The 72,089-nt window shown below is 33.2% G+C and overlaps 1 protein-coding gene across 1 annotated transcript; it reads right to left on the bottom strand.

Moving 5' to 3' along the window:
• Window positions 1–27,306: 27,306 nt before the first annotated feature.
• Window positions 27,307–50,019, bottom strand: LOC148271954 (segmentation polarity homeobox protein engrailed-like). The gene is made up of 3 exons (XM_088240707.1): window positions 48,502–50,019; window positions 29,585–29,715; window positions 27,307–28,423 (listed from the first exon to the last, which is right to left on the bottom strand). Exons 1-3 carry the CDS (start codon window positions 49,379–49,381, stop codon window positions 28,184–28,186), a joined length of 1,251 nt encoding a protein of 416 aa, XP_088096833.1. The 5' UTR covers window positions 49,382–50,019; the 3' UTR covers window positions 27,307–28,183.
• Window positions 50,020–72,089: the final 22,070 nt, after the last annotated feature.

Here is a 72,089-nt window from a genome sequence, read left to right as displayed (position 1 = left end):
GGCCGCCACATACATTCATATTGTTAAATTTAATCAAATTTTTCAACTGAAATTTGTATTACTGCGAAAATCGCTTTACTAAAATTTTATCAACTGCCTTTGGTTTAAATCTTCTCCTTATATTGATTTTTTAAATATTACCTATACCGGTTATTCTTTTTTTTTCTGCTGCATTGACATGTTCTTATACTTTTAAATTACTTTTAATGACTTATATTGCACATGTATATAAAATCAATATATTGCTGCTCTGACTATGTGTCATTAATTTTTAAGATATTTTTAAATTAACAATATTTTAGTTTGTCCAAATTTTTGTCGACAAGGACTGGATTCAACTCCCTGGGGAGCTGTTTATATTAACATTTTACAACAGAGATGAAGAACATTAAAAAATAATGTTAAATATTAATAATATAAATAAAATAATATTTTCAGGCGTTGCCTAGTATGTAGGTGAAATTATTCAATTAGATGAATCTCACCCGCGTAAATAAAGGTTCCAGCTCTTTAACTTCACAAACATCAACAGATGAAAGAATTTAAGGAATATAGATGTTCAAATATAGGCAGAATGGTGAATGTTACACAGTGTGTAAAGTGGCCACTTAAACCAGCCATTGACAGGTCATAAGCCCTGTAGATACCTAGATTTCTATATTACCTTCTCTTAAATGTTCTTCATCTCTGTTGTAAAATGTTAATATTTTTTAATTTACTTAAATTTATTTTCTTATTTAAAGATTCGTCTCATCGTTTTTTTTAATCCCTAAAAATATGTTTGTGTATATTTATGTTTTTCCCTTTTAATTTTTTTTTTATTATTATTTTATTTTATTTTTACATCTGAGCATGTTTTTCATTTTTTATTTTAATTCTAAACTTTTAATTACTTTTACAAAATTCCTTTATTTTTTACTTTAATTTCAATTTTCAAACAACTTCTTTTTATGTTTTTTTTTCCTTCTCTTTTTTGTACTTTTATTAATAACCTTACATATAATTACTTTATAATATGGAAACTTCGAAGGGCCATTAGAGTGAAGACTAACTGTTTAAAATATAAAACTTTGTAACTGTACTGTTTGTTTCCTAAATAAAAAAAATAAATCAAAATAAATAAATAAAATAATGGTATCATTAAAATTAACAAAATAATAGTAAAATATAGTAGTACTAAAAAAACAAAATACGAGTATTATTGAAATCAACAGAAAAAGAATATATATATAAAAGCATAATTGAAATGATAATTGAGATATGTTTTCTAGAAACTCACTCAATACAATAGTAAGAAATTCTGCCTATATTTAAACATTTATATTCCTTCAATTCTTTCATCTGTTGATGTTTGTGAATGGTGAATGTTACACAGTGTGTAAAGTGGCCACTTAAACCAGACATTGACCGGTCATAAGCCCTGTAGATGCCTAGACTTCTATATTACCTTTTCTCAAATGTTCTTCATCTCTGTTGTAATATGTTAATATAAACAGCTCCCCGGGGAGTTGAATCCAGTCCTTGTCTACAAAAATTTGGACAAACTCAAAATATTGTTGATAAATTACCTGGTCCATGAAGAAGTATAGAAATTGAAAAAATAATATTTTCAGGCGTTGCCTAGTATGTAGGTGAAATAACTCAATTCGATGAATCTCACCCGCATAAATAAATGTTTCAGCTCTTTAACTTCACAAACATCAACAGATGAAAGAATTGAAGGAATATAGATGTTTAAATATAGACAGAATGGTGAATGTTACACAGTGTGTAAAGTGGCCACTTAAACCAGTTAATGTATTTTGATTGTTATTTATTGTGGCTTGACACGGGCATAGCCTAAAAAGCCTTAATAAGTTCATTAATATTTAAGCTAGTGTAATTTTTAATGAATAAATAAATCGGCGCGCGTGCATGAGAAGATGTATAAATGTACAGGAAGCGAGATCTGCATGCAAAGATAGAGTGATCTGGCGTTCTATCTTTCTGCCTACCCTTACGAGGAAATGGCGTAATAGTTTGTGCGTTGTTTACGTTTCAGTTTAAAAAAATAAAAAATCATTTAAATGCCCTAATTTTTTACGCGTGCAAGAAAATATTTTTAGCATCCAATTTCCCGTAGCGCTGAATGTCCTTATTAATTGGCTGATTCACGAGAGCTTGTGACGTCATTCAAAACAGTTCATTTTTATTATTTTGAAAAACGTATTCTGTATGTCGCAGCATTTTCCCACGAAGAAAATGCGATCTATGCTTTACCTGAATAATCGCTTCACCAGTGATCTTAATTACACTGCATTCTATCCGCGATTTCTACCCACTAATGAAGACTGACACTTTGTGTGGTCGGACCACCCAGAAAGCTCGCGAATTCTTTAAGCTCAAATCATGAATGCATAACCCTTTTGTGAAGCGAGTATTAAAATATTCTGACCAACCGATTACAGTAATCGAATGCCATTATTCGGTTTCTCGAATTTTCCTAATAAAGCGGACTGCTTCTTGGCTGACGGAAATCGGAAGTGAGAAATCTGAAAATTGGTTGAACGTGGTAATGCAGAACCGAACTCAAGTCATGTATTGTCTATTTACCAGTGGCGAGCCGTGATTTATTTTATAGGTAATCTACAAAAAATGTTCATTCATGTATAATAAAAAAAAAATAATAATAATATGTTTTGGATAATTTATTTATTTATTAACGGACATTGTCCATGTATACAATTTAAATGGTTTAAATATTACAACAAAAGAATAGTTTAAAACAATAAAAAAAAGAAAAGAAGCTTTGACAAACATAAGGGACATCGAGACAAGATCTGGACTATTTATTTAGTGCTGGTTTAAATCGTTGTAAACGTAAACCAAAAAAGTCCAGATCTTGTCTTGAGTTAACAATACGACAAAGACGGGTCATTGGAGAATTAAGGCCATAGTTTGTTCTATGCTGATCGATGAACAGTACTTCATTGTTTCTCAATCTACGGGTCGGAATATTGAATTTTACTTGTCCCAGTAATGATGGAACTTCGATTATACCATTTACTATGCCGAACATATATATGGAGTCAATATTAGTTCTACGTTTTTGTAGACTAGAAATATTTAACATTGACTCTATTTCAGCATAAGAATAATTATCTCTCTCTAGTCCAAGCATCCGCGCTATTTTTATAAAATCCACCTCAAGGGCGCTGTACAGTAAATAAATATCCCAGCACGTCTTGCAGCTACAGAGCGCATGGACGGTTGGGAGTCTAGTTCCTCGTCTCCAATTATGATATATAGGAGCTAGATAACAGCACGTCTTGCAGCTACAGAGCGCATGGACAGTGAGAAATCTAGCCCCTATTTACTTGTTTTTTAAACATTTTATTTGACAATGAAGTTTAGAGTTTAAGTGATATTTTAAAAACGAAATAAAAAGCAAATTTATGAAAATAGAAGTTAGATTACAACAAGTCTTGCAGCTACTGAGCGCATGGACGGTTGAAATTCTAGACCTCATTTACTAAATTTAGATATTTGATAGTTGATAACATTTACATAATATGATAGCTGACATCACAAAAATTCTTGCAGCTACAAAACGCATCGACGAATGGAATTTCAACAATATAAGAATGATTTTAAAAAGTTAACAATAAAAAATAATAAAAAAACACAATAATAATACATTGAGCAAAGAACTAGTAAGTATGGCAATTAAGTGAACATGTAACAGCACAAAAAGTAAAATATAAAAAACTAAACAAAGATAGCATTAATCAACTTATTAGGGTTAACAAGATGATAGACGCTACTTGAACGTTCCCTGTTTTATTTTGGTATGCAGTTTACAGGATTTATTGTCCTTTTCCAAGTGAATAACTGTAAAAACATTTTTTTCACATTTGGTTGTTCCCTCGTAGATGATAATAGATGCGCATCTGCGTGCGTAGTGCAGGTACCAAGGGATCTATCCTAACTAACTAACTAACTAACTAACCATCACGCCATTTCCCCGGAGGGGTAGGCAGAGAGGATAGAACGCCACACCACTCTGTCCTGGCACACTTCCTTTGCTTCCTTCACATTCATACATCTTCTCATGCACGCACGTCGATTATTCCGACTTTTCACATGACCACTTTCAAGAATTTGTTGTACTTGATCACGCCATGTCTTTCTCGGCCTTCCTCGACTTCTACAACCAGACACATTCGCATCATAAATCTTTTTAGCCGTTCTTTCATCATTCATTCGCTCCACATGACCGAACCATCGCAAAAGACCTTTCTTAATTTTGTCGATAATGCTTAACTGAGCCTTGCATTCTGCTCTAATTTCGACATTAGGGCGCCTATCATACATTGTTTTTCCGCACATTCGCCTGAGGGATCGCATTTCAACAGCATTCAGTCTACTTTCGTCCCTTTTTTTCCAACTCCATGCTTCGCTTCCATACATTAGGGTTGGTACCAGAACTCCATTATGAACTGCTAATTTAGCCTCTTGCGATAGACACTTATTTGCTACGACAGCCTTTAAGGCACCATTAACTCTGTTACCGGCACTAACCCTCCTTTCAATATCCTTGTCCATATTTCCATCTCCAGTAAACACTACCCAGATATACAAATTCTTCGACCTGTTTCAAACTATCTCCATTTACTACAATCTTACATTCAGTCATAGTTACATTTCTTTCAAAGACCATGACGTTCGACTTTTGCACATTCATTAGCAAATCACTCTCCTTGCACACTTCGTAAACCTATTACACAGATTACGACAGTTAGATTACTCCACTTCTTGTTAATTTTGTTTGTTATTATTAGACGCATGTTTCCCGAATAAAATACATACATGCAAAATATACAAGCAATGACTATTTTTTTTGTGGTTCTGTGAAAATTTACTCAAATAACAATTATTGTTAACCACGCGATATACGAAGCTTTATTTTACCGTATTTTAATACAATACTTGTAAAGGGTTTTTCAAAAAGGGCGGGTAGATGTTGAAATGAAATAAAACAAGTTGTGTGTGAGGTATCAACAAAATATTTTTTTTATTTGAAAGGCTCATATGAGGATGCTTCTTGCAAACCTGGCAAAATACAAAATTTAAAAGTGAGGTATTAATTGAAACTTATTCAGAATACAATTTTTTCAATAATTTCAAAATTGTCAGCTTAATACGGCTTAATTTGTAAGACTTGACTTATAAATTATCGGCTCTGTTGCAAACATGTCAACCTCTACTTGAGTATTGCAAAGTTGGTAATGTATAAAATTATTGTTTTTATTTCAAATCTGTTTCTTGACATAATCATGCTTATGTCATCACTGCTTACGCATAAAATATTTGCTGATTATAATAAAAAAATAAGTTTTTAAAAAAGTTGAAGTTAAGTATTGTATCAGTTTTTTGTGATTTGCTCAAAATAAAGAAATATGGATTTTGTACTCATATGTGCCATGAAGTGTAAAATATGAAATCGTTATATATATTTATGCGTGTAAGATTCATCGAATTAAATTATTTCACCTACATACTAGACAACACCTGAAAATTTTATTTTTAAAATTATATTTTAAAATGATATATCACCTTCTCTTAAATGTTCTTTATCTCTGTTGTAATATGTTAATGTTAACAGCTCCCCAGGGAGTTGAATCCAGTCCTTATCTACAAAAAAATGGACATACTCAAAATATTGTCGATAAATCCACCTGGTCCATGAAGAAGTAAAGAAATTTAAAAAATAAAATTTTCAGGCCTTGCCAAGTATGAGGTGAAATAATGCAATTTGATGAATCTCACCTGCATAATTAAAGGTTTCATCTATTTAACTTCACAAACATCAACAGATGGAAGAATTGAAGGAATATAGATGTTCAAATATGGGCAGAATGGTGAATGTTACCCAGTGTGTAAAGTGGCCACTTGACCAGCCAACGACAGGTCATAAGCCCTGTAGGTGCCTAGAGGTGTTCTCTTAAATGTTCTTCATATCTGTTGTAATATGTTAATACGAAATTTTATTTACCATTGTTGGAATGGACTGCACAAGTCCATCAATAAATAAATAAAAGTCACCAGATGGAAGAATCGAGGAAGTGTGGATGTTCAAACATAGGCAGAATGGTGAATGTTACACAGTGTGGAAAGTGGTCAATTTAACCAGCCAATGGCAGGCCATAAGCCCTGTTGATGCGTAGATTTCCATATTCGTCGCTCGAAAATGTTTTCCCTCTCTGTTGCAACAAATTTAGATCTAAATTTAGGATTAAAAAAAAATAAAATACTAAGCCAAATATGCTAGTATTATGAATTTTAGTAAAAGGCGGATTTGCCGTTTGTGTTAATAAAATAAATAAATAAATAAATAACTAAAATAATAACCAAAGGGAGGAAATCCAGCCAGTCTGCAAACATTTCATCCCCCCACTTTTCTATCTGAGACATTTTTCCAATTCATGAAAGTACTGGACATTAGACAATTTTTTAAAAAGAGTCATTGGAACGTTTCTGGTCATGCGGCTAAAAGAGTGGATCCCTATTTTGAGAATTCGTCCTTTGTGGCCTAGGGAGTGTTTAATGTCCTGGACGAACATATTAAGTTCTCCAAAACGAAAGCCATTTTCAGAAAAAGTGTACAAGCCTTTGTCGTATTGTTAACTCGAGACAAAATCTGGACATTTTTGGTTAAATTTACAGCGATTTAAACGAGCACTAAAGAAATAGTCCAGGGCCGCGATTATTTATTCATTTATTTATTTATTAACGGACATTGTCCATGTATACAATTTATAAGGTTTAAATATTACAATAAAATAATAGTTTAAAACATTTTTAAAAAAAGAAAGAAGCATTGACAAACATAAGGGACATCGAGACAAGATCTGGACTATTTATTTAGTGCTCGTTCAAATCGTTGTAAACTTAAACCAAAACAGTCCAGATGTTGTCTTGAGTTAACAATACGACAAAGGCGGGTCATTGAAGAATTCAGGCCACAGTTTGTTCTATGCTGATCGATGAACAGTACTTCATTGTATCTCAATCTACGAGTCGGAATATTGAATTTTACTTGTCCCAGTAATGATGGAACATCGATTATACCATTTAGTATGCCGAACATATATATGGAGTCAATATTAGTTCTACGTTTTTGTAGACTAGAAATATTTAACATTGACTCTATTTCAGCATAAGAATAATTATCTCTCTCTAGTCCAAGCATCCACGCTATTTTTCGAAGCAAGCGATGTTGGACTGATTCAATGTGATTTATGCGATTGACATAGAATGGAGACCAGACCACGGAGGCATATTCTAGAAGAGGGCGAACAGTTGAGCAATAAAGAGTGTTGATTGTACGGACATGAGTAAAATCAGAGGATATTCTGTTAAGGAAGTCAAGTTATTTCAGTGATTTATTTACTGTATTATCTATATGCTCGTTGATTATGACGCCTATCTTCATCGGTATATACTGAGACGGCATAAACTAATATCGATATGTATGTACGAAAGTGTGTATATTTGTACAAAAATTCAAAGTATCTTTGTCGGTAACCGGCAATCGAACATGTTTAGAAAAAAAAATTGTAAACATATTCTATTTTTCATACAGAAAACTCAATTTTACTTTGTATATAAAATTAAGCTTCCCATCAGAATACGTACCCAGATCTTGTCTCGATGTGCCTTATGTTTGTCAATACTTTTTTTTTTTTTTAAATGTTTTTAACTATTCTTTTATTGTAATATTTAAACCCTGTAAATTGTATAAATGGACAATGTCCGTTAATAAATAAAAAAATAAATAAGTCTGGATTTTGTCTAAGGGAAAATTGCAGGAGACTGCTGCCAGATATTGCATAGATTTGTATACTATAAAGCGTGTTGTCCAGATGCCCTTTAAAATATATGTATGTTTATGTAATAATTTTTAATTTTTATTTTTGTTATTATTTAATTATGTACGTGCTTGCACTTTCCATTATGTTGTACCCCAACTCAACACAGGGCCCTTGGCCTCATAGAGTTTGGGATACGTTATTATATTTTTTTGTAATATGTATGTATTTGTATTTATTTATTTATTTATTTATTCACACTCTTTATCAAAATACAATTCCATATTCACTTTGCCCAGCTAACAAGGGTACATACCCCGTTCCAAGCTAGGCAATTACATTTTAATATATTATAATAGTTAACAAATTAATATAGAGCACAGACAAACAAAATATAAACTTATTCGGATACACATTTTGATTCATATACATACAGACATACACATATATACACACATGTATATGTAAATATACACATATATACACATATACATACACACACACGTACATACACCCATGCGCATACACGTACATACATTCATAAAAACATAGACAATTTATTTATGCGAAACTTCATGGTTGTCATCTATAAATATATATTTTTTAAATTATTCCTTATTTTTTTATATTTTATTTTTGACATCCAGTAAGGTTCTCCAATCCGTGGCATGCATCAACTTTTCTGACTACCTACGACCAATGTCATCAAAGAGCGAGGTCAACACCTTCCGTAACTTGACAACACTCCCGTCTTTCCACGATTCTGGCAAAAGGTTATGGACCTTTTTGCCTACGTTATAGTGTTGTCTCGATGCCAGAACAGTGTTGACCCCTTCACTTAGTATCAGATCCCTATTAGAGTATCTTGTATTATGGCTGTGGTTGACGCTCGGGTAAATGTCTCTATTGATGTGTGTAACCACTACCGTTCCAATATATACTGTTGAATAATATTCAGTACTCTGAATTCTCTGTATGAATAAATAATTAATACAATAAAAAAATGGACATACTCAGAACATTATTTCATAAATAACTGCTTTTGAAATATTTTATTTATTTCTGCAATATTATTCTGACATCACTAGTTCTGTGCTTTTTATTTTATTTAATGTAATTTATTTAATGATGAAAGGATAAAATCGAGAAATAATTGCATGCAACTTAAGGCAGTTGTCTCATAAAAACTAAAGAAATCGTACCTTAAAGCCATTTTAAAACGCGGTTGTTTTAAAAAGGCAGTCAAAGCAGTAGAGTTAAATTACGAGCCCTCAAAATGATGACACTTAACTCATGCCCATCGATCAGTCATGCCTAACGCATATATAGTCGCAAATAAGCATATAATCTATATGCTTATGACACCAAAACAATTATACGCTTAAACTATACTCACTTATAGATTCAAAAACTACTCTTACTCAAATGAAAGACATAACCCCCACAATACATCACATACAAATAATATAATCACTAGATCCTCAACACATAAACAACTTAAACAAATACAAACTAATTCCACTTTCGGACAAAGGGATTTTGAGTATTATTCAATTAATATCTATAACCTACTTCCACTATTTATTAAAGCAATTAGTACTGAGAAAATGTTTATAAAGGCTATAAAAAAATGGATAGTGGAGCTTGGTAGAAGTAAAATGGATTGTCTCATTCGCTCATACCAATGCTGAATCAACTGCTCCACAACTGTATAGCTTATGTTAGGTTTTTTTTGTTTTCATTGTGTGTTTTGTAATATAAATAATATACATGTACATAAATACCTTGTTTTTAAAACTGTCTGAATATTTGTTAATTATGTTTGTTTTTTAAGTTAGTCTTCTTTGTTTATTCTCAAATGTAATTTAAAAAAACTAAATTGTTAAGTGTCCTCGGCACGGGAAACCCCGGTGAGGTCACATTATTTTTATTATTAATTATAGTTTGTAAGCGAAAAATATGAATAAATAAATAAAATAAATAAATCATAGAATTAAGAATAGTCCAGAAACCGCATATGCACATCAAACAGAAGGCGACTCAACGACTCATAAATGAGTAGGTTTACGTTTTGACCCATTAGTTTCTTTGTAGACGTCGTTCAATACGCAACTCCTGATTTGCATTCAACTATGCCGTGTTGTGTCCCCTTAAAGTTTGAAAATACTGCTAGGATCTTAAAGAAACAGGATGAAATCACATTTTATCTGTAATTTGCAAATGAATGTGTATATAACAAATGCATTACTTAAAAAATAAATCATTTTTCCATCTGTCAGATTGTCGAAGAAAAAAATGGAAATTTCGTTAGTGTTGCCAGGGTAGTAATTTTTTTATCCTACTTTGTTCATCTAATGAAAGAATTGCTGAAAATTAGACTTCAGATTAAACAACGCCGTGGGGAACATTTGAAAGACACTATCTTTAAAACATCAAATATTATTTAACATGATATAAAAATATACGTTTTACACTTATTTGTTTATAAATTTGTATAAACCACTTTTTTATTAACTTATAAAACTATTCCCGTTATGATTTATTTCATCTTCTTTCTCTCTCTTTCTTTCAATTTTCTGTCTCTTTTATACAATATTTTATTATATAAATAGCAACGCGTGTAATTATGAGTTAGTTAAATTCCTGACGATGAGGTAGTAACCTCGAAACCGGTGGAAGTGTAATTAAAAAAATAATTAAAGTGGTTTATACAAATTTATAAACAAATAAGTGTAAAATGTCATACCACAAAGTGAAAAATGTTTTTGGATAATATTAATATATACGTTTTATGTAAAATAAAATTTGTTTTATATTTTAAGTTCAAAATTCATTAATTCAATTACTCTTATTAAATGACCCTTTACTTATCTGCTCTGTTAGGTCAATCAATATTTCCGCGTGCACAATAAAATTTTAGAGAAATCAACATATTACTTTTTTGCTACCTTACATTTGTGTTATGATTTTTTTTTCCCCATCAAGCAACATTACCCGGCGACTTCACGAATACGCGCGGCGAAAGTAAGCCGGAGTGGGGGAACTATTGGACGCAGTCCGATGTATTTAAATATGATTCTACGCTCCTTCTGGACTATTCCTAATTATATGCATATAATAAAGTAGTCGATCGCTAAGCTAGGCGTGACATTTAGAATCCAAACAAAATTGCCTACTTGTGTCGAAAAACGTTTCAAAACCTTTCGAATAAACATTGTAAAAAGAATTTATTTAACTTATCCTTGGTAAATATTTGTTTGTGAGTGATTAACAAAGCTTACCACAATTAATATTGTAATGTAAATATTATTTTATGTAAACGTATGCAAAAATGTATACTAATCATAAATCACCTCAAGGGCGCTGTCCAATAAATAAATATCCCAGCACGTCTTGCAGCTACAGAGCGCATCGACGGTTGGGATTCTAGTTCCTCGTTTCCAATCATGATATATAACAATTATAATACATGGAAGTTAGATAACAGCACGTCTTGCAGCTACAGATAGCACAAACAGTAAGAAATCTAGCTCCTATGTATATTTATTTTATTTTATTTGACAGTGAAGTTTAGAGTTTAGGTGATATTTTAAAAACGAAATAAAAAGCAAATTTATAAAAAAAGAAGTTAGATAAAAACAAGTCTTGCAGCCACTAAGCGCATGGACGGTTGAAATTCTAGACCCCATTTACTAAATTTAGATATTTGATAGTTTATAACATTCACATAATATTATAGCTAACACCACGAAGTCTTGCAGCTTCAAAACGCATTGACGAGCGGAATTTCAACAACATAAAAATGATTTTAAAAATTTAACAATAAAAAATGATAAAAAAAAAAATATATATATTCATATATACCATCCTTTTTATACTCATGTTTTAATATTTTACATTGTAAAAGACACTTGTGCTTATAATCCAAACCATCTGACACGAGCGTTGACTTAGAGATTACACACGCATTGACTTATGGCTGCGATAACTTAATCATGTCCATTATTGTTCATTGTGATTGCTCAAATGCTTAGCATGTTTTTAAGCACGTCGATAGTGATTTGCGATTGAGCTACTGGAATAATATCGATAAATGCTGTTTTATCATCATCATCATCATCGGTGGCGCTACAGCCCGTTGTGGCCCTGGCCTCCTCCAGAATTTGTCTCCATTCGTCCCTGCACCCCGCGGCTCTTTTCCAATTTGTCAGGCCAATCGCTCTAATGTCACTTTCCACATTATCCAGCCATCTTAATTTTGGTCTGCCTCTGCTTCGTCTGCCTTCCGGAGTGGTATAAATAATCTTTTTCGGGGTGCGGTTATCATTCATTATGTGCACGTGGCCCAACCATTGTAATCTTCTTTGCTGTTTTATACTAACCAGTTAATGTCTAAGAATTTTTTTCTGCATCGATTCAAGAAGTTTAACGTGAATTTCTAACACGGAGATGTATTTATTTATTTCTTTTATTTATTTTATTTATTTTATTTATTTTATTTATCTTATTTATCTTATTTATCTTATTTATCTTATTTATCTTATTTATTTTATTTATTTTATTTATTTTATTTATTTTATTTATTTTATTTATTTTATTTATTTTATTTATTTTATTTATTTTATTTATTTTATTTATTTTATTTATTTTATTTATTTTATTTATTTTATTTATTTTATTTATTTTATTTATTTTATTTATTTTATTTATTTTATTTATTTTATTTATTTTATTTATTTTATTTATTTTATTTATTTTATTTATTTTATTTATTTTATTTATTTTATTTACTTTATTTACTTTATTTACTTTATTTACTTTATTTACTTTATTTACTTTATTTACTTTATTTACTTTATTTATTTTATTTATTTTATTTATTTTATTTATTTTATTTATTTTATTTATTTTATTTATTTTATTTATTTTATTTATTTTATTAATTTTATTTATTTTATTTATTTTATTTATTTTATTTATTTTATTTATTTTATTTATTTTATTTATTTTATTTATTTTATTTATTTTATTTATTTTATTTATTTTATTTATTTTATTTATTTTATTTATTTTATTTATTTTATTTATTTTATTTATTTTATTTATTTTATTTATTTTATTTATTTTATTTATTTTATTTATTTTATTTATTTTATTTATTTTATTTATTTTATTTATTTTATTTATTTTATTTATTTTATTTATTTTATTTATTTTATTTATTTTATTTATTTTATTTATTTTATTTATTTTATTTTAATTTAACAATGATAATACAATAACATTTAAAAAAAAACAGTTTAAAGACAGGCCAGCAAAGTTTCTAAATAAAAATCATACATATTATTAAATTGTGTTACAACAAAAGGATGTGTTTATGTGTATTTGTACGAGAGTAATTGTAGATGTGTGTTTATGTGTATTAGTGTGGGAGTAAGTGTTCAGGAGTGTGTATCATTAAATAGTAAGTGGAATCGTGTCGCAGCCAGAAATAATAAGTCTTAATTTATTTTTAAATACATTAAGGGGCATGTAACATATATCAATAGATGAAAAAAAAATATTATAGTTTGAGCAAGAACGATAGAGGAAAGAGTGTTGAGCATAGTTAGTGCTACAGATTGGCAGATGGAATAAATACTTATTTCTTGTCACGCGAAAGGGGACATTAAGATTAATTTTGGAGAGTAGGTTAAAAGAGTCTCCTTTATTATTTAATAATTGATGTAATGATTCAGTGCGTCTATTTTCAAGGGTAAAAAATCCATTTTGTTTGGCAGATTGGCTGTAAATACAAAGCGCTGTAAGTATATATAGTTGGTTAGTTAGTGCCATTTTTGTGAAAATCACCTCAAGGGCGCTGTACAATTAATAAATATCCCAGTACGTCTTGCAGCTACAGAGCGCATGGATTCTAGTTCCTCGTTTTCAATTAAGATTAATAAAAAATTATAACATATAGGAGCTAGATTACAGGACGTCTTGCAGCTACAGAGCGCATAGACAGTTAGAAATTTAGCCCCCATTTACACATTTTAAAAATTGACAAATAAATGTAGTGTATTAATGATATTTTTAAAAAATAAAATAATAATAATAATAATAAAAAGGAGTAAGATTACAACACGTCTTGCAGCTACTAAGCGCATAGACGATTGGAATTCTAGACCCCATTTACAAAATTTAGGTATTTTAAAGTTGATATATGAAAGCTAGATAACTAATCATCGTGCTGCTACAAAGCACATGGACGAGTGGAATTCCAGCAAGGTTAAAAAAATATAAATAAATTTATAAAAAATAGAGCATAGTAGTAAATTGGTCAAGTGTTCATGCCAAGAAGTAAGCAATAAAAAACTAAATAAATCAAACACTGTTTCAACTCCATGGTTAACAAAGGGAGAAAAATGTCCGAAGAGAAGCTTTTGTAGACAGGAGGTAGATACCGTCACCATGTATATGCGAAGAGGTGAAAAAATATTTATTGTACCGTCAGATGAGGCCCGCAGGGCCCGCAGGGCCGTGCGATTGAGGCCCGAAGAGCCGAATCATTTAGCGTGCACCACTCGGTCTGTCGCGGAGTCATTAGTTTTGAAATGCTGGCAAGATTTATTTAGGAAAGAAATATCTCAGATGTTTGATATATGGTGACAGATTTGGATAAGCTCGCTTTGATGTATGAAGTCAAAGAACGTTTTCGCTAAACTAACCAACTATAAGGAATATGAATACACGTCCTTTTATTGTAAGTAATTATGATTAATTTGATGCGTTTATGGAACACAAAATGGCGAAGATAAATAAAAATCTTGATTTCGTTACACATATTTTATTTTGTAATTAATTTAAATGAGCGGCACTTTTTGCCTTTACATATTGACAATATTTTGAGTTTGACTAAATTTTTGGGAAAAGGAAAAGAACTGGATTCAACTACCTGGAAAGCTGTTAATTTGATTGAAAATTTCTATATTATCTTCTCTAAAATTTATTTATTTATTTATGCTTTATTAAGTTAGTTCATAACATATTAAGAACTAATATAAACTTTTAATAATATTACTTTTTTTATAAAAATTTCTCAATTACATTTTTTAAAAATTAATTTGAAATATTTAGACATTTTCTATTTCCTTTATTTCTTCAGGTAACTCATTGTACAGCTTCAATCCCTTGTACGATGAGTTTAGAGATTCTGTTTTTCTCCTCATTGCTAATCTTATCTTTTTTTTACCCCTTGTTTCATATGTATGACCTTGTTGGTTAAATTTTATTATTGTTTTTATTTTATTCATCCCCTTAATTATTTTATGCATAAAAATTGCTACATTATATTTAATTTGTTGCTTTACTGTGAGCGAGTCAATTTATTTGTGCATTCTTTCTACATTGGAATATATAATTTTTTTAGTATAAGCCTCCTTGCCTTATTTTGAAGAATTTAAAAAAAGAGTGGAAGAGCAGTTATTTATTTGTGGACATATAATTGTTTTATATATAAAAATACTACTTTTTATATCTATAACATTGCGAAATCTTCGCATAAATATTTATTTTTTTACATTTTTTTTTTGTTACACATTGAGTATGTTTTTAAAAATAAAACAATAAAAATGTTCTTTGTCTCTGTTGTAATATGTTAATGTCAACAGCTCTCAGCAAGGAGTTGAATCCAGTCCTTGTCTATAAAAATTTGGACAAACTCAAAATATTGTTGATAAATCCACCTGGTCCATGCAGAAGTATAGAAATTGAAAAAATAAAATTTTCTGGCGTTGCCTAGTGTGCAACAAACCATCACGCCGTTTCCCCGTAAGGGTAGGCAGAGAGTCGCCAGAGTCGGCAGAGAACGCCACATCACTCTTTCTTTGCATACAGATCTCGCTTCCTCTATATTCATACATCTTCTCATGCACGCGCGCCGATTATTCCGCCTTTTGATATGTCCATCTTCAAGTATTTGTTAGATTTGGTCGTGCCACATCTTTCTCGGTCTTCCTCTATTTCTGCATCCATCAACATTCGCATTGCAAATATTCTTTGCCGTTTTTTCGCTGTCCATTCGCTCTACACGTCCAAACCAGCGCAGAGCTCCTTTCTTGGTTTAGTCGATAATGCTTGTCTCAGCCTTACATAATGTACGGATCTCAACATTTGTGCATCTATCGTTCATTGTTTTATCACACATTCGCCTGAGAGGTCGCATTCCGACAGCATTCGGCCTACTTTCATCCCTGTTTTTCCAAGTCCATACTTCGCTCACATACATCAGGGTCGGGACCAGGACTCCGTTGTGAACTGCTAATTTTGCCTCTTGCGATATGTATATAGCCCAGTATGTAGATAAAATAATTAAATTAGATAAATCTCACCCGCATAAAAAAAAGTTTTAGCTCTTTAACTTCACAAACATCAACAGATGAAAGAATTTAAGTAATATAGATGTTCAAATATGGACAGAATAATGAATGTTACACAGTGTGTAAAGTCGCCACTTAAACCTGCCAATTATTTTGTTAACTATTTTTCTATTAATATGTATTTCATTGATATGTAATTATGCTTTATTTTTTTAATATTATGTGTATTGTAAAAAAAAAAACATTTTTTTTTTTTTTAATGACGGGTTAAAAGCTCTGTAGATGCCTAGACTTCCATATTACCTTCTCTAAAATGTTCTTCATCTCTGTTGTAATATGTTAATACTTTTAAATTTGAAATTTTGAATTCCCGCAAAAATATTGATTTCATTTGCCACGCCCTAATACGAGTACGTCACGATTCATGTTTATCTGTTCCCGGGCTGGTATTCCAAACGCTCTCGCGGCCGTATTATCTCGTGTATTTACAGACAAAATACACGAGAGTGGTTCAGAATAGCACCCCTGGCCTTCGAATTTTGTCCAGAACAATATCGTTAAAGAAACAGAACAATAACTTCCACTATCTTTTAAAAAAATTAGTAATGAGAAAATGTTTAAAAAGGCTATAAAAAAATGGATTGTGGATCTAGGTAGAAGTAAAATGGATTGTCTCATTCGCCCAAACCAATATTGAATCAACCTCTCCACAAATGTATCGCTTATGTTGGGTTTTTGTTATTTTCATTGTGTGTTTTGTAATATAAAAAATATAGATGTACATAAATACCTTGTTTTTAAAACTGTCTGAATATTTGTTAATTATGTTTGTTTTTTAAGTTAGTCTTCTTAGTTTATTCTCAAATGTAATTTCAAAAAAGTATATTGTTAAGTGTCCCCGGCACGGGTAACCCCAGTGAGGTCGCATTATTTTTATTAATCATTTTAGTTTGTAAGCGAAAAATATGAATAAATAAAAATAAAATATCATGAATCTTGACGTCACAACACCAAGGCCTAGGCCGACAATATACGTAGTATGTATTTGTGATTTGCCTTGCACTAAGGCCAAACATGTCGCGTTTTTCTACGAACGTATTTTTATTGAACTTCAAACATTTCTCCACAATATCCATGTTAATTTTATACAAAAATAGTATTCTCAATCCATTTCATATATTTTTTTTTTATTTTTTTTATTCAATTGAAAACATATTATACATAATTATATACAATATTCCCAAGGAGTTTTTTTATCTGTATTCGTAGTATGTGATATTTCCCTATTGAACTGGGGACGCACGCTCGATAGCCTAACGCGCTGACTACTCGGCTGCGAGGCGTTTCGGTGAAATATGAGTGCAGTTAATTAAAAATGATATATGAGTTTGTAATTGGTCTTCGCTAATAGCCAATTAACGATGATTTACGCGAAATTCCGAGTATTTAAACTCTAAATTTATTTTTGAACCGCATCGGCGACAAAGGGTCACAAAGTGTCAAAAGTTGTTATGACATATTATCTTACAAAGCTTAGAGTTTTTTTGTAACATTAAGAGTACATGCAATGGCAGAGCTGTTTGAGGAATAGGTATTTAAATTTGTTTTTTTTTCTTTTAAGAATGTGTACTAGATTGAGATTCTCTGTGTCTGCAACTTTTGCATTTTTTTTATTTTTTTTTTATTTAAATCTTAAAGTAGGGCACACATATCATACATATTGTTATGTGGGTTCTAATAATAACATTGCAAATATATTTCATTTATAAATTGTTTATCACATATGTCTTGACCATTATTTTAAATTTTGATATGTTTTTATCTTCATAAATATTTTTTTCCATTTCGTAATACTTTTTAATTGCTTTAAATAAAATTGAATTTTGTGACTTTGCCTTTTTCCTAAATGGAAGTCTAATTTTGTTCTTTTCTCTAGTATTGTGATCGTGTTCATGCTGGTTCCGATCAATTTTTTTCCGAAATTCTGTTTTTTTATTAGAGTTTATAATTTTATGAACAAATATCATTGTATTGTAAAATATTCTTTGTTTATATGTTAATAATTTCATTTCATTTACCATCGACTTTACCCTCGTATATCTGTTTTTTTTCAAAATGATTCTAAAGGCTTTATTTTGTAATACAGTTAGTTTATCTATGTTTCTGTTAATAAAATAAGGATATTCATCCTTACGGGAAATTGGATACAAAAAATGTTTTATTGCGCGCGGTAAAAATTGGAACATTTAATTGTACGACAAAGTTTCTTGAAAATATACGAAAGAAAATAAATATATATTTTAATGAAAACGCACTACTTTGAACGGCGTCACTAGTTCATCAATATGTTTCTTTTTTGGGTGATACCGTGTGATACCATCTTCAGGGTAAACTGAATCATGAGCTGAAGATGGCTCCTGCAATGGTAGCCGAAACGTCGGAACAAATCCAACACACACTGTAACAAAAAAGAAACATATTGATAACAGTGACCGTGAAAACCTTCGCACCTATTTCACGAGTTAATATTTATTTACATCAACAACAAACCATCACGCCGTTTCCCCGTAAGGGTTGGCAGCGAGGATAGAACGCCACATCTTTGCAAACAGATCGCTTCCTCTACATTCATACATTTTCTCATGCACGCGCGCCGATTATTCCTACTTTCGACATGTCCATTTTGAAGTATTTTTTTGATTTAGTCATGCCATGCCTTTCTCGGTCTTCCTTTTTTCCTATTTCTGCATCCTTCAACATTCGCATTGTAAATATTCTAAGGCGTTCTTTCGCTTTCCATTCGCTCTACGTGTCCAAACCAGCGCAGAGCTCCTTTCTTGATTTTGTCGATAGTGCTTATATCAGCCTCGCATGATGTACCGGATCTCAACATTTGTGCATCTATCGTACATAGTTTTCCCACACATTCACCATAGAGATCGCATTTCGACAGCATTCTGCCTACTTTCATCCCTGTTTTTCCAAGTCCATACATCGCTCCCATACATCAGGTTCGGGACCGTGACTCCATTGTGAACTGCTAATTTTGCCTCTTGCGACGAACATTTATTGGCCAAGGTAAGCGCACCGTTCACTCTGTTCCCGGCACTCGTCCTCCTTTCAATATCTTTCTCAGTCATTCCATCCCTAGTAAACGTACTTCCAAGATACACAGATTCCTCTACCTGTTTTAGTATAACTCCAATTACAGTGATTTCACATTTAGTTATACTTTCATTTTTTCAAAAACCATCACATTCGATTTATCGACATTTAATTATTGTACTGCCTTTGTCTAACTAGAAACTAGACTGATTTTGTGATTTGTTGACTAAAGGTAGTTGTTTTAAGATCTTTCATATACATACAGGGTGTTCTTTAAACCCTGTCACATCCGAAACCACGATGATCAGTAAGACCAAAAAGACATATTGGCACATTAAAATAAATTTTTAGAACGAATAAAATTTACAATAAATAAAGTATTCAAAAAAACAAATGGTTGCTTACGTCTGCAAGGGAGAAGCGGTGAGAAAGGAGAGGGGAGTCTGATACACCGTCAACCACTTAGCCATACCACCCTTTGCTTCTCCCCTGCAGAAGTAAGCAACCATTTTTTTTTTTTTTTTTTTTTAATTCTACGTTCTAAATATTGTTTTAAATATGCTAATATGTCTTCTTGCTCATACTGATCATCGTGGTTTCGGGTGTGACAGGGTTTAGAGAACACCCTGTATATAAAGTTTTTTATTTGTTTATTAATCCTTAGAGATTATAACATTCATTTAACAAAAATAATATATGTTTTTTTTTTTCATACTCTGTTGTGATAATAATATTTTTCACACCTTTTGAAAAGTTTGTTTGAGTCTTTTGTTTGGTTTTGTCTGGTAGTTTATTGTATAATTTCAATATCTGGTGTATTAGTCTAGATTGTCTTTGTCTTGTTTTGGAATGTTATAATAATTGTTGTTAATAAGTTAATGTTCCTATAGCGTACATTGAAGAACTGTTACATATTATAAGTTATATATTATGTAAAATTAACATATTACAACAGAGATGAAGAACATTTAAGAAAATGTAATATAGAAGTCTAGGCATCTACAGGGCTTATGACCTGTCAACGGCTGGTTTAAGTGGCCACTTTACACACTGTGTAACATTCACCATTCTGCCTATATTTGAACATCTTTATTCCTTCACTTCTTTCATCTGTTGATGTTTGTGAGGTTAAAGATCTGAAACTTTTATTTATGCGAGTGAGATTCATATAATTGAATTATTTCACATACATACTAGGCAATGCCTGAAAATATTATTTTTTCAATTTCTATACTTCTTCATGGACCAGGTAATTTATCAACAATATTTTGATGTATGTTGTAATATGTTAATATAAACAGCTCCCCAGGGAGTTGAATCCAGTCCTTCTCTACAAAAGTTTGGACAAACTCAAAATATTGTTGATGAATTACCTGGTCCATGAAGAAGTATAGAAATTGAGAAAATAATTTTTTCAGGCGTTGCCTAGTATGCACGTGAAATAATTCAATTAGATGAATCTCACCCGCATAAATAAAGGATTCAGCTCTTTAACTTCACAAACATCAACAGATGAAATAATTGAAGGAATATAGATGTTCAAATATAGGCAGAATGGTGAATGTTATACATTGTGTAAAGTGGCCACTTAAATCAGCCATTGACAGGTCATAAGCCCTGTAGATGCCTAGACTTCTGTATTACCTTATCTTAAATGTTCTTCATCTCTGTTGTAATATGTTAATATAAACAGCTCCTCAGGGAGTTGAATCCAGTCCTTGTCTACAAAAATTTTGACAAACTCAAAATATTGTTTATTATGCATAAAATAACAACGAACCAAAAAGTGCTAAAAATAATTAAATTACTCATAAAATTTTTCTTTTATTTTTCTTTCTACTTCTCAAACATCAACAGATGAATAGATTGCAGTAATATAGGCAGTATTGTGAAGTTCACATGGTGTGTACAGTGGCCACTTAAACCAGCCAATGACAGGTAGTAAACCATGTAGCAGGGGCAAACCGTGTACAGAAGCGATTATGCGCAGCTTACCATTATATTTGATTAACTGTAATAATGTTTTATTTTAACTTTATTTACAGAAAAAACAAATTAATAATTACCATTTATTTTAAATCATTTCCATCGATGTATTTTTATCCTAATATAAATATAAATACTAATAAAGCGCGTCCAGCGCCCGCAGTGAGCCAAGAAACTAGCCGATTATTCCAGCTTATTTTTTCATACAAATAAGTATTGTTTCGGATTCATTTTCTTTTATTCAAGTGTCAAGCCATTCCTTCCTTTGATTCCGGTGGTCCTTGTTTTGAATCCCAATGTACCTACTCCTCCCTGACGGCGAGTCAAGAAAGCAACGCGTGAAAACACAACTAAAAACCGTACCGCGAACAACAGCGAAAACCGTACCGCGAGCGTGACAGTGATTTCGAATCACCAACATACAAGAAAGCGTGCAAAGTGACCAGTGCAAACGATAACGGCGTCTTTCTGGACCAGTGCCAAAGGGAGGAAACCGTAAGTCCTTACTCCTTTCATTAATTCCAGGATTGACACTGAAAACCATAACGTCAATTAGTTTACCTAAAATCAAACGTTCCCTGTTTTCTTCGAACACGCGTATCGCGAGAGGGCAGGCCTTGTTGGATGCTCGATACCTTCCCGAGGTCGAAGGTATCGAGCATCCAACATTTGGTCTATCTTGCGAACCGGATAATTAATATATTCGGACATTTTGCCCTTTCGCGACACGTTGTCGATGAAAATAAACCTGCATTGGTTAACAATTAAATTCTCATCGTATCATAACATATCATTAATTTATATTTATAAATAATATATTACTAACCTATAATCATCATAAAAACATTCATTTACATAAATCTCTGTGAGGCTTTTCGTCGTACTCTTTTTTTTATTTGCATCAAAACTTTTAAACTACCTTCTTCGCGCGTCAATAATATCCGGTCCCGCAAAGCAAACGATAATTTTTAGCATTAGCATTTAGCATTAGCAACTTCAAAATCATTTAGCTTAGAATCATGAGTGTTAGCGTAAATGTTTATACAACTAGGCGAAATCACGCGCTAAAAAGATTGAAGGATGCTTTACGATCGGGAAAAAACGCTATGTCCGATCCAGAAAACATTCCACGTTTTTTATCGTGGTGCGAGCGGCTAGATCCTATTATGGATATGTTTAACGAAACACAAATACAAATTTTGTGTGAAATTTCTGAAGATGAAGCTGCCGTAAGGGAGAACAATGAGATTCAGGAACAAATGGATGAAATCGTGTGTGAGATTTTCAGCATCAAGCGACTGGTTTTACCACCATTGAAGAAAGAAGTCCAGTCTGAAACGTGTGAAAAGAAGCACTACGCAAAATTGCCGTTAATAAAATTACCTTTATTTACAGGTAAAATAAAAGAGTTTCCTGCGTTTTATGATTTATTTTTAAGTTTAGTGCACAGTAGAAACGACTTATCGAACGTGGAAAAGTTCCAATATTTAATATCGTCACTATCAGGGGAGCCTGTAAACATTATGCGAGCATATCCAATCACGGCTAATAATTATCGTGACGCATTTGATGCGTTAGTAGCGCGATATAATAATAAACGATATCTTGCATTTTTATGTTGGGAAGAGATTTTATATAATAAACAAATTACTACTAATACTCCTCAGGCGTTAAGAAAAATTCTAGACATTTTTATGGAAAATATTTCTATCCTAAAGGGATTAGGACTTCCGACGTCTGACTGGGATTTTATTCTCTTTCACACTCTTTTGACTAAACTCGATAAAAATTCACGCGAAGCATTTGAATTATCCATTAAAGGGGTAGATTTTCCACTTTTTTCAACATTACAAGAGTTTCTAGTAGAAAGATGTCAGGCTTTGGAGAGATCGCGTCTTTCCAGAGATCGTTCTCCTGACGTCATCGCCAAGAAGACTCCGTTTAACAAACCAAAATCCTCATCAACCTTATTGGCGAATACACAAACGTGTCCTTTGTGTTCGGAAAATCACTTTATATATTCATGCGAACGGTTTAATGAGAAACCCACGAAAGAACGTTGGAATGTCGTTAAGCAACTAAAACTGTGCGCAAACTGCCTGAGATCAAATCATAACTTATCAAATTGCAAATCAACTTTCAATTGCAAAAAATGCAATTCTCGTCATAATACAAACTTGTGTTCTTCAAATGTCTCTGAAGTTCATAATTCACCAGAAGTTATCGCTTCCACTTCTAAAAATAATTATATCATTCCAGCTACTACTCTTAGCAATATGTATTCGGCATCACGCCCTACACCTTCTTTTGTCCTCTTAGCGACAGCTGAAGTTGAAGTAAGGGATTATTATGGCAATTATCAAGTCGTTTCAGTCGTATCAGGAAATATTGAATTAGAAAAACGACCTAACGTACTTGTTAACGACTCATGTCAGCGTCCATTAGAAGTGCTAATCACACGTTATTCTTCACTTAGAAAAATACAACGTATCGTAGTATACATATTACGTTTCATAAACTCTTCTCTTATAAAAGATAAAGCACTTCGTCAACCTACAGATCAGGAAATGCATAAGGCTTTGATGTATCTTGAAAAAATCTGTTCAAAACACCGCCTTCATTTGGGAAATTCAGAATCTGAAACTGGGAAAAGATTTACCGAAATCAATGAGAAAATTAAATCCCTTTGTTGACAGTGAAGGTATATTTCGGGTCGGTGGGAGAATAAAATCTTCAGATTTTTCATACGACGCAAAACATCCAGCTGTATTGCCTCGAAAACATCTTATCGTATCAGTGCAAACAGAAAGTGGTTTATTCAAAAGACCACTTGTAAAGTTATGCCCTATTCCGGATGAATGAGTATCGGGTTCTCATTCTAATCATCCCTCATTAGACATTGTTTATAATCACCCATCATCATTTATTATCCATATTCACGTAGTCACAATCGTATTACTTAAACCTTCATCATATCATACATCACATCAGTCGGCATATTTTCTTTAACCGTTAACCAAAACAGAATCATTTACTGGGAATATGCCGTTATATTCCGCAGCGCGGGGGAGTATGTTTCGAATTCATTTTCTTTTATTCAAGTGTCAAGCCATTCCTTCCTTTGATTCCGGTGGTCCTCGTTTTGAATCCCAATGTACCTACTCCTCCCTGACGGCGAGTCGAGAAAGCAACGCGTGAAAACACAACAAAAAACCGTACCGCGAACAACAGTGAAAACCGTACCGCGAGCGTGACAGTGATTTCGAATCACCAACATACAAGAAAGCGTGCAAAGTGACCAGTGCAAACGATAAAGGTGTCTTTCTGGACCAGTGCCAAAGGGAGGAAACCGTAAGTCCTTACTCCTTTCATTAATTCCAGGATTGACACTGAAAACCATAACGTCAATTAGTTTACCTAAAATCAAACGTTCCCTGTTTTCTTCGAACACGCGTATCGCGAGAGGGCAGGCCTTGTTGGATGCTCGATACCTTCCCGAGGTCGAAGGTATCGAGCATCCAACAAGTATACTTTATTTTTAATGTCTTAACCCCAGTGCGGGTTTTTTCTCTTAGATTAAACTTGCAGATTACACAAATTATTTAAAGATTCTTGATTTGGAAAACAGTATTTCAAACGTTGTTTCTTAAGAACTATTTTTCTTTGAGATAGTACTTTTGACATGAGACCATAATTACTTTCATGCGTCATATTGCAGGACATATAGCGCTCCACGCGGCCGTTTTCAGCACTATTAATTACTAGAACAATTTGTTCAATAGACATTTCAATTGAATACCTAATATTGACTGAATTCATAGTGGTATTTTTTATTTATTTTTAATGAATTATATATTAAAGTAATGGATAATATATGTATATAATATAATATATATCACTAGTTATATCGTTTGAGTTGATTTCATGGATGAAAGTTGTTGTACCATACAGAACCACAGAACAATATTAATTTATAGTATATATTACTTACTTTATATTATGTACCTCCTATGTGTGTACAAAAATATATTTTTTTATAGCTTACCTGTAAATAAAATCACCATTCACCACTGCTATGTAGTTGCCTAGACTCCTATATTCCGTTTTCTAAAATGTCCTTTATCTCTGATGTTATATGTTAAATTAATTGAGTAATACTTTTCAGTAAAACAATTAATTTTGTCTACGGATTTATTCAAATGATTTCTTTGCAAAGTTTTTGGTTATTTCAAAACATCATCTTCACTCTCACAATATTGAATTTAGGAGAGCATTCCGTGAGCTCAAAGAAACTTAAAATCAAGATAATTCTTTTTTCGATCAAACGCCTATCACACACATCTGTCGCCCACGAATAATGCAAACAGTCCGTTTTTTTGCATGTTTTTTTCTAGTATCTGTCGTTTTCGCTTTCATTTGCTTATTCGGGGCGCATTGCTATTTTCGTAATTTAACCAGTTACGCTAGAGTCTAGCTGTCGGCTAATTTCATGCACGTGGCCATTTCCCCTTACATGCAATTGCGAGCGAGAATATTTATTTGGCCAATCGGGCCGGTAACTCAAATACCGTGACATTGGAGTGTACAGCGTGCAAAAAATAAAAACATATGTATAATTTTAACCATTAAACAATTATTATTCCCCGCAGAAACTAGGTACATTCTTATCTCAAAAATGCCCGCCGAATGCGCTTTTAACAAACATTGCGATCTTTTTAAACACTCAAATAAATACAATAAAATAAATGAAAACAATGGTTTATTTTTAATCGATTTATTTCGTTAGTTTATAATTTTTTAAAACATTTATTACACATCACAAAAAGTAATTTTCTAAAAGATGTTATTAATTTATACATATCTATAGTATCAACACGGAAAATCTACAAAACTTAATTTATTAATTCTAAGTATTATAATAAAAAAGATGTATTAAGAGATCAGATTAGAATATTTTTTTATTTATTTATTTAAAATAATTATTTAACTTATTTAAAAAAATTAAAACAGACTTGTAAACTCTTTAAAAAAATATTCACATAAAAAAGTAATTACTAATAAATATATACACAAAAATGCGTATTTTAATTTTTGTTAAATTATTTAATTACAATAAAAAATATTGCAAGGATTTGTACTAAATAAGTGTTAAAAACAGTAATTATTTTTACAATGTACAATAGCAGTCAAGCGATTATCGCTTTAAAATATGTACAATATTAAGACAGTAAGGAGTATTTTTGCTTAAAACTAATATTTATTTTATTTCGCAACCCGCGTGAAATTTAAAAGTCGCACTAAGCAAAATTCGCCGAGAAATCTACGTATATTCATATCTTTAAGGATCAAAATTCTGTTTTATTATAAGTTTAAAAAAAATATTTTGCCAAGTAAAAAATGTCATAATATAATTAATTAGAATCGAGGCCATAAAAGTCAAAACCTAATCCAGCAATGTCTTTCATGTAATTTCAAGCTGCAAGCAAAAGTCACAACGAAACCCGTACAAAACCAGGTTAATAAGGAACATAATCAATTAAAGAATAATACAATTCCAAACATTTTGCTACGCGAAATCAGTAGCGAAACCTATACAATATCATGAACATAAAGACCATTATCGTCTGACTAAACACTTATATTTTACATAATATTTTAAGCATCTCGATGAAAACATTATTTTTAACATTTTATAAGAGCCTTTATATCTAACAAAGAGATTGATAGTATATTTTTTAGTCATAACTATTTTGTCAAGCGAATTTCACGACGAAACCCTTACTTATTGATGTTCTTTAGGATCACACTTGTTTGAAGTTAAAAATATACAAAATATAAATATTTACTTCATTATTTTTTCTAGAAAAAAATACCAACTTGTTAGAATTTATTTAATTTTAAAAAGACACAAAAAAGATAGGCTTCAAGTCGTTTGGTGCCATGTTTCGTCATGCTTTATTATCATTATTTTATTCATGCCCGAATTGTTTTTTTAAAATAAATCATTTGAAAATTGTTCATAGTTTTTCCCTCGTATTCATTAAAATAATACAGTCAATAGTCCTGATGAAGGCTCGCTAAATTATTAACAATACAGATAAAATTCCAGCTAAACCAGTACTACAAATATGACGAATTGAAAGCTACTAACACTCTGCCTGGCTAAAATAGCAGTGAAACCCATAGAAAACGTCGTCCCGAAGGCTAAAAATAGCGTAGATGTTATTTTTTGCTTCTGCCAAATAAAATTCGCAACGAAACCCATGCAAAATGACGTCTTGAAAGCTTAAATTGCATGATGTAATTTTTCGCTTCTGCCGGGCTTAAATAACAGTGAAACCCATAAAAAAAGGTCGTCCCAAAGGCTAAAAATAGCTTAGATGTTATTTTTTGCTTTTGCCAAGCAAAATTTGCAAAGAAACCTATAAAAAATGACGTCTTGAAAGCTCAAATTGCTTGGATGTAATTTTTCGCTTCTGCTAGGTTTAAATAGCAGTGAAACTCATAGAAAATGTCGTCCCGAAGGCTAAAAACAGATTAGATGTAATTTTTCTGCCAAGCGAAATTTGCAACGAAACCCATACAAAATGACGTCTTGAAAGCTCAAATTGCTGGGATGGAATTTTTCGCGTCTGCCAGGCTAAAATAACACTAAAACCAATAGAAAATGTCGTCCCGAAGGCTAAAGATAGCTTATATGTAATTTTTGCTTCTGCCAAGCGAAATTCGCAACGAAACCCATACAAAATGACGTCTTGAAAGCTCAAATTGCTTGGATGTAATTTTTCGCCTCTGCTCAGTGAAATTTGCAACGAAACCCATACAAAATGACGTCGTGAAGGTTCCAAATCGCTTGATTGATGTTTTTTTTTATTTCTTTTTTTACGCAACTTGAATCATATCCTCTTCTTCTTCTCCCTCCGAACAGCTGGCGGTGCCATGGTTGTACAGCCCCTGGGCCATCAGCTGCAGGGCGAGAGGATTCTTTTGCCCGTTGGATTTCTTGATCTTGGCCCTCTTGTTTTGGAACCAGATCTTGATTTGGGCCTCGTTGAGCCCGAGTTCCGCGGAGAGCTGCTGGCGCCTGCGCTCGTTGAGGTAGCGATTTTCGGCGAATTCGTTCTGAGGAAAAAGAAAAAGAAAAATTAAAATCATAAATGCTACAAAAACAACAAAAAAAATGTAAAACATATACATGCGTTCAAAGGACATGATGGTTAATTATTAAATTAATTAATTAATTATTACTACTACTACTACAAACATCACGCCATTTCCCCGTAAGTGTAGCCAGAGAGAATGGACCGCCACACACGTCTATCCTGGCATACATTCCTATTTAGAGATGGTTTTGAATTACGCTATTATTTAGGAAGGTAGGTTTTTATATATAGTTTATTTTGGCATCAATAACTAATTTTCCGTTCTAGTGGTGATTTCTAAGCTTACTTGTAATACACTAATGTATATAATTATTTTCCCAGAGAGACGAGACATTGCCTTTAAGGTAAGTTCCATTTGTCGAATAGTGAGCTAATTATTAATTCAACACTCTTTCCTCTATCGTTCTTGCTCTAACGATAATGTTTTTATCCATCTATTGATATATTTTACATGCATTTAAAAATAAATTAAGACTTATTATTTCTGGCTGCGGTACGATCCCACTTACTATTTAATGATGCACACACCTGAACACTTACTCCCACACTAATACAAATAAACACACATCTACACTTACTCTCATACAAATACACATAAACACATCCTTTTGTTGTAACACAATTTAATAATATGTATGAATTTTATTTTGAAACTTCGCTGGTCTGTCTTTAAGCTGTAATTTTTTTTAATGTTATTATATCATTGTCGACTATTTGTTTCATTAAAATAAATAAATATCCAAATGTTTGTAAATAGGCCGTATTTCCTCTCTAGGGAGTTTTAAAGATCTAAATTTGTTGCAACAGAGAGAAAAAACATTTTGAGAAAGAAATATAAAAGCCTAGGCTTATGACCTGTCATTGGCTGGTTTAAGTAGCCACTTTACGCACTGTGTAACATTCACCATTGTGCCTGAACATCCAAATTTCCTAGACTCAACCATCATTTGACTTTTGCGAAGTAAAGGAGCTGAAACCTTTATCATGTGGGTGAGATTCATCCGGCTGAACCAATTCACCTACTTTGCAACGCCTGAAAATTATATTGGAACGCACCCACTACAAGAGTTAAATATGTTTTAAATAGGGAGTCAAAACGGAAAGAAAAGTGAATAAATACCTTCAATCTGGCTAATTGTGAACTGCTAAAGGCAGTTCTAGGCCTCTTGTCTTCGGCTGCAGCAGACGGAGGAACCGAAGTGTTGGAAGACGCTGGCTGTTTCGGTTTTTTGGTCCTTCGAGATCTTGGTCCTGGAACAATTAAACAAGGAACATTAGTCTAAACTAGCAGTTCACAACGGAGTTCTAGTGCCAACTCTAATGCATGGGAGCGAAGTATGGAATTGGAAAAATGATGATGAAAGTAGGTTGAATGCTGTCGAAATGCGATCCCTCGGGCAAATGTGTGGTAAAACGATGCATGATAGGTGCACAAATGTCGAGATCCGTGAAGTGAGTAAGGCTGAGACATGCATTATCGACAGAATCAAGAAAGGGGTGCTGCTTGGGTTTGGACATGCGGGGCGAATGGACAGCGAAAGAACGGCTAAAAGGATCTACGACGCGAATGTTGATGGATGCAGAAAACGAGGAAGACAGAAAAAGACGTGGCACGATCGAGTCCATCAAATACTTGAAGATGGACATGTCAAAAGTAGGAATAATCGGCGTGCATGCATGAGAAGATGTATGAATGTAGAGGAAGCAAGGTCTGTGAAAAAAATGTGGTAGTCCAGGCACTAACCGGGCTTATGACCTGTCGTTGGCTGGTCTGGCTGGCTGGCGTAACATTCACTATTCTGCCTATGTTAAAACGTCCACATTTTCGCAACTCTTTCATCCCTTGACTTAAGTGAAGTGAAACAGCTAAAATCTTTATTGATGCTGGTAAGATTCAACCTTTACTCAGTTGTAAGTATTTTTATATTTATTTTCAGATAGATTTTTAAAATATTACAAAAAAAAAACTCAAAACAAAATTGACATTTTAAAACATAATTCAAACTCTACCTAAAGCATGATGATACAAAAGTGGCCATGTTACAGAATAAACTGCTTTTCACCCCCTCTGTATTATTTAATAAACTGCATTTAGGGGTTAGTTTGCAAGGGGATGAAACGATATAATATTTACATTATTGTGTGTCATACAAAGAAACTCCCCTAGTATACATTTCGGCCAATCAAATCCTTTGAAAATATTTCTATAGGGCCAGTAGTAACATTAGTTCATTCGGAGCTCGTTTAAGGCTCCACAATAGAATCATCTCTCATCCACCATAAAAGGCTCCACAATATAATCATCTCTCATCCACCATAAAAGTTTACAATTCACGAAATGTTCCCGCTAAATAAACAAGAAAATGAATAAGAAAAATAATGTGAAAGTTGGAGGTCCTATTGCATCTTAGTTTGTGGCATCGAGAGGTGTACCGCAAGGCCACAATTTGGGACCATTTATAAATATTATTGTTTTTTATTTTATTATATTAGGCATATGATTTTTTATATACAATATAAATTTAAGAGTCCTCTCTACGAGGGAAATCTGTTCCAAGTAGGACTGTACAGCGTACAGTGTTTAGAATTTTACGTTGCTAGAATTTCATTAGTCCGTGCACTTTGTAGCTGGAAGACGATAAGTAATCTAGCTTTAATAGTTAAATGTTATCAACTATCAAACGTCTAAATTAAGTAAATGGGATCTAGAATTCCAACCGTCCATGTGCTCAGTAGCTGCAAGACTTTTTCTAATCTAACTTCTATTTTTGTAAAATTTGTTTTCAAAAATAAGCTTCATTGTCAAATAAAATTTTTAAAAAAAAAGAAAATAGGGGCTAGATTTTTTACTGCCCGTGCGCTCTGTAGCTGCAAGACGTGCTGTAATCTAGCTCTTTAGATATCATATCAGTAATATATCATAATTGGAGACGAGGGACTAGAATCCCAACCGTCCATATATATATAGGGATATTTTTTGTACAGCGCCCTTGAGATGATTTTCACAAAAATGGCGCTATATAAATTATGGAAATATTAAAATTATTGTTCCCGTATTTTAAGATGTCGATATGCTTTTCTCTCAAAATTAAAAAAAAAACTTTTTTAACCATTGTGACGTTCTCCAGTAAAATCCAAATAATTTTGGTAAAATGATGCAATCAAAATCATCTCATTCACAGTTAAGTTTTAAAAATAAAACTATTAACAATTAGTTGTGACGAGGGTTAAAAAATGTAGTATAGGATTTTTATTGTTAATGCAGGAAGCTTCTGCCTTAGTTGGAGATGACAGAAGAAAGCGACGCCACGTTTCTATTATTTTATGTAGAATGTGCAGAATTTGGTTATGGATCACGAAAATAATAGCCATTACTGAATTACACTGATTGCATGTCTGAACGGAACTTGACTGAACTTTTAATCTAAGACTGACTGCTTGTAGTGAGGGTAAAACGGCTTTTATTGCAACCATTGCCTTTGTTCTATCCTCTGTCGAATGGAAAATTGACCTTATATTTCCCAGACTGTCAGCAATTTGATATCCGCCCCAGGTCATCAGTATTTTAGATGTTTTGATTATTTGGTGTTGACGTACAGAAAATGCACAATTTTATTTCGTAACTAGTTCAGGTGACAGTGGGCATTGGTTTCCGGGTGAGTTCTATAGTACAATAAAGAAATAAAAAATTATCAAATATTGATAATAATTCATTCTTAAAAAGTTATGAACTATTTTAAGAGGAAACGCGGTTTGACTTCTCATACAAACGTATTCCCGTATTGTCTTCCTGGATTATGACACTAGTTTTTTTTTATACATTATCGGGAAGACATCTGCGATTGAGTGACAGAAAAACTAAGTTCAAATACCTATTCATCAAAGCGCTCTGCCTCCGAATATTTTCTTGATGATTTAATAATCTAAAAGCTATTTGAGGCCATATGATTACGTAGAAATAATATAATAATATTATCTAGATTTCTGATTAACTTCTAATTCAGAATAATTCTGTTCCGTGTAATGCGGCCATAAGTAATCATCCCCTCTTGAAACCCAACTGTTAAATACCCAGAAACACCCCCCGGGGTACCATAATCAACCCCATAACAACTCTAAATTAATTCCATTGCACGCGGGATGAATCCACCCCCTCTATACGGCAAGGGATGAAAAATATTATGCGCGATTAGTGGTTAATCAATTTGCTTAGGCGAAACAGCTATTTGTATTATTAAGGGGGCGTATTATCAAAATACACGAGGGTTGGAGATTTTAGCGAAGTGCGAGTATACTTACAGATGTGCATGGGGATGAATTTAAATTAAATTCATCGCGCGGATCAGAAATCATTATCATCGTCATTTTAATTTATTTTTTTAAAGCTAGACTGGCAGTGCACAACGGGGTCTTAGTCTCAACACTCGCGTATGGAAGAGAAACATGGAACTGGCAGTGGAAGTGTGGGAAATCCATGTATGACAGGGTTACGAGTGGTGAAATCAGGCGAGAGTGCAAAGATATAGGTGTGATTTTTAAGATTAAGAAAGGGTCGCTACGATGGTTTAATTACGTAGAAAACGGGTCGGGTGTTTGTGTGAAAGAGGCAAAAACAAAAAAAGAAATCAGTCGGTTATTGGCAATGAGCAGGAGTGCGCGTTATTATTATTTTTTTCTATAATTTTTTTTTTCTTATTTTTATTTTTTTGCACCACAACAGGCCAGGAGGCCCAATTACAGCGGTGAATTACATCACAGAACACCCAGGCTTGAGAAAAATCATATTTAATTTTTGAGTTCTCACCGGGAATCGAACCCGGAACCTTCCATCTGTGAGTCAAGCGTCTTGACCACTACACCACGGAGGCTGCCAATGTTATGTTTTTATAGCCTTTATTCAATAAAATGCACACTTTATTACAATATTAATACATTTTAAAAAGAAAACCAAGTATCAAAACATATTTTGCCCCGATAAACTATTAAATAATAGTTTGACAATACATTATAAAAAAAAAATACTAAAAAATCTATAACTTTTTCTTAAAAGTGTAATTTTATGTACAGTGAAACTGAATTTTCGCTCTCTTGTAAAATCAGTAATTTTGAGTTTAAACAGTGTTCTACTCAGTGTGCGAATTTGTACAGGGTGTTCTTAAAACCCCGCCGCATCCGAAACCACGATGTTCAGTATGAGCAAGAAGACATATTAGCCCATTAAAATAAATTTTTAGAAAGCAGTAAAATTTACAAAAATAAAATATCTAAAAGAACAAATAGTTGCTTACTTCTGCAGGGGCGAAACGAGGGGGGGGGGGGAAGGAGGAGTCTGATATACCGCGGCGCCCCCCTCGCTTCTACCCTGCAGAAGTACGCAAATATTTGTTTTTTATGATACTGACTTTAAAAAAAAATTGTTCGTTTTAAATATTTTTTTAAATACGCTAATATGTCTTTTTGTCTATAATGATCATCGTGGTTTCGGATGTAACAGGGTTTTAGGAACACCTGTATACATAAAAGGGCGGGCCGGGCATATTTGTATGTGTGGGCACACAGTGTTTGATTTATTTAGTTTTTTATTGCTTACTTCTTGGTATGAACACTTGACCAATTTACTACTATGCTCTATTTTTTATAAATTTATTGATATTGTTTTAACTTTGCTGGAATTCCTCTCATCCATGCGCTTTGTAGCTGCACGACGATTGGTTATCTATCTTTAATATATCAACTTTAAAACACCTTAATTTTGTAAACGGGGTCTAGAATTCCAATCGCCTATGCGCTTAGTAGCAGCAAGGCGTGTTGTAATCTTACTCCCTTTTACTATTCATATTATTATTATTATTATTTTGTAATACACTAAATTTATTTGTCAATTTTTAAAATGTGTAAATGGGGGCTAAATTTCTAACTGTCTATGCGCTCTGTAGCTGCAAGACGTCCTGCAATCTACCTCCTATCTATTATAATTTTTGATTGATCTTAATTGAAAACGAGGAACTAGAATCCCAACCGTCCATGCGCTCTGTAGCTGCAAGACGTACTGGGATATTTATTAATTGTACAGCGCCCTTGAGGTGATTTTCACAAAAATGGCGCTTTATAAATTATCCAACTATATATATATATATATATATATTGCCTTAAGCAATTTCTTCCTATCTACCTAGTACATGGGCATATTCTAGATTTACGCAGAATCATACAATTTTATGGAAAATTTAAAACAAAAATTAACCAAATATGTCCACTATACAGTAGAACTCTAATTATCCGAACTACAGCAATCCGAATTGCAAAATGGTGATTCTGTCTACGCGCGCCATTGACCTTCCTTTGACCGAGATGTTCAGCGAACAATGTCTTTCATTGACAATACGGCATGTACATGCACATGAGAGTGGGTCGATGATGTATGAGGTTTTTTAATTTTTTAGACATCAAAGTGAAAGGGGTCTAAAAAGTTGCATTTTGGATCACATTGAACGTAAAAATTATTTAAAAAAATATTCCACACTACTTTTGGCCCTCAACAGAGCTTTGAAGTTTATCACTGTCTGAACATTTTGTCAATTATCTATATTGATAAAATTATTTTGTGTTAGTAAAGAAACAACTTAATCACATTACAAATTCGAACGCGCTTTAAAACTACCGAAACGGAAAAAGTTTACACTCCGCGGAACTAATTCCGTCGAGCGCCTGGCTAATATTGACGAAAACAATGGCCTATTAAAACAATGCTACCCAATTATTACAAAACAAAGTGCAACTCACGCCCTTAGATGCGTATTAAATAAGATTTAATGCACATTATAACATTAAATTAGACTGATTTTCTTACTTAAATACGAAATGACAGCCGGTTTACTCAAAAAAATCGACCTAACGAAAACTTTATAGGCAAATCAATGAAAAGTATTTTTCCAAGGTAATAGCAGGCAAGCTTACGTCCGGGCAGGACAGCGTCTGTCGGGTCCGCTAGTTTATTGTAATATAATATACATAAAATTAAACATTTATACACAGTTGCTTTGACCATTTAACAATGTTTATTTACCGCGTTCAAAGCTACTCAAAAAAATATATTAAAAAAAACAGTAATCAATACATAGAAAAAATAAGTAAAGGTAGTAGCCATAGTGAAAATATCGTGAAAAACAAAGTAAAATACGTAGTAAAAGCGGAATTCATAAAAAGAAACATAGTCAAATATATAGTTTAAGAATATGTATGTTTTGCAAAAAAACCTATTAAAAAAACATAGTTAAATATTCATAATAATAATTCATAAAACTCCACAGTCAATGATTTTGATAAAATTATAAACAAATTACAACAGGGATGGAGAATACCTTAAATAAGGGAATATGGAAGTCAAGGCATTTACAGGGCTTATGACCTGTCATTGGCTGGTTTAAGTGGCCACTTTACACACTGTGTAACATTCACCATTTTGCCTATGTTTATATTAGGTACCTAGGTACTTGTTTATGATTGAATTCCAAAACATAAAATAATTCAGTTTCAAATATAGAATTCTTTTTGCAAATGTCAATCTCAGCTCTTCTCACCAGCGGGGGTGCACTTCATTCATGAATACGATTTCCAAAAATATATTGAATGTCCGTTAATATTATTTTAGTATTACCAAAAATCCTGTAAAAATAAATAAATGCGAAGAAATTATGAGGAATGTAAGGAAAGAATCTGATTGGGATCCATAAAAAGCGAATGATGTTTGTAAACATTCAAAAACAAACTTTTTTTCAAACACAACATCCTTACATTTTTTTTGGATATGCATTTTCGCTGAATGCAACCCTGGTAGGTCGATGAAAAAAATATTTATGCTTCTAACTTTTTTTTACATGTTCGATTGAAAGTTTTGATATCTAACGAACACGCGCAGCGCAAAGATCTACATTTCTCTGAAAACCGCACGCAAATCGGTTAAGCCGTTTAGGGGGTTCAGTGACATCACACGTATAGAAGAATTATACGCATAGATAAAGATAAATGAAAGAGTCGTAAATTCAACGTGACAACAACACTGGTCGTAGGTTACACGGCCATAAGATGCACCCGAGTACAGCCGAACGTAATCCGACACATCTGACCGCAGGTTTCGGCTGAGCCGAAGTTTTTGCCAATCTTTCGCCGAACGCAAAACCAAAATTTTGATACCGTTTTTTTTACACGGTACTGCGTGCAACGTACCATCCGTTTAAAAAGAGATCACAGTGTATACCAAGTTTATAATTGCAAAAGATATTTAAAAACGCGTTCTTGATCATTTATATTTCAACAGATACGAGTGTAAAAATATATTTTATGATTTATGTTCTCATTATTAGAGTATTTAGGGAAGCTGAAATGGTAGCCATTAAAAAATAACACACTCGAATGAAATGGTGATTGAAAAACGATTTTGCTGTTAACGCGTCTTTTAATTGCCGGCTTGTATAATATATCATATGATTATATTCAATGTATGAACATGCTTAAATAGGTATGTGTCGATGAGTTATTCATTTTTTTATTTAATTTAATTACTAACAATTTATTGATCAAAGCCTTTGATTATTAATTTGTTGTCTTTTACCCGCGGCTGGGTTCGTGTTTTGTGTGGTATTTACTATTTATTTATTTATGCACTTATCGGTTGTTTATTACACATTATTTGAGACATAAGTCCCAACTCCATGGGACTAAAAGTCCTGTCTTGAGTTGGAACGAGCAATTGGTTGACAAACACATGAGTATATTCAAAATCTGTTTAAGCAAAAATTATCCAGCTCCATAAATAGGCATATAACTCATAAATGAACAAATGAAACACCATTGGCAAGAAAAATACTATTTGAAAATAGATGATGGATCATTAACAATAATTTTTCAAATCAAGTAGTTATCTGTTATTTTATATTAGGGTGATCTTATATTTCCTCAAATATCTCAAAACTGTAATTTGACAGGTGGATCTTTTCTGCATATATTCGTCCAATTGATATAACAAGTCTTGTATTGCATGCATCCTAGTGTGACAACGCAGCCACACAAGACGTAAATAACCGAAACGTCCATCTCGAGCGGCCATCCCCCTCGAGATATTAAATTTGTGACTAAAATATTTTTTATTTATCATATATACGGCCTAAGCCAATTACAACGGTTACATGAAGAAAATAAATGCAAGAAACTGAACAAAAAGAACATTAAACTATTTAGCAAAGACAAACAAGGGCAAAACAATAATTGTATACAATATATTCAAAAAAACGAAAGACCTAAAGCTTTGAGCTAATAATATTTATTATATTAATTAACAGTTTATATATTTATTATATTAACAGTATAATATTTATTATAGTTCTGGGCCTATGTCAATTTTTCAAATCTGCTTCAGTCAGCGAAATCAGCAGGTCACAATGGAGTCCTGGCGCCGACGCTTATGTATGGGAGCGAGCTTTAGAATCGGAAAATATTGTTGTGTATTTGGGTATGTGTTTGTTGAGTTTATCATAATAATATACCTCTTATTAACAATATTTTCAAGTAAATGGGGTCTAGAATTCCAATCGTCTATGCGCTTAGTAGCTGCAAGACGTGTTGTAATCTTACTCCTTTTTACTATTCATATTTTTTATTTTTTTTAAGTATCATTAATACACTAAATTTATTTGTCAATTTTTAAAATGTGTTAATGGGGGCTAAATTTCTAATTTTTTATTAATATCCCTACAGAGATGAGGTAGATTTTTTTCAAATTCAGGATTATGGATATTCGAGCGTTTAAATTTCTAATTGTCTATGCGCTCTGTAGCTGCAAGATGTCCTGTAATCTAGCTCCTATCTGTCTTAATTTTTTATTGATCTTGATTGAAAACGAGGAACTAGAATCCCAACCGTCCATGCGCTCTGTAGCTGCAAGACGTGATGGGATATTTATTAATTGTACAGCGCCCTTGAGGTGATTTTCACAAAAATAGCGCTATATAAATTATCCAACTATATATATATATAAATATCACAAATATTTCGCAGTAGTAATTTTAAAAACTAAAATATATGGCACATCAATATGGTAAAAGAATCTCAAATATTTGTAAAATCATCAAGGAGTTTCCCTTTCAAATCCCTCCCACTAAGGAAAGTCCAGTCCTTAACTCCTCTATTGAAAATGGCTTTTGTCCTTAGAGATTATTACAATTAAAAAATCAACTTAAGTTAGAAATATGGCAAAAGGACACTGCAATACAGTATACCTAAAATATTTAACATGTTACCAAACAATATTAAAAATACTGAGTTAAATACAGGAGTGAGGCGTTTGCTAAAATTATAGTTAATAGATTATTTTTTTTTGTATTAGTGATAGTTTTTAATTTTTTTTAAATGTTATATGTTTTTTAAGTAAAATTATTATTAATGTAGGTTAAGTGTGAATAATCGATGAAATTTATTAGAACCTGCTGACGAGTTATATGTATGCAACTCAGCAGGATTTTAACTTAAGGCTATTTTGTAAATATTTTTGAAAAATAAATAAATAAAAAAAAGAAAAAAAAAACACGAAATACTAGTACATTAAAAATTAAAGTAGTAAAAATTTTAAATTCTAAAAATAATTATGTGTGAGTGTACAAGGGTGTGTCGTGTGTTTGATGTGAGTGAATAGCTTAATAATTTTTATTTCTTATTTTTTCGTGATAATATATGCTCGCTTGTTTATTAATTTAACTTAAAAATGTCTTTCTTGCTTACCGTAACACTTTATTTATTGTTTGCTTTACAGAATTTATTTCATAAGCTAATATCTTTGCATTTTTTTGTTTATATGCTTACTGTTTTTACTTGCATACCTTTGTTATTATTGTTTTTTTTTACTTTGTAAAACTTTTTGTCATATCCTTTTTAACTAATTTCACAATTTTTTTCTGTATATTCTGTGTTTATGATTTAGTATGTTAGCATGTATTTCATTTTTATTTTTTGTAAATGCCTTTTGAGCGTTAATGAACAAAATAAATAAATAAATAGATAGAAAGTTAAAATGTAAAAACAAATTATAAATAAACAGATTATTATGAAATAATCGTTTGGGATAAAAAGTAGCCCGTATTGATTTCGGGTCCTCCCAACAATCGCTAACCAAAAAAACAAAACTACCATATATTAGACTCTATGGGGACATAATATCGCTATTCTGTTTTAATTCTAATTCATTTTCCACCAAGAATTCATTTTTCCACTAAGAATTATTACTAGTGATATTTTTTTCGGGATAAAAAGTATGTTATAGTGTGTAAAATGGCCACTTCGTCATTCTGTCCCTGTTTAAACATCCACATTTCCTCAATGCTTCCATCTATTGCCTATTATGAAGTAAAAGAGCTAAAATCTTTATTGATATGGATGAGATTCACCTGGCTGAATTATTTCACCTACTGGGCGGCGCCAGAAAATACTTCTCAAGTTTTTATACTTCTTTTACCAGTTAATTTTTAAAAAACCGTTAGAAAAATTTGTGTATTTTGAAAGTATGTTTACTAGAGATGAAAAGACTGACCAACATATTGAAAATAGGGTGCGTGCCGGGAACAGGGTGAACGGTTCACTTAAATCTACCTAGGCAAACAAATGTTTGTCGCAGGAGGCAAAACTAGCAGTTCACAGTAGAGTTCCGGTGCCATCCCTTAGGCATGGGGGTAAAATTTGGAATTTGAAAAACAATGATGAAAGTAGGCTAAACGCTGTCGAAATGCGATCTCTCTGGCAAATGTGTTGGTAATCCGATCTATCAAAGGTGCAAAAATAACGAGATCTGTGCATTATGTAAGGCTGAGACTAGCATTATAAAAAAAATAAAAAATAAGTGGTTCTTTTGTTTGCTGAACAGCTAAGAGGATTTACTATACGAATGTATATGAATGCAGAAAACGAGGAAGATCGAGGAAGACAGCACGACTAAATTCAACAAATACTTGAAGATGGACATTTTAAAAGTCGGAATAATCGGCGCGCGTGCATGTGAAGATGCATGGATGTAAAAGAAGCGAGGTCTGTATGAAAGCCATTTTCAGGAGAAGTTTACAAGTTTGGACTTAGTCTAAGGGAAGAGACCATTGCAGGAGACTGCTGCGAGACATAGCTAAGATTTATATATGGTACTATTAAGTGTGTTGTCCAGATATTTATTGTATATTTTTTATGTTATAATTTATATTTATAGTATTCTTTAAAAACATGTATGCTTTCACTTTCTATTTTGTTGTATCTCAACTCAAAACAAGGCTCTTGGCCTCGTGGAGTTATTATTTTTTTGTGATATGTATCTTTATATGAATAGATAAAATTTAATTAAACATAACAATATCGCGTTCTATCCTCTCTACCTACCTCTACAGGGAAACGACGCAATAGTTTGTTTGTTTCTGTGTTTATTTGAGCAAGTCTAAATGTTTGTAAATGCTGGATTTCACTCCTCTGACAATGACAGGTTATAAAGCCCCGTTATTTTTTTTATTTTTTCCCGTCTGTTGAAATGAATTTGGGTATTTTGTGTATTTTAGAATCGCTGGATTGCAGAGTCGACGAAAGAGTTTCATAAAGTAGTCCATTCCGATCACTTAACGCGGTGTTAACAACAATAATTATGGATAGGGGTTATATTTTTGTCTGTGCGCGTAAGATATATTTATGAGCACTTAAGTGCTTTTAAATAATGAGTAACTATCTGTTAAAAGATTTATCGCGAGATTTTGACAATTGCGTATCGGAATTGAGTGCCATTCAAATAACAGTATTTAAATGTGTAAATACGAGGGAGGCGGAAAAGAAATGGACACATGCTTGTAGAACAGGAACGCTTCTTACCCATAAATACTAAATCTCACTCGTACACGCATTACTGCTACCCATTCTAGATTACGCTGATGTTTCCATGACTGATTTAAGCTGTGAGCAACTCGATAAACGTTGTATAAAATATTGTTGATAAATCCACCTGGTCCATGAAGAAGTATAGAAATTGAAAAAATAACATTTTCAGGCGTTGCCTAGTCTAGTATTTAGGTGAAATAATTCAATTAGATTAATCTCACCCGCATAAAAAAAGGTTTCAGCTCTTAACCTTCACAAACATCAACAGATGAAATAATTGAAGGAATATAGATGTTCAAATATAGGCAGAATGATGAATGTTACACAGTGTGTAAAGTGGCCACTTAAACGTGTGTTTCAAAATATTTTTTATTTACTTTTCTAATTACTATAAAAAAAAATACCATATTATCTTTTACAGAATATTTTTTTTTTCCTTCTTATGTTATACAAAAATATTATAACTGTCCATTATTTATTATAGGAGCAAAAATTCATTAACATTTTTTTGTATACCCACGAACAGGCCATGCCTTTGTGGGATTTTTTTGTTTACTATTTTTCTATTAATATGTATTTCATTGATATGTAATTATGCTTTATTTTTTTTAATTCTCTGTTTTGTTATTATGTTTATTGTAAAAAACTAAAAATAAAAAAAATGTTTCATTTTTTTTATATTAAAAAAACCAGCCATTGACAGGTCATAAGCCCTGTAGATGCTTAGACTTCTATATTACCTTCTCTTAAATGTTTTTCATCTCTGTTGTAATATGTTAATTATCATCTGTGTCTAGTATACGAGATTTAGGTATTTTACTTGACACAAAACATTCTTTTACAATTCATATTGAACATGTTATCAATTAATCCTTAAAACTCCTTGATTTTTTTAACAGAAGCACAACTGACTTCAAAAATATCAATACCCTTAAAACTCTCTTCTGTTCCCTAGTTCGCCCGCACCTAGAGTATTCCTCTGCTATCTGGTCTCCATATTATGATGTTCAAATCAAGGATATTGAATCGGTTCAACATCGATTTTTGAGAAAGATAGGCTGGAGGTTGGGCTTATCCAGAGACCAATGTACGTATGAGTTAGAAACTAGCTTAAATATATATTCTCTTCAAGGCCGTCGAAATAAATCAGTCCGCCTTCTCCTGACGAGTTTTCTATGATTTTTCTCGTAAAAAGAGCAAATGCGGAGAGGCTCCTGAAACAGGCCACAGCCGAAACCTCCCACCTGATCCTTACATAATATATCAACTAAATAACTTAACAAAGTTTTTCATTGAAATAAATTTAATAAAATACTTTTTTTTTTAAACTTAACTATCCCTTTAAAGTAAATATAAACCCTGTACATTACAAGCAAGGTGAAAGAATAATCCAACTCACATATTTAAAAAAATACATTGCATAAAAAAAAACAGTTTAATAGTCTTCTGAGCTTCTCTTTGTGACAATTCTTATTACCGCGTCAACGTCACAAATGATATAATTTCAATGCACAATAATAGCATTGTTTGTATTGTTAAGCAGAGTGCACTTTGCAAATTGCATGCACTGAAAATTTGACGAACGCAGCCGGCGAAACATCTGTCAATAAATGAAGAAATTATCTGTCATTACAAAGGGGGATCCCCACCGCAAAACCACAATCAAATGGCTGCAGGTAATTTTAGAAATAATGCAAAATGACATTACTTCCGTATTGTTTTGCTGTTCAGTTCAGTGCGACATGTTCGAGAAACGAATTTGACCAAATCGTGGTTGTCAAAGGTAGAAAGTGGTGACGGTATTTGAAAGGGGAAGTGAGGTTACTGACTGCATAATAAATGTTAACAACGAATGCCTCGAACTGGTTTAAGAATTTGTGTATTTTTCAAGAGATGGAAGAGTAGAAAAAGATGTTGAAAGGAGAGTGAATGCGGGCAGCAAAATGAACGGCGCTCTAAGCACCATACGTATCCATACTAACAATCCATATTCTTATAAATGCGAAATTGGGGTTGTTTGTTCGTTTGTGTTTCCTTCGCGTCTCAACGGAGCGACCGATTGACATATTTTTCATAGAGAGATTTAAAGAGATGATTTTTCATCCCGAATTACAAAAAGGACAGTGGAAATAATCACTGAGGACCTCCACATTGCTGACCAAATCTGTCAGCCACATCTCGAATGCCTCAAACCGGTTCACAGTGTGTGCTTTCAAAGTCCAGGCTTCTGAGCCATACAACATAATTCTGCTTCTTCTTCGATGGCGCCACAGCCCAAATCGAGCCTTGGCCTCCTTCAACTTTTGCCTCCAACTCCGCCGGCCAGCAGCCGTTTTCCAATTTGCAACTTGTAGAAGCTGTGCTGAATGTTTTTAACGTCATCCTTCCACCTCAGTCTGGGTCTTCAATCCTTCTTTTACCCCCTGGACGTCCAGTCATGACTCGCCATAATCACTCGCGCATCGGCCATTCTGTATACGTGTCCAGCCCATCTTAACCTGAGCAGTTTTATGTGTGTTGAGATACTATAGCCCGTAAAATGTAACATGATTAGAATGACAGTTGTCAGAAAAAGTGACGACATAACTTTGTAGTAACTTCAAAGGAGTTATTTATATTGACACACGAAAATCATTTGTATCTGGCGTGTTTATTTACTTTATTAATACAATGCTTGAAACATAAATCAACATTAATATATAAAATCAGCATGAAAACTTAAATAAACCTTATTATTAACGACCTTCTTACAAGGTTACATCATTTTGCAAAAACGTTAGAGATGGGACAAATCGATCAATGTAAATTGATCGAATAAAAAAATGATTAATTTGATGTTGTTCATGAAAAAAGTATAAGTGTCTCATTTCTTGGTGAATAATTGTGTTAAACATACTATAGTAGGCTTGTTTTTGCGTTTTTTATATCAATTTTCGGAAACAGAGTTTCATGATTGCATGAAATAACTGATAAAATCGATTTAATCAGTGATCAGTAATTTCCCATCACTAATAAAATTAGTTTGACAGCTGTCATTCTAATTAAGCTCATTTTAAGGACTACATATGTGCTGTACAATTTGGCATTTTGCCTAATGCTCCACTCTTCTCTCCTTTCAAATATATCCAGCATCTCAGCGGACCTTACTGCCAGACAACAGACCAAACATAACACTTCACCATTATCTGCCTAAGTTTTAAATTCAATCAATCATTGCAGAATATTGATCACATTTTGTTGAATGTGCTACGATCCTGCATTTTACCTCCACGTGCATCTGGGTCTACAGACTTTGTAATGATACTGCCGAGGTATTTAAATTACTCCACCATCTCTAAAATTTCATTTTCTAGCATATAAAACTGCAGTAGTCCAAATGCCAAATGCCATCGACCAGGAATGAAGGAGTATATGAAGCAAGTGAGGCTGAGCCTCACAAATAAATCATTGCTATTCACCAGTACCTAATATGTATTTTGAATTATATCAACACACTGTAAAGATAAAATACTGGCAACCAATATAAAAATGCTCAAAGATGCCTACTAACATGGTCAGAATTGTGTTATTTATTGTAGGTACCTACGTAACGGCCTCCGTGGTGTAGTGGTCAAGACGCTTGACTCACGCACGGAAGGTTCCGGGTTCGATTCCCGGTGAGAACGCTACAAAAATAAAAATGTGATTTTTCTCAAGCCTGGGTGCTCTGTGATGTAATTAACTAACTAACCAACTAACCATCACGCCATTTCCCCGGAGGGGTAGGCAGAGAGGATAGAACGCCACACCACTCTGTCCTGGCACACTTCCTTTGCTTCCTTCACATTCATACATCTTCTCATGCCCGCACGTCGATTATTCCGACTTTTCACATGACCACTTTCAAGAATTTGTTGTACTTGATCATGCCATGTCTTTCTCGGCCTTCCTCGACTTCTACAACCAGACACATTCGCATCATAAATCTTTTTAGCCGTTCTTTCATCATTCATTCGCTCCACATGACCGAACCATCGCAAAATACCTTTCTTAATTTTGTCGATAATGCTTAACTCAGCCTTGCATTCTGCTCTAATTTCGACATTAGGGCACCTATCATACATTGTTTTTCCGCACATTCGCCTGAGGGATCGCATTTCAACAGCATGTACTTCACCACTGTTACTAGGCCTCCTGGCCTGTTGTAGTGCAAAAAAAAAAATGTAAAATGTAAAAAAATGTAACAATTAGGCATATTATACTTATTCTTCAAATCTGAGCTTCACTAGAAAATTGGTATTTTTGTTTTTTTTTTTGTATTAATTACTATAAAAAAAAATACCATATTATCTTTTACAGAATATTTTATTTTTTCTTTCTTACGTTATACAAAAATGTTATAACTGTCCATTATTTATTATAGGAGCAAAAATTCATTAACATTTTCTTGTATACCCACGAACAGGCCGTGCCTTTGTGGGATTTTTTGTTTACTATTTTTCTATTAATATGTATTTCGTTGATATGTAATTATGCTTTATTTTTTAATACTCTGTTTTATTATAATGTTTAATTTTTAAAAAAATAAAATCAAATTAAAAAAAGAAAGAAAAAAAAAAGACGCCATTGCCATCCACATCGTCTTTTTTATGTTTACGCTTAGGCCTAATTTCTCTCCTGCATCAGAAATCTTAATACGGAGTTCTTGAAGGCCAGCAATGTTATCAGCCAAGATGATAGTGTCATCGGCATATCTTATATGAGGTAAATAACTCCACAAAACTATTGGATGTCAAATTATCTTTTATTTTACATTCAAATTATAGAGAGCCGAAAAACTGGGTAGTGCCGCAGAATTTTATGTTGACCTAACTATCCGTATAGAATTAACAGTAATATTGATTCTGTTGGGATGATCTGAGGTGGTGTTTCTAATGTCTGACCCTTAAAGACACTTTATTTAATAGCGAAGATAGTAAAATGTTCCACATTTGTATTTTATATATTTGAAGCGGAAAGGCTCAATCTTGCGGTACATTGCAAGCACGAAACATCAATTTGATCATTCATATTTTATTACACACGCCACTTATTCCTCCCCCGCTGATTTGCTTAACAAATTACCATCATGACTAGAGGATAGAACGCCTAAATGATCATATTTATTCATTATTTTTCTGTTTGTCTTTCACCGGCATCGATTTTCCGAAGCCAGTTAAAAGATACACCCGGCAAACGTACCTATTTATCGAAAATCAAGTCTGTTGAAAGACGGCTAAATATGATATTTATTTATTACATACAGAATGTTCTTTAAACCCTGTCACATCCAAAACCACGATGATCAGTATGCGCAAGAAGACATATAAGCATATTTAAAAAAAATATTTAACACAAAGAATTTTTTTAAATGTAAAATATTTTAAAAAACAAATGGTTGCTTACTTTTGCAGGGGAGAAGTGAGGGGAGCGCGGCGCAGTATCAGACTCCCTTCTCCCCCCTCCTTGTTACACCCCTGCAGAAGTAAGCAACCTTTTGTTTTTTTTGATATTTTATTTTTTAAATTTTATTCTCGTTCTAAAAAAATATTTTAATGTGCCAATATGTCTTTTTGCTGATACTGATCATCGTGGTTTCGGATGTGACAGGGTTATATGAACACCCTGTATACTTACGGCCAAAGCCAATTACAACAGATATGTTAACAAACATATATGCAGGAAACTGAACAAAAAGAACATAAAACTACGTAGCAAAGACAAACAAAGGCAATAAAATAATGCTATACAATATATTCATAAACACGATCAACATACATAGGTATAAGATATGATTTACATTGTTTATTGACAATTATTGGTGGAATTCCATTGTAATGATGTTATAATTTATATTTACAATGAAATTTTTTAACAAATAAATGGACTAGCTTTGGGGAGTCCAGTTTCACCAATTTTAGCCTACTTTTATATGGACGTTGTAAAAAAAGAAATTGTGAAACTTAGCTTATTTAGTCTGAAGATGCCCATTAGAGGGTGAAAGCGCTAATTGGTCAAACAAATGAGTGGAACTGTACCAAGTATTTTTAATTAATAACTTGTATGTAGATATAAGTTAATACATCATTGGTGTTAGACTTAGACTAACCTAACCCTTGCCAATGAATCATTAATCCCATATTGTGTTGATGTCGAAAATCCGGAAGATCTATCCCAAAGAATTCCAAGTTGTGTGACGAATTGACTAATCTACACATTCTAGAAATTGGGGCATAAAATTAAAATTTGCTCTTAGAAGATTTAATAAATAGCAGATTTTGACTTCTGGTGATACGGTGGGAACATGAAAAGAAATTGATTGCAACAGAGATGGGACATCACTTAGCATTAATTATTTTGAAAGCGCATATAAGGTCCGTCTTCGTTCTACGTTTCTCCAATGAAGACAGATTAAGAGATTGCTCTATTTTAAAATCTCGTTAAAATTTAAGACTCGATATGGTCAATATGAGTCCTGTAGAATGGAGACCAAATCGGAGAAGCGTGTTCTAGATGGGGTCGAACTAGTGAGCAGTAAAGAGATTTGACGGTATTAATATTTCTTTTATTATTAATATTTCTGAAGTCCGTCGCATTATATTGATAAAACCGAGAAGTTTGAGATATTCGTTTACAATATTATCAATGTGTTCACGATAGGAGAGTTTACTATCTAAAGTAATGCCAATATTTTTGCATAAAAATGTCTGCCTTAAAACAGGTTGTACCTAGTTAGGCAGACTAGACATGATCCAGAGTAATCTATTACCTATGTGCTTATGTAGTTGATAAAGTTATTGTTATTTTTGTTAGTTAACTTTGATTATTATTATTATTATTAATCCCAAGCTGTCATGTCCTGCAAATATTTTTCGACTCTATAGAAGCTCTTTCCAAACAGCCCGTGCTTGACAAAATCTTAAAATTTGTTAGCAAAGCCTAAATTTCAAGAGATACCTTGTTGTATGTAGAATCGTTTGCAGTTTGAGGCAACAGAATTATTAATTTTTTGCCGTCTAGTGGTGGGCACAACTAGCATATCTTTAGTTCTCGTGTTGAACCTATAGAAATCTTTGCTCCTTGTAATATCTACGTTATAATTCATATTATTATTTAATCTCAATTTACCTGAGCTCGGCCGATCGCTGTACCGGGTGCAGTAGACCCAAGCCGGCCACTGCTGGTTGCCCGCTTCGCCGCTTTTAGCGTCGTCAGACCCCGTGGCCAGCCCCTGCTGCGAGGAAACGTTCGACGACGAGGTGGAGATCGAAGAATTGGCGGAGTCCGGTCTTCTGATGCTGCTCAGGTCGTCCTTGGACGTCGAAAAGGACGCCGAGAAATGCTTAGCGTCACTTTTGGGCTTCGGCGCGAAGCTCTTCGCGCCTATTTGAGAAACGGCGTTGCACAAACTCCCAAGGGGAGCCGATTTAAAGATGTCTGAATCATTTTTATCGTCAATTTTAACGAAATCATACGGTTTATATAAAATGCTGTTTACGGGACCGCCATGTTTTGGTCCTTCGATCTTGTTTGTCCCTTTTTTCAACGCGTTGATCCCGAACTCCGGTTTTAAAATATTGGATATGGAAAAATTCAAATCATGCTCGTTCGTCGATTCGGCGCGTCTGTCATTTTCTCTGTGGACGCCGACATTTTCGTTCCGAATCGGCTTCGCTTCCGCGATCGGATTGACGATGCCCTGATTGAACTGCCTGAGGTATTCGGGGTTGATCGGCAGCGTCGACATCAGAAAAGGGTTGTAATAAGGGCTGAACAGCATCGGAGACTGGTGAAAGGGGTGCATGATCGGAGCTTGCAAGATTTCAATCGGTTTCGTGAACACTTGCCGAAAGGCCGGCGAGTTCGGCCGTTCGAATCTCGTCATGGTCGCGCAAGTATAAGGTTTCAAATTCCTATCACTGGGATCTGTGTTTTTTTGATTCGGAGAATTAGATTCACGGTTTGGAGTCGTAGCTTGATTCGGTGACAATCTGTCTTCAAACGCCATTGTCAATGACTACTGTGTAATAAATCAGGCGTAATTAAGTGTCTGAAGTCGTAAATAAATAAACATGAAGGAGCAATCGACTGGTGATGTCGCCTTTGAAATTATAAATAATTTATGAGGTTAGGCGATCAATTCAATCAATCAATCAATCAATGAGTCGCTCAGAAAAATGACACCCACGCACTTAAAATGTTATATACAAAGAAAAAACACAGTTGTATGACCTAATTCAAAGTTTTTTTAAAGGGGTATTCTTAAACACAACATCCGTTCGTTTGTTTTTTTTTTGCACAATTTTCAACGCGTTCACTAACAACAAATCCGCAATCAACTGTCAATGAAATGTTTGTTTAATTACGCAATCAATACGGCACTTTTTTTCGAGTCAGTTATCACAAAATCACGACATTTCACTCGCAAATAACAGCGCAAACTGTATTTGGAATCGTTTACAATGGACACAAAAGCGGTTTAAACAATATGTATGTATTCTTGCGCATACAAAACGGGTTAAGTCTCAAATTGGATTGAATAGTGGAGTTGAAACACACGGCAGAGCGAACAACCTACGAGCATGTCTCCTTCTTGACAAGAAATGTATTACTATATTAGTGAAGTGACAGCTTGTTTAAGGCACCGAACTTGTCTGACTCCGCCCGCCATCTTGTGTGTCCGAACGCGTACGAACCGAGGCGGGCATCCGTCTCTCTCCTTCCCGCGCGGTTGGAGAGAGACGGATAATGTTCGGAGCGCCGTGGGCGGAGTCGGCCATGTTAAATATGACATTAGGTTTGAACAGAATTGATCCTAGCCTGTATATTTTTGAACGGCTCGAATCGTTACATAATTATTAATATAATAGTGGCTGATTATGCAATTATCGCAAATAAAGATATTATTTTAAATGTACGTATAATTTAGTATTGATTTGATATTTAAATTCCGAGCAATAATAATTTTGCATTTGGTAAAGCCTGTTCATAAAATAACTCGTTCATAATTGAAACATTGCAATGTTTATGACGTCATTGATCGCTGCCTATAAACGGCTATTTTTGGACAAAATGAGACTTTATTGACGTTTTGTTTTTTACTTAAAAAATGGCATAAATGTAATTGAATGAAGGAGTGAATAAAGGTGTTATGTAATAAAAAGCAGAGATAGTTGGGGTTAAAGTTTTGAACATCAGTAGGTACAATAAAAAAGTTCAGTGGTTTTTTTAATATTTTTTTTATTTGATAAATAGACTATAGAATAAAGAAGAGTCCAGAAGGAACGTAGAATCATGTTTGAATACATCGGACTGTGTCAAAAAACCCCCCCACTTTGCCCCACTCAATGTTGCCAGATGGAAAAAAATATAATCATAACACAAATGTAAAGTTAAAAAAAGGCAATTTGTTAGTCTCTAAAAGTTTATTGTACACGCGGAAACATTGATTGACACAACAGAGTAGATAAGTAAAGGGTCATTAATTTATTAAGTGTAATTGAATTAATGAACTAAAAAACAAAACAAATTTTATTTTGCATTAAACGGATATTTTTATGTCATGTTAAATAATATTTGATGTTTTAAAGATAATGTCGGTCAAGTGTTTACCACGGCGTTGTTTAATACGAGGTTCAATTTTCATTAGTTCTCTCATTGATGAGCAAAGTAGGGTAAAAAAATTACTACCCTGACAACACTAACAAAATGTCTTTTTTTTTTTTTGACAATCTGACCGAGAAGTAATGCATTAGCTACTTACACATGAAATGAGATCCCATTCTGTTTCTTTAAGATCCCAGCAGTATTTCTACACTTTAAAACGACACAACACGGCATATTTGAATTCAAATCGGGAGTTGCGTACGGAGTGACGTCGACAAAGAAACGAATATTTCTTTGAAAAAAAAAGTAGATTTCAGTGCTCCGTTCACCCTGTTCCCGGCACTCACCCTCCTTTTAATGCTTTTCTCAGTCTTTCCATCCCTAGTTAACATACACAAATATCGGGTTTTCTTTAGACAGCCGAAGACAACTCTGTTAACTTTACATTGTAATCAGGACCCAGATTAATGGATTGGCTTCCCGGTATCCGTAAATGTATCACAGCACTCTGTCATTGGTTGATTTCGGAGAATCGGTGACGCCGTTCAAAGTTGTTTGTTTTTATCAATATCATTTTCATGAACGTTTTCGAGAAACTTCGTCGAACAATCAATTGCTATAATTTTAATCTTTCGAAAACCATTTTTCATACACACATTTCCCGCTGCACTAATTTTCTCATCTTCTTTATACGAGGGTTGTGTAAGAAATAAGGTTCTCATTTTTTTTACAGGTTTAAGGCATTTTTTATTTGAACTGAAAAATACATCATTGGAAAGCTTAATTTCTTAACTAGTTTTCAACATTAACACCAGATTTTTCAACGCATTTTTGCTGACGACTAATCCACTTTTGGAACCCAGCTTCAAAGAAGTCCGCCGCCAGTCCGTGGAGGAATTTGGTGACCGTCATGCTTGTTGAGTTTACGACTCGAGGGACCACAGTAGATTCGGAAAATTATTGCGAGACCTTGAAGAAACAAATTGCCGGAGAGGAAGACTGGCGAAAGGCGTTAGACTGCACCACGGCAGTGCGCGCCCGCACATCTCTCGCCAAACCGAGGATTTAATCGATAATTTTGGCTGGGATCTCGTTGAACAGGCTCCCTACAGCCCTGATCTTGCACCGAGTGACTTCCACTTGTTTTCAAAATTAAAGCAACACTTGGGTGGACAACGTTTCGAGACTGATGAAAGAGTGCAGGAAGCGGTCACCAAATGCCTCCACGGACTGGCGACGGACTTCTTTGAAGCTGGATCCCAAAATTGGATCAGTCGTCAACAAAAATGCGTTGAAAAATCTGGTGATTATGTTGAAAAATAGTTAAGAAATTAAGCTTTCCAATGATGTATTTTTCAGTTCAAATAAAAAATGCCTTAAACCTGAAAAAAAATGAGAACCTTATTTTTTACACAACCCTCGTATGTATTATTTTTTCTGTACGTGTGATGTCAATGAACTCCTAAATGGTAAAACCGATTTACGTGCGGTTTTTAGCGAAATGTAGATCTATGCGCCGCACGTGTTCGTAGATATTTAAAATTTCAATCGAATCCGTGAAAAAAAAGTTGGAAGAATACATCTTTTTTTCATCAACCTACCAGAGTTGCATTCGACGAGAATGCATATCCAAAAAAAATGGAAGGATGTTATTTTTTGTGTTTAAAAAGAGTTTGTTTTTTAATGTTTACAAACAACATTCGCCTTTTTTTTATCCCAATCATATTCTTTCCTTACATTCCTGATAATTTCTTCCCGTTTATTAATTTTTTACTGGATTTTTGGTAATACTAAAATAATATTAACAAACATTTGATACATTTTTGAAAATCGCACTCATGAATAAAGTGCTCCCCTGTTGGTGAGAAGAGCCGAGTTAAACATTTCCGAAAATAATTATATTTGAAAATGAATTATTTTATGTTTAGGAATTCAATCATAAACAAGTACCTAGGTACCTACTTATTAATGAAGTATTTTTCCAAGATAATAGCAGGCAAGCCAACCTGTCGGGTCCGCTAGTTATTGATAAAATAACACCTTCATGCGCTTTTAAAACCGGTTTTCTGCTACTTTTTTTTTGGTGTTGTTGGCTTTATATGAAATAGCCATAGTACATTTTTTAAATTTTGCGACAACGCCTTTATCTCGTGTCTTTTTGAACTTCTTTTGTTATATGCTTCGAATCATACATTTTTTTCTTTTAAAAAACAAATATTTGAGTTCTCATGATTTACCCCAATATTTCATTTTGAAAACCACCAACGAGTTGTAAATAACTCACTATTAGAAAATTGGAATCAACTTGGGTAAAGTGGTATTCGAACCACGGACCTTTGAGCCGTTAGTCCGAGACACTAGCCACAGAACCATAACCTGATCCGAAATAAACAAAAAATTAAAAAAATCTCCTTTCTTAATATTAGTATAAATGTTCCCAGATCCAACTTGCGGCCTCCGTAGTGTACTGGTTAAGACACTTGACTCACACGGAAGGTTCTGGGTTCGACTTTCGGTTAGAACACAAAATTTCTCAAGCCTGGATATACTGTGCTATAATTTACCACTGTAATTGGGCCTCAAGGCCTGTTGTAGGTAAAGAAAAAAAAAGAAGAAATAAAAGTTATTTCGATAGTCCCTTGACTAGCCCACTCTTAAAGCGTAAGACTGATCATCTTACCTTCATGTAACAATAAATGATCAAGATTAGCTGCATTTGGTGTACCAATGCAGTGCCCTATGCGCCATTGGGTGCAGAAAGGGGAATTGTGATGATGATACAACTTGCATCTGTCTTGGTACGGGTTTACCTACATAGATAGATGCAACAAAAAACTAATAATGGTAAAATATAAATGGCACATATTATGTTCTCTAATTCTGACCTTTCTCTTGACACTCAAATTAGTAGAACGGTAAGTTCATGCTTTTACCAGCTGAGGTAGATTAAATGCATACGCAAAAATTTGCCGGGTGATGCCGCCCGTCAATTAATAAATGCGTTTGTAGTGTCTAGAGTCGATTATTGTAATGGTATCTATGCAGGTCTACCAATGAACAAAATGACTCGCCTACAGTTTGCATTGAATGTTGCAGCGTTAATTGTTTTCGAAATCTCTAAGTTCAGTCATATCACGCCACTACTTCGGGAATAACCCTGGAATACAAACTCTGTTGGCTCATGTATAAATCACTGCACAACCCTGCTCCGGAATATCTAAGGGAACTATGCATTCCGGATGAACTAGCTGACAGGCATCTTACGCTTGGATCAGCTACGTCTACGGCGAGAGAAAAGTTATTACACCTCTACGCAAACAGCGCACTAAATTCAGTGAACGCGCATTTACGGCCGCAGGCCCTGTGGCATGAAATGCTCTCCCAGTAGAGGTGCAAGGCTGTGATAGTGAAGTGATGTTTCGTTCTCTAAATCATTTGAATAAATCCGTAGCAAAATAAATTGTTTTATTTATTTATTTATTTTAAAGAAACAAACAGTCGACAATGATATAATAACATTTTTTTTTAAAATACAGTTTAAAGACAGACCAGAAAAGTTTCTAAAAAAATTATGCATATTATTAAAATGTGTCACAACAAAAGGATGTGTTTATGTGTATTTGTATGAGAGTAAGTGAAGATGTGTGTTTATTTCTATTAGTGTGGGAGTAAGTGTTCAGGAGTGTGCATCATTAAATAGTAAGTGGGATCGTATCGCAGCTAGAAATAATGAGTTAAAAAGCATTATAGTTAGAGCAAGAACAATAGAGGAAAGAGTGTTGTGCATAGTTAGTGCTACAGACTGGCAGATGGAATAAATACTTATTTCTTGTCACGCGAAAGGGGACGTTAAGATTAATTTTGGAGAGTAGGTTAAAAGAGTCTACTTTATTATTTAATAATTCATGTAAATAGCATAATTTAGATAAAGTGCGTCTTTTTTCAAGGGTAAAAAATCCATTTTGTTTGGCAGATTGGCTGTAAGTGCAAAGCGTTTTATTGTTTTTATGATCTAGGTATTAAAAAAAATTTCGTTGAACATTCTCAATCCTTTTTATGTTTGTTATGTATTGTGGGCTCCACACGACGGATGCAAACTCTAAATTACTGCGTACAAAAGTGTTGTATAAAGTTTTAAGTGTATAAGGTTTTTTAAAAGGTTTTGAAATTCTTTAAATGAAGCCCAGCATTTGGTAAACTTTTTCAACAATAGAATTTATATGAGACCCGAACGGCAATCTTTTATCAAGAATAACTCCTAAGTTTCTAATCTTGCTACACCGTGCTATGGAATTATCTTTGATCGTATAATTGTGCGTAAAAAAAAATCTACTTTTGGTAAATGTCATTGAATAACATTTTGAGGTATTAATGTACAATGAGGAACTTCAGCCCTACAGTAAATTGGATACAAAAAAAGTTTTCTTGCGCGGGGTAAAAATTAAAGCATTAAATTGTACAATAAAGTTTCTTGAAAATGTACAAAAAAAATAATAAAAAATATTTCAGTAAAAACGCACTACTTAGAATGACGTCACTGGTTCATATGAATCAACCTATGATCTGAGAGCTATGGAAGATTTCCGGTCTGCTTGTCGTTTCTGGACCAATGGGAAGAACTGAATGAGAATAAACGGAAATGAACCTCTGATGTCACACGCGGAGTTATTTCAAAAATACAAAACTTTTAAAAATCGTAACGCTGATAATACGATATATAAAAATGAAAAAAATATTTTTTTGGCTTAGTTTAATAGTCCATTAACAAATAAAAAATAAAACAAAAACCACTGAACTTCCTCATTGATTTGTATTACAGTAATCAAATAGACGACCAAGATCTTCTTGGATATTTACACAGTGAGATATATCATTGACAGTGGCAAAGATCTTGGCATCGTCGGCAAAAAGTAAAAATTGAGAAAATTTAAATAATTTAAATTTTAATATCGCATGATTGGCCCATTGAAATGAGCCAATCAAAAATCTACACGACATGAATAAATACAATACGGTGGATCGATATTTATTGTTTTGCAATTATTTATTTCTTTAACTCTTAAAAGACTGTGGTAAATAATCCCTTTGCGCGCGGTGATGTAACATCGTGTTACCACTAGTAAAAGACGGAATATTCTAAAGTTCAGACATTTGAAAAAAATGGAAAACATGGAGACTACTGTTTAATAACTCCTTTTCCATAATTTATGGGAATAAACATATAATTTAATCCTGTTATAGCAAAATAAATTGAAAATCACAAATACGCCGCTCATGTTACGCGCGTGCGTCCCCATCATTGTCATTAACCGACTGAAGACTAAATCTGTTTTAGATGACACCCACCGCAGAACAGCGTCTCAGTCTTCCTAGTTATGACTTCTATTTTCGTGCTCTGTCTTGTATAAGGTATCTGTATATATGTGTTGCTGAATTAGCGGACATTCATGCTTCAAGTAGCAAGGTTAAATATTTTTTGTATTTACATATAGCATAGTGATACAAATTTTACTTTCCAAATCGGGTGTGAAAACGTCCATTTGAAGATTACGAAAAATACGAATTCATCATTTAAAAAAATAAGAGAGATATATCAAATCTTGTGTCCTATGTCGACTAGTGTGACATCACAGCCACACAAGAGTTAATGCCAAGCAAACGCAATAACCAGTACGCCATGAGACCGACTAATCTCCAGTCGATTTCCTTTTGCAGGATTTTTACCGGAGAGGACTCGCGAAATTCAAATAATGATTTTGATAAAATTATCATTAGAATCTCTTTGATTTTTCGTTTTTATTTGAAAATTTATTTATTAACCTCAACAGATTATTACATTCATTTTACAAAAAAAAATATATACATTTTTTATTCATACTCTGTTGTTCAAAATAATATTTTGTACATCTTTTGAAAAGTTTGTCTGAGTCTTTTGTTTAGTTTTGTCTGGTAGTTTATTGTATAATTTCAGTCCTTGGTTTATTAGTCTCGACTGTCCTTGTCTTGTGTAAGAAAGTTGAATATAATATTTTTCTGATATTCTCGTATTATGTCCATGTTTACAACGATTTTTTATAAGTTTTAGTTCTTCGTCTACAATTACATAAGTGGCTAATTTATGGATAAATTTTAATGATTTTAGTTGAAAGAGTTCAGTTATATTTAATTCCTTTGTTTGTATAAAAAGTTCTCTAGTTGCTGTTAGATCGAGAAGGTCAGATAATAACTTTAATATTTTATTTTGTTGTCTTTGTAGTCTCTTTAAGTTTTACTATATTACGGTTCAAAGGAACCGGTTGTGGTTCCGTGGCTAGTCTTGCGGTCTCATGGATTAGAGGTCCGAGGTTCGAACCCCACCTTACCCTAATTTGATTTCCGTTTTCTAATAATGAATTATTTACAACTCATTTTCAAATTGATTTCAACAGAGAGGGAAAACATTTTTGAGAAGGGAATATGGAAGTCTAGGCATTTACAGAGCTTACGACCTGTCATTGGCTGGTTTAAGTGGCCACTTTACATACTGTGTAACATTCACCATTCTGCCCATATTTTAACATCCACATTTTCTAAACTCTTCTATTTGTTGACTTTTGTGAAGTAAAAGAGCTGAAACCTTTATCATGTGGGTGAGATTCATCCAGCTGAACCAAATCACCTACTAGGCAACGCCTAAAAAAATATCCAATTTTTATACTTCTTCTTTAACCGGGTAGTTAATTCAACAATGTTTGAGTATGTCCAAATGCTTGCAGACTGGCTAAATTTTCTCCCTAAGAAGTTCCATATTTGGACATACTCAAACATTGTTGTATTTACAACTCGTTGATAATGGTCAGCAAATTGAAATATTTGGGTTAATTATAGGAACGCTAATTTTGTATTTTTAAATAATATATTAACCGAGGCGTTTCATTGATAATTTTATTGAAATCATTAACTATGGAGTTTTAAATATATAAAAAAATTAAAATATTAATATTATCGTATTAGAATAAGTACAAATGTATCTTATAAATGTCAAACCCCTATAATTGTTCTGTGCCGTTTAGATTAAGATAATAATATATGTGAAATGGGCTATTCTCCATCGGAAAAAACGCGGCTGGTTTGCTGTATTTGGCTATTCTTGTAATAATAAACAGACTTTAGAGATTATTTTTATTTTATTTTATTTATTTACGGACATTGTTTATTTTTACAATTCATAGGGATAAATAAAACAATATGATAACAACAATATTTTGAGTTTGTCCAAATTTTTGTAGACAAGAACTGGATTCAACTCCCCGGGGAGCTGTTTATATTAACATATTACAACAGACATCAAAATATTGTTGATAAATTACCTGGTCCATGAAGAAGTATAGAAATTGAAAAAATAATATTTTCAGGTGTTGCCTAGTATGTAGGTGAAATAATTCAATTGGATGAATCTCACCCGCATAAATAAAGGTTTCAGCTCTTTAACTCCACAAACATCAACAGATGAAAGAATTGAAGGAATTTAGATGTTCAAATATAGGCAGAATGGTGAATGTTACACAGAGTGTAAAGTGGCCACTTAAACCAGCCACTGACAGGTCATAAGCCCTGTAGATGCCTAGACTTCTATATTACCTTCTCTTAAATGTTCTTCATCTCTGTTGTAAAATGTTAATATTTTTAAATTGACTTAAATTTATTTTCTTAATTAAAGATTCGTCTCATCGTTTTTTTTAATCCCTTAAAATATGTCTGTGTATATTTATGTTTTTCCCTTTTAAAAAAATGTTATTATTATTTTATTTTATTTTTACATCTGAGCATGTTTTTCATTCTTTATTTTAATTCTTAACTTTTAATTACTTTTACAAATTTCCTGTCTGTTGTAATATGCTAATATAAGGACAGTTAAAAACATTTTTAAAAAATAAAAAAAGAAGCATTGACAAACATAAGGGACATCGAGACAAGATCTGGACTATTTATTTAGTGCTCGTTCAAAGCGCCGTAAACTTCAAAATGCCAAATGATCTTTTATCGAGTTAACAATACGAGAAAGACGGGTCATCGGAGAATTAAGGCCATAGTTTGTTCTATGCTTATCGATGAACATTACTTCATTGTTTCTCAACCTACGAGTCGGAATATGGAATTTCATCTGTCCCAGTAATGATGGAACATCGATTATACCATTTAGTATGCCGAACATATATATGGAGTTAATATTAGTTCTACGTTTTTGTAGACTAGAAATATTCAACATTGATTCCATGTCAGTATATGAATAAATACGTCTCTCCAGTCTGTATCCACGCTATTTCAGGTTCCTAAGTATTACAAATTACATATTTTAAACAATAATAAATATTATAATTGATTTATTTATTTTATATTTTTTACATAAATGGCATAAATTGCCTTTAACATATAAATAAGAAAAAAAAATACGTATACAGGGTGTTCTTTAAACTCTGTCACATCCGAAACCACGATGATCAGTATGAGCAAGAAGACATATTAACATTTTTAAAACGATATTTAGAATGCAGAATTAAAAAAAATAAAATATTAAAACGGTTGCTTTCTTCTGCAGGGGACACGCGAGGGGAGCGTGGCCATGTGGTTGACGGTGTATCAGACTCCCCCCTCCCCTCTCCTCGCTTCTTCCTTGCAGAAGTAAGCAAGCATTTGTTTTTTTTATATTTTATTTTTGTGAATTTTATTCGTTCCAAAAAAATATTTTAATGTGTCAATATGTCTTCTTGGTCATACTGATCATCGTGGTTTTGGATGTGACAGGGTTTAAAGAACACCCTGTATAAATACATGGCAAAAAAATATAAAATTGCATAACTATAACAATAGTAACAAGTGGGTAAATCCAAAGATACTAATGAAATAAATATGAAAAAACAATCAATCAAAAAAAGGAAAAACATTTTTTAATATAAAGAAAACTTTAAGAATAATATTGCGAGAGAAAAAAAGAAATCAGACTCGTTTTATAACTATCAAGTCCAGAACCAAATATATCAGCCTTGTCCTCATACTGATTGCCATATCTGTGGAGCCTAGGGATAGGCGAGTGCATGTGATAGTTGGTCCTAGAACTTGCAGAACAAAAAGGAGATCTGTGGCGGGTATGTCAACCAGGTACACGGAAACACACCAACTCCAGCAAATCTGGACAGTCAATTAATGAATTGATCAGTTAAAAAAGTAATATTAGGTCAGTTGGAATTCTTCTATCAGAAAGTCTTAAAAGATTTGCTGAAGATGACAATTGATTATAATTAAATAAAGCAGCTGGAATATGACGTTTAATATTAATATATTTTAGAAAATTTCTTCTGGACGCGGACGTGCATCTTTTTGCACATTCATTTTTGTACGCTACAGTGCGCGCTGGCGGGGTCAGTTCCAAACGGCAATTTATTATAACCAGCCTATAAAATAGGGGATGTTATTTTTTTATTGAAATCATTTTTGTAGCAGCTAGACGTTTGTTAATATAGCTTTGGTATGTAAATGTCATCAACTTAAAAATGATTTCATCGTCAAATTTCATTTTCAAAAAAAATCCAACCGATCATTATCATACAGATTAAAAAATAAAACAATAAAAACGAATTATATTAATAATTCATATGGGGGCTAGATTTCATACTTTACATGCGCCCTGTAGCTGCAAGACGTGTTGTAATCAAGCTTATATCTGTTATTAAGTCTAATCATAATTTGAAACGAGAAACCAGAATCCAAACAGTCCATGTGCTCTGTAGCTGCAAGACGAATTGGAAAACGTATTCTATTGCGCCCTTGAATTCATTTTCACACAATTGACGCTCAATTAGTGATCCATAATAATTTCCGTGTCCAGGCGGATGAAAAATACAGTTCTCAGTGTGAAATAGATCCAGACCCCTGGACGAGTGTATTCGGCTCGATGACTACTCTCGGGTGAAAATCCTAAACAAGGAAATCGAGCGGAGAAAAATCCGCCAAGTAGTGTAGTGGTTGGCGCGTTCGCCAACCATGCTCGAGGTCCTGGGTTCGATTCCTAGCGGGGTCAAAATAAAATATATTTATTTTATTAGTAATTCACTGCATTATTTTACTGTCCCTGGGCTGGGACTTAAAGCGTAAGATTGATCACCTTAATTTCATGTGACACTGCATTACTGGTGTTAAAATAAAAAGATGATAAAAAAAATAATTAAATAAATAAATTATTATTTAATTATGGAATAAAATCATTAATCATTATATTCTAATTCGGTATTTAAAAATACAAAAAAAACGTTACAAAATTAAATCCGTCCATAATGTATATTATCGCTTGGCACAATTTTCGTAACTTACGCCGTTCTGTCTCCGCGCTCATTGAAGGCGTGTCCTAAACGTAGCTGACGCAATACACCTTACTCTCTCGCTCTTGCGGGTAAGCCCATACGCACTCCTCGCACAATTTATTCGTTAAGGTGAGTTTGTACGACAGAATTAAGATGCAGACTTTAATATTATAATTACATTATATCATATTAAAATTTGCATAGAAAAAAGGCTTTTATGAATTTATTCGAATAATATTGTAATTAATAGAATGATTATAATAGTATAATTATGCATATAAAAAATAATAAAGGTATATATTATTCGGATATGTACTTTTATTCAATATATTTATTTTATTCAACTTTATTAAATTAATATATTATAATTCTAATGTTATACTTTATCAACCTCGGCAAATAAATGTTTGTCGAAACAAGCAAAATTAGCAGTTCACAATGGAGTCTTGTTGCCGACTCTAATGTATGGGAGCGAAGCTTAGACTAGGAAAAACAGGAATGAAAGTAGCCTGAATGCTGTCGGAACGTGATCTCGCGGGCGAATGTGTGGTAAAACTGTGTACGAAAGATGCACAAATGTCGAGATCCGTACATCATGTAATGCCGAGATAAAATTATCGACAAAATCAAGTAAGGAGCTCTGCGTTGGTTTGGACGTGTAGAGCGAATGGACAGCGAAAGAACGGCTAAAAAGATTTACGATGCGAATGTTGATGGATGTAGAAATAGAGCAAGACCGAAAAAGACATGGCATGATCAATTCCAACAAATACTTAAAGATTAACATGTCAAAAGTCGAAATAATCGGCGCGCTTGCATGAGAAGAAGCATTAATGTAGAGGAAGCGAGATCTATATGCAAAGACAGTGATTAGGCGTTCTGTCCTCTCTGTCTACCCTACGGGAAAACGGCGTGATAGTTTGTTAGTTTGTTGTTTGAACATCATTACAATGAATTATATATTGGCGGTCTTATTGATGGAATCACTAAACGCATAATAAATATTAACAAATTACAACAGGGATGGAGAATACCTGAAATAAGGGAATATGGAAGTCTAGGCATTTACAGGGCTTATGACCTGTCATTGGCTGGTTCAAGTGGCCATTTTACACACTGTGTAACATTCACCATTTCGCCTATGTTTGAACATCCATATTTCTTCAATTATTCCATTTGTTGATTTAAGTGAAGGTAAAGATTAAAAAAATGTTTTCAGGCGTTGCCTAGTATGTGAAATAATTCAGTCAGATGAATCTCTTCACAAGAATAAAGGTTTCAGCTCTTCCAGTTTCAAATTTTCATACTTCTCGCTATAACAGGCTCCAGCCTGTCTACAAATATATGCACATGCTCAAAAATTGTTGGCTACTTTTTATTACAGAAGCCTATTTAAAATATGAATGAGAACTATTTTTAATTTAAATTTAATTGAAATAAGTAAGAAACGCCGAGCAAATTTTCGGCGTCATTTATTGGTTGAATTCGATCATATGACGTCGAGATGACAAGTCGGTAGAGCATACAGAGGTAGATAAAGATAGCACAGAAGTTAAAAATACCGTCTCGGTATGTAACGATGGAGATAGTCTTTGTAAATGCCCCCTGGATTGTCCTTCGATTATGATATAATCTGCGTCTGACGCCTAGATACTCTTATTTGATAATAGGACAGAATCTAGCGTCATTATTTTTACATCTAGGCGTTTGTTTATTAAAGTGACAGTTATGTCGGAATTTCATTCGACTTCAAAATTTACTTATTTCTCTCTCATATTTTTAATGGGCTTTTTAAGAAAAAAAGTGCCAACCTCAAAACGATAATTTTTTTAAATAAATCATAATTAAAGGAAAAAATTGCTGGGTGGAACAAAATTTTTGACACTTTTAATGCGTAGATATGCGTATCGAGGGGTTCTAGACCCGTCGGTATAAACCGATGTACTTACATCAAAACTTGATGGTGAGTATCGGTAGTATACCTTTGTAGTCCGTCGGGAGACTTTTATATACAAATATGACGTCATACTGAAGCTATGTCATTTTAGAGCGTAGATATGTGTACCGCGACGTACGCTTTCCCTTGTTTCATATCGATGTACCTACCCAAAACCTGAAGGTGGGAGGTCGGTAGTGTATCTTTATAATCGCTACAAGGAATTTATCTTCAACTATACCGTCAAAGTGCGGGTGACGTCTTTATCTTCCCATCATAATCGAGGCACTGAAGCGTGGGACGGATTACCTTACCTTCATATAACAGGTGATCGCAATACGCTGTATCTGGTGTTCCTGTGTAGTGCCCTATGCGCCATCGGCTGCAAGTCCTATGATAATGATTCGATTAGTACGATGATGATAAAAATAACCGGTACAAGGAAAAGTAATTTTGTTTTCGGGCTCGTATAATCTTTTCCAATTAGCATTACGATTTCCCGCGCGCAGGCGCGTAATGACGTCATGTTAGCGTTCGAAAATCGAACGAATCGAAAGGCGTTCGAAAATTAAACGCCGTTTTATTTTTGCGTGTTCCTTTTTTAGCCATTATTGCGATGCGAAAACACGTAAATACTGGTCATTCGAATAACACGTTACTGTAATCGAATAACTTGATTTAAATTTATTGCAACATCATTTATTTATTTATTTATTTATTATTTATTATTATTTATGAGAAGAAGCATTAATGTAGAGGAAGCGAGATCTATATGCAAAGACAGTGATTAGGCGTTCTATCCTCTCTGTCTACCCTACGGGAAAACGGCGTGATAGCTTGTTTGTTCGTTGTTTGAACATCATTACAGTTAATTATATATTGGCGGTCTTATTGATGGAATCACTAAACGCATAATAAATATTGACAAATTACAACAGGGATGGATAATACCTTAAATAAGGGAATATGGAAGTCTAGGCATTTACAGGGCTTATGACCTGTCATTGGCTGGTTTAAGTGGCCACTTTACACACTGTGTAACATTCACCATTTCGCCTATGTTTGAACATCTATTACTCTTCAATTATTCCATTTGTTGATTTAAGTTAAGGCAAAGATTAAAAAAATGGTTTCAGGCGTTGCCTAGTATGTGAAATAATTCAGTCAGATGAATCTCTTCACAAGAATAAAGGTTTCAGCTCTTCCAGTTTCAAATTTTCATTCTTCTCGCTATAACAGGCTCTATATTTATTTATCATATCATAATTCTCTTTCCGCACCTAACGGTGCACAAGGCACTGCATTAGTACCCACACTAATCGCAGTGTATCTTGATCATTTTTGTTACTTGAAGGTAAGATGATCAGTCTTACGCTTCAGTTTCCAGCCCAGGGACTATAAAATATTCTGGTGTAAAAAGACCTTTTCAAATAAATATTTCATGTCAACCATGACGAGAATCGAACCCGAGACCTCATGCATGGTAGGCAAACGCGCTGTCCACTGCACCACGAGGCTGACGAATTTATTGCAACAGAAAGAGAAGATATTTTTGGGAAGGGAATATGGAAATCTAGGCATTTACAAGGCTTCCGACCTGTAATTGGCTGGTTTAAGTGGCCATTTTACACATTGTGTAACATTCACCGTTTTGCCTATGTTTTAACATACATATTTTTTCGATTCTTCCATCTGTTGATTTTGGTGAAGTTAAAGTGCTGAAACCTTTATTGTTGTGAAGAGATTCTTGCGATCGGATTTTTTCACATACTAGGCAACGCCTGAAAACAATTTTACAATTTTCAAACTTCTTCGTGGACTAATTGGTTTTATTACAATATTTTGATGGGTGAAATCCAGTCTTTTGTCTATAAACATTTGGACAAACTCAAAATATTGTAATATCATTATTATTATTTATTTTTTGCTCTACAACAGGCCAGGAGGCCCAATTACAGTGGTGAATTACATCACAGAACACCCAGGCTTGAGAAAAATCACATTTAATTTGTGTGTTCTTGCCGGGAATCCAACCCGGAACCTTCCGTTTGTGAGTCAAGCGTCTTGACCACTACACCACGGAGGCCGCCTTATTTTTAAATTTGTAATTTTGAATTCCCGCAAAAACGGCCATTGCATTGGCAACGCCCCTGATACGTCACGATTGATGTTTATTTTGACCTTTGTTCGTAAACCGTTCAAATTTCTACAGAACATCGTCACGAATCTTGACGTCACAATTTTCGATGCCAAACATGTCGCGTTTCTTTAAAATTTCTTTTCAAAGTTATGCATGAAAACATTTATCCACAATTTCCATACTGATTCAGAAAATACATTGATTTTTCTAAATCCATTTCAGATATTTTTATCTTTTTTTTTAGTTTGTGATATTTCCCTATTGAAGATATAAAATATATGCATTTCAAATTGCATCCACGTATATATTCAAATTGTATGTTTTATAGTTTGTATCTATGTTGAATTACCTTATAAAATAAATATTAATTTTAAAAATACATCTAAATAATTCAATTCATTTATTTAAATATAACATATACATTACAAACATATATTCAATACGTACATATTATAAAAAATAAAAAAAAACATGAAAGAGACTCATGTCAAAGTAGTAGGAGAATCTTGCTCCGGAAAACCCCTTCGGATACATGGAACAGATCAACATCCAGAGCGATGTTGTTCAGCATAGCGGTAGCCCTTCCAACGGCAGGGTGGTCCTGGATTTTGGAATATGAAACAATCTATGCTGACGCTGTCTTAGGTAATTATCAGGAACTTACAAACCAATGCTCATCATAATCTCAGAATTATCGATCACACCGCGCAACAATCGATAAAAATGTGTAGTCAAACTCTGTTGTAGCCAAGCATACCCTAGAGAAACTCGGTCGGGTAGAGCCAAGGATAATACCCGCACTATCTCAGCCTGTCTACAAACATTTGGACATATTCAAAACATTGTCGACTTTCCAATAACAAGTCAAAAGGCCTTACTAGACTTCCACATCCTTATTAACTCTTGTGTGGCTGTGATGTCTCACTAGTCGACGTACGATACAAGACTATATTATATCTTTCTTATTTTTTGAAATGATGAATTTGTATTTTTCTATGCTGTATAACTATGCTGGATTTTAATACAAAAAAATATTTAACTTTGCTACCCGAAGAATGGTGTCAGCTAATACAGCAATACATCTGAATTAGAGAGAGCACAAAGATGCAACAAGAACGACAGAGACGCTGTTCTGTAGTCGGTTATATGTGAAACAAATTCAGTCGGTTGTTGACAGCGATGGGAGACGCAGGTGTGAATTATGAGCGGTGAATTTATGATTTAATTTTTTTATCTAAAACAAGGATAAATTGTATGTTTATTTTTATAAATGCAGTTCACAATAGAGTTCTACTGCCAAATCTAATGTATGGGAGCAATGTATGGAATTGGAAAAATAATTATTAAAGTTGGTTAAATGCTGTCGAAATGCGATCCCTCAAGCTAGTGTGTGGTAAAACGATGTATGATAGGTGCAGAAATGTCGAGGTCCGCGAACTATGTAAGGCTGAGACTTGCATTATCGACAGAATCATTCTTCATTCATTCAGGGGTGCTGCGTCGGTTTGGACATGCAGAGCGAATGGACAGCGAAAGAACGGCTTAAAGGATCTATGTACAATGCGAATGTTGATGGATGCAGAAAACGAGGAAGGCCAAGAAAGACATGGCACGATCAAGTCCATAAAATACTTGAAGATGGATATGTCAAAAGTAGAAATAATCGGCGTGCGTGCATGAGAAGATGTATGGATGTAGAGAAAGCGAGGTATGTATGCAAAGACAGAGTGATATGGCGTTCTATCCTCTCTGCCTACCCCTACGGAGAAACGGCGTGATGGTTTGTTGTTTGTTTGTATTTTTATAATTTTTGGATTTATTAAACTTTATGCCTCCATATTTTTCTTCAGATGTCTGAGCTTTAGAATATTCCGCCTATTGCTTGTGGTAACGCGATACATCACCGCGCGCAAAGGGATTATTTACCACTGCCTTTTAAGAGTCAAAAGGGCTGTTCGTGTTTTTAACACACTCGTCAATAATTCGATTATTTGCCCCAACAATTCAACAATCCACTTCACCATACAATTGTTGATAATAATATAAACGTGATGAATTCGAGATATATAATTTAATTATTTTTTTTTGGTTTGTCTCATACAGATAAACAATAATTAGGTGGTTCCAACTTTAACGAGCCTTTGCAAAAATACCAATGATTACTTTCCGTATTTTCAATTTTTTAATTGAGGCTTTTTGTAATAATATCGGCCGAAATACAACTTACAAATTGAGGAAAAGATACATATGTATTTACAAATTCTGGTACCTACAACGCACATCACCTAGGGTTGCCAAACCACCCAGAATGAGGAAGTTCCGTGTTTTTTTAACATTTTTTTAAAATCGATTATCGAACTAATACATGTATTTTTTTATGTATCACTATGATTTTTTAAATTGAAATCACTTACATATGACGTCACGAATTCTGTAAGGGGATTTCTGCTGATTGGCGAATTGGCTTCCTGTAAACCGGAAATCAATCTCAACACTATCATTGATTGATTCGGAAGAACAAGTGACGTTTATTACGTAAAAATGGCATAAATGTAATTGAATACTTCTACTACCGTCACGCCATTTTCCGAAGGGGTAGGCAGAGAGAATGGACCACCACACACGTCGATCCTGGCATACATTTCTAGCTTCTTCCACATTCATACATATTGTCATACATGCCCTTCGGCCCTGTCTGCTTTTGACATGACCAGACTTAAGATTTTGGTTTATCTGATCGTGCCACGTCTTCCTCGGTCGTCTGCGTCTCACGTTACCGTTTGTTTTCGCCATATATACTTGTTTCACCATTCTTTCATCATCCAACCGTTCTACATGAACCGTTAAAGAACTCACACGAGAGGTAGTATCATCATACATGATAAATATAGCGCAGGAAATTGGTAAAATAAACCAAAGTAGGGAACAAAATGCCGAACACTCCTCTAGTGGAACGGAAGGCCTGTTGACTACTGCCAACAGGCCGGTTTCTCCTGAAGAGTTTTAAGTGGTTTCCTCTCCACGTGAGCAAATGCTGAGAAGTTCCCGATTAGCCCACATTAATATATCCCTCCTGATCCCAATAGTTTAGATAAATTTTAAGATATTTAATAGCAGAAAAATCCACTTTTTGAAATATAAACCTTGTATATTATAAGCAAGGTAAATAATAAAGCAACTCCCATATAAAAAAAAAAAAAAAAAATGTTAGTTATAAAATCGAACCACCTTATACCTAAAAAAAAACCGTTCTACATGAGACCAAACCATCTCAGAGATCCTTTCCTAATAATATCAATTATACCTACTCAGATTTACACTCTCGCCTGATTTCGTCATTCGTAACCCTGTCATACATTGATTTCCCACACATATATAAAAATAAATTAGAACACAGTTATCTAACAATATTTACATCTGTTGATGGCCTAGTAGTACCAAAATTTAAAAATAAATATGGACAACGTACGTTGGATTATATTGTTCCAAAAGTATTTAATTTTTTGTCACTTGACATGAAAACATGTCATAGTAAAAATAAAATTATGTTTCTATCACGTAAGTGGTTAGTAGATACAACGTTCCTATATTGATGTATTATTTATGTAAAACATTTATTTATTTATTTATTTATTTATTTATTATTATTATTATTTAATTTTTTTTATCCCTCATTGAATACATTTTTGTTATTTTCTTGGGTTAACCTTTTCTTTTCTTTTCTTTTCTTACTTTCTTACTTTCTTATTTCATTTACATTTTTTAGATCTTAATTTTAATATGTACTTTTAATTTTCTTATTTTTTTTTTTTTCTGTAGATATGAATTGAAATTCTTGATTTACTTAACTTTGTTTAATTTATTTTTTATCTTGTTTTGATTACATGTATGAGCACACACTATTTATATATGTGTCTATTATTTTTTTTTCTTATACTTAAAATATATTTAAGTAAATTACTATTCTTTAATTTTAATTGTATTATTTTACTCTATTTTCTTACTTTAAAAAAAAAAAAAAAAAAATTAAAACTATTTTTTATGTTTATTATTTTATACGTATACAGTATTATGTCTGTACTCTTCTTATTTAATTAAAACTAATGTCTGAGCACCCGATGACAAACTATTATTAAATAGTTTATCGGGACAAAATATATCTTAATACTTTGTTTTCTTTATAATGTATTAATATTGTAATAATATGTATATTTTTTTTTTATAATATGTATTCGTCTAAGAGATCGCATTTCGACCGCGTTCACTCGGTTTTCATCCTTATTCTGCCAGTTCCATCTGTACCTTATAGGCACGGGAGTCACATTGAACGAAATGTCCAGTAAACAATATTTTTTTATTTATTTTAAGCATTCACTTTTATGGTCAAACATTTTACTAAATATTATTAAATATTTGTATGTAACTACTTACTAACATTTCTGTGTATACCGGTTTCGAGACGTACCTGTCTCTTCGTCAGGACATCAATTTAACCAACATTCAAAACTCACTATACACATTCACCATAGTTGTTGCATAAAAATATAAAACCAACACGAAATGCATTTTAATAAGCACGTGGACTGATTAGGACAAACATGCACTGATTAAATTATGAAAATATTCTAAGTCGTGAGAGAAATAGTTGAAAAAAGGTAGAGGGGGTGAGCTTAATAGATTTAGCGTGACCATTTCAACGGAACATTGTAAAACGGGCTGTATTGAAAGGTTGTTTGATTATCGATTAAAGATCTAATTAGGTGATTTGCGAATTTGGAGAAATTATAATTGTGAAGACACAAAAAAATTAATTTACCTTAGAAGTCCATAGCCCTTGGCCTCATAGAGTTTGGGATACATTATTATTATTATTTTTTGTAATATGTATGTGTTTGTGTGAACAAATAAAATTAAAATTTCAATAAAAAAGGAAAATATGCTTGAAAGAGATAGCATTTGCGCAAAAAATATTGTTGTAAACCATGCAATCTATTAATAACATAAAAATTATGAGATTGTTTTTATAAAAAGCAATTATTTTTTTAAAATTTATAATTAATATTATTCGAATACTGTAAAAATCACTGACTTTTTGTATTTATTTTTATTTAAGAAGGAAAACATGAACAGAAAAAATATAAAAGGAAAAATAATGAAACCCACTAAACCGCTTTACCGGCTTGTCAGCAGGTTTTTTGTTTTTCCTTTACAAAGAAAAACGTTAGAGAAATTGTATAATTTTAAAAAGCAATATAAACATCATTAAGAACTAAAAGCATACGTATTTTTACACAAAATTTATTTCTTTCTTTCTGTGCCATATCAGGTCTCCCCGACGTTGGCGATCACTCTAGAGTAGGCATTCCGGTCCTGCGCCAACTGGAACAGCGCCTCAACCCCACGCACTCCCGTCCAGTCGCGGATGTTTCTCAGCCAGGACATCTGTCGCCTTCCAACCCCACGCTTTCCCTCGATCTTTCCCATCATAATAAGCTGTAGAAGCGTATATTTGCTTCCGCGCATAATATGGCCCAGATATGCGAGTTTTCTCTGTTTTATTGAGGACAATAGTTCTTTTTCGGCACTGGCTCGTCTCAACACCTCCACGTTGGTCACTAAATCTGTCCACGGGATTTTCAGCATTCTCCGGTGAAGCCACATTTCAAAAGCCTCTAATCGGTTCATGGAGTTCACCTTGAGAGTCCATGTTTCAACCCCGTAGAGCAGTATTGACCACACATAGCACTTGACCATCCTCTGTCTCAGTTTTAAATTAAGACTATCACTGCAGAAGAATGATTTCATGCCATTGAATGCTGATCGTGCTATTTCTATTCTGCATCTAATTTCCTTATCCGGATCCAGATCAGAAGTGATTTGACTGCCGAGGTATTTAAAGTTAGTCACTCTCTCTATTGTTTGACCATTTATTAGCAATACAGCATTATTGTGAGGGTTTCGGCTAAACACTATCATCTTTGTTTTGGCCACATTGATGTTCAAGCCCATTACTCTACCAGCTTCGTCAATTTTATTAAGAAGTTCCTGAAGGACACATGCGTTGTCAGCCAGGATAACGGTATCGTCAGCATATCGGATGTTATTGACAATTTCGCCGTTAATTCTTATTCCCTTTCTGACATCAGAGAGAGCATTCTTAAATATCTTGTTCGAGTATAAGTTAAAAAGTAAGGGCGATAATATGCAGCCTTGTCTCACTCCACGCTTAATTGCAATATCTCTCGTTACATTGTGACCTAATCTTATCACAGCTGTCTGCTGCCAGTAAAGGTTCTTTATGAAATTAACATCCTTGTCATCCAGCTGGCACTCCTGTAACAGTTTCAGTAATTCTGAATGCTTTACTCTGTCAAATGCCTTCTCGTAGTCAATAAAGCAAAATTTATTTACAAAAAACTAAATTGATGATTGTTAACATAAAATAATAATCAATATAAAGCCTTGTTACATATAAAAATAATATATAAAAATAAATTAGAACACAGCTATCTAACAAGATTTACATCTGTTGATGGCCTAGTAGTACCAAAATTTAAAAATAAATATGGACAACGTACGTTGGATTATATTGTTCCAAAAGTATTTAATTTGTTGCCACTTGACATGAAAACATGTCATAGTAAAAATAAAATTAAGTTTCTATTACGTAAGTGGTTAGTAGATAAAACGTTCCTAT

Source organism: Micrasema longulum, unplaced genomic scaffold (assembly GCF_059751315.1).
Source record: "Micrasema longulum isolate JH-2025_06_02 unplaced genomic scaffold, ASM5975131v1 h1tg002566l, whole genome shotgun sequence".
Lineage (NCBI taxonomy): Eukaryota > Metazoa > Arthropoda > Insecta > Trichoptera > Brachycentridae > Micrasema > Micrasema longulum.
Note: the sequence above shows the minus strand (reverse complement) of the source record. Positions and strands in the feature narration are given on the sequence as shown.

What these genes read in the sequence shown, in the direction of transcription:
- LOC148271954 (XM_088240707.1), bottom strand. Translation starts at nt 49,381, where the DNA reads ATGGCGTTTGAAGACAGATTGTCACCGAATCAAGCTACGACTCCAAAC. An exon ending in CAGCGATCGGCCGAGCTCAG is followed by an intron (nt 29,716 to 48,501) that starts GTAAATTGAGAT and finishes TAATTGTTCCAG; the next exon opens with GACCAAGATCTCGAAGGACC. An exon ending in CACAATTAGCCAGATTGAAG is followed by an intron (nt 28,424 to 29,584) that starts GTATTTATTCAC and finishes CTTTTTCCTCAG; the next exon opens with AACGAATTCGCCGAAAATCG.